The following is a 72089-nucleotide window of genomic DNA, read 5'->3' on the forward strand; positions in this document are numbered from 1 at the left end:
GTGGATTGAAATCCTAATTAAGAGTATAGATGGGTAAATGGATTTTGTAGAAATGTCATTGAATACTATCTGTTAGAGATTCACTTTGTATAGATAAGATCATAAATAGCTTGAAAGTAAAAGGATATAAAAAAGATAATCCCTGCAAATGTAGCCAGAAAAAGAGGTGGGTTAATTTTGGCTACAGTTTAGCCAAATACTAATACCATACAATTATCAGACAACACCGGACAAGATAATATTAATATCAGTACTAATATCAGACAAAGTAGAATTTAAGTCAAAAATGGAAAAACAATAACACTGTATACTAATTTAAGTGCAATAAACAAAAAAGATTTAACAATTACAAACTTATATGCACAGAACATCAGATTCCCCAAATAGAGGAAACAAACATTGCAAGAATGGATAGAAAAATAGTAGTTTTATAATAATAGTTGGAGATTTCAATATCCCTTTTTCAGTAATGGTTAGAACCACCAAGTATAATAGCAATAGGAAAATAATGAACTTGGAGAACCTGTAAACCAGTTGGACTTAACAGAAATATACTGAACACTCCATTAAAAAATATCTGAGTACACAACTGTCCCAATTTCATATGGTGCAGTCTTCAGGATAGAATACATGTTTGGTCACAAAGTATGGTGTAATAAACTTAAATGTTTAAATCAAAATCAAATGTTTATCTTTTCTGATAAAACCTGAATAAAGCTAGAGATCAATAGTAGAAGAAAAATTAGAAAATTCACAAATACATGGAAATGAAACACACACTCTTACAATCCAACAGATCTAAGAAATCACAAGGCAAATTAAGAAACCACCTAGAGACACAGAAAAACAACAACAGAAAGTCCAACATATAAAACTTACAGGATGTATATAAAGCAGTGCTAAGTGGAGAATTTTAAAAATATTTATATATAAGAAATATCTCAAATCAATGACCAAACTTTATGCATAAAGGGCATAGAAAAAGGCACAAAATAAACCTCAACCTAGCACAAAGAAGAAATATTTATAAGAGCTAATTTAAATAAAATATTACATCAAAAAAAAGAGCAGAAAAAAATCCCATGAACACGAAATATGGTTCTTTGAACATTAGCAAATCTTTAGCTAGGTTGACCAAGAAAAAAAGGGAAGCCTTAAAATATTAAAACCAGAAATGAATGTATGTAAATTATTATAAATTTTACAAAAATGAAAGCAATTATCAGATGGTAGTATAAATAATCATGTACTTAAATATTGGATAAACTCATTTAAGTGGATAAATTCCTAGAAATGAAAGCCATACCAAAAATGGCTCATGAAGAGACAGAAAATTTGAGTAGACTTATACCTAAATAAAAAGCAGAATAAGTAATTAAAACCTCTCAATTAAAGAATATCACTGCTAGATGAATTCATTGATTAATTTTGCCAAACATATAAAAAAGATTTAACAACAATCCTTCTCAAAGTTTCCAAAAAAAGGAGGATGGGCTTACTAACTCGTTCTATTAGACCAGCATTTCCCTAGAACCAAAGGCAGAAAGGGATACTGCAAGATAAGAAAAACATGCTGTAAGAAAATATATTCTGGATATGAGTCTTTATGCAACATCCTCATAACATACTAGCGAATAGAATTAATATCATATTAAAGGGATCATACACATGGCCTAATTACATTTATTTCTGGAATGTCAGAAATGTTCAACATGTGAAAACAAATGTATGTAATACACCACATTAACAGCATGAAGAGATCTTCATGAAATAAATTATTTAAAAGAAACAAAGTGGGAAGACTCACACTTCCTGATTTTAACCATTAACTATTAAGCTTTAATAAAGAAAACTGTGGTATTTACAAAAAGACAAAACAATTGAATAGAATAGAGAATCCAGAGGTAAACTCTCACATGGATGATGAAATGATTTTCAACAAGGGTTTCAAGGCCATTTAATGAAGAAAGAACAGTACTTTCAACAAATGCTATTGATGAAACTGAATATCCACATGTGGAAGAATAAAGTTGAACCATTATCCATATAATATACAAAAACTAACTCAAAATGAATCAAACACCTAAAAATAAGAGCTAAAACCATGAATTTTTTGAAAAAAACTTGGGGGAAAATTGTCATTACAGTGAGTGATCAGTGATTTTTTTTAGATAGGACACCAAAACTATAGGCTTCAAAAGAAAAAAATAGAAAAGGTAGACTTACTAAGTTTTTTGAAAATACAATTTTTTTCTGCATCTGTTGGTTAGAGGGATAACCAACTAGAGTGAAAAGACAACTAATGTAATTGGAGAAAATGTTTTGTATATAGGATATACACATTTATAACATAAATAACTCCAAAATTCAACAACAAAAAACAAACAACTAAATTAACATTGGTAAAGGATTCAAATACACATTCCTCCAAAGATAAACAAATGGCCAATGAGCACATGATATGATGGTCAACACCACTGGTCCTTAGGTCAATACAAATAAAAAACACAATGAGATAAACCTTCATACCTGTTAGGAAAGATATTAATGTAAGTAAAAGAAGGAAAAGAAAACGAAGAACAAATAAGGAAAAAGAAAAGAAACATTAAGTACTGTCAAGAATGTAGAGAAATTGGAGTCTTTATGCTTTCCTGCCAGGAAATAAAGGAAAAGACTATGGCAATTTCTCTAAAATTTTAACATAGAATTACCATTATCGTTCAGCAATTCCACATCTATGTATATAGAAAAAATTTTAAATCAAATATTAAACATACGTGGGCTCAAAGGCTTGCTTGTTCTCCTTAACAGTCAGTGATACGTGCCTTAGGAACATCGTATCTTGGCCAAGGCCAGTTTCTGCAACATAGTTATCTACCCTATTGTGTTGTGCTGGAGACCTTTGCGGAGGGACTTGTGCACTGAGATCACAACGAGCCAATGGTTGTGTGCATGAGATCACCAACTGTCCTTGGATGTACTTGTGTGACTAATAAATATGAGAGTTGCCCTCTCAGCACCATTCTTGAGCTGATATGCCTTGAGCACCCTGGCTGGCCTACTCAGGTCTTCCATATCTCATCAAGTCACCTCCTCTGTCTGCGGGTCAGAGACTGCGAGGAGGCCGACAAACATATCTGTACACCAATGTTTATAACAGCGTAATTCACAATAACCAAAAGCTTGAAACAACTCACATGCCCTAAAATGGATAAATAGATAAACAAAATGTGATGCACACATACAATGGAATATTATTTGGCCTTAATAATGAATGACATTTGGATGCATGCTACACCACGGGAAAACCTTGAGAACATTTTTCTAGTGAAATAAGCCTGACACAAAAGGACAAATATTGTATTATTCCATTCCTATGAGGTATTTGAGAAAGAGATAATTGTGCTTGGCAGGACTGAGGGGAGGGGAGAATAGGTGCATTATTGTTTATAGGGTTAGACTTTTGGTTTGGGATGATGAAAATATTCTGGAGATGGATGGTGATAATGGTTGCACAATAATGTGAATCTATATGGCCCAACATTTTTAAATGGTGAATTTTATTGTCCAAAAATGTTTTGGAAAAAAACTTTAAATGGGACTAGCAGTATACTATCCTAAGAAAAACATATTATTAATGCAAATACTAGAGGCCATAGGAAGTCTGAAAATTCAAAGCATTATCTTTAATAAAAAATGTGTTATTGAATATTATATAAGTAGTGTCACACCAAATAGAGCAATAGTATCAATATGTTACCTATTTTAAATTTTCCACATATTAGGACAATTTGAAAATAAATAACATAAAACAAGTTAAAAGTTACCCAAAAGTTGTAGGATACCTTAAGAATTTCTGCGATGTCATATTAAATTTTTGACATGTTTCAAAATATAAAAATTTCTAGCTATTATACTCACAACTGCCAAATTAATATGTAGACACATTATTTTGTGCACATACTGAATAAATATGTATAGAATATATAAATATTTAAAGACATAATAACATTGCAAGTGTCTGAATACATATATATATATTTTTCCCCAATGAATTTGACCCCAAGAACTCATCTGTGGAAACATTTAAAGAGATTAAAAGAACTCCTTGCCCAATCTTGGCCTAAAGCCATCCTGAGCCATTAGTGACTTGATCTACATTGTTCAAGTCTCAATGGACAAACCCAAGTGAACTCACACATACATAACAAGGGTTATATTTAATCTACAGGGAAAGATGCCCTGGAATTACAGTTGCTGAATCATGGTTGTCTTACTTATCCAAAATGTCATGTGCAAGGATAAGAGGTAAGTATGTACACTGGTTTGAAAACTTTTCAAAGAAGTCTATTCAGAAAAATGCCTGTTTGTATATGATGACTATAGAAGGGTCTCCACTGGGTCTCTATCAGGTCTCCAACCCAGTGATTTTGCAAAAGTGGGGAGGTTATAAAAGGGACATGTCTTAATTATATTTGTGTTTTTATTTATCACATAAGAGTTGAGTTGTTAGCAGATGCTGAAGAGAATTTTGATTAGAATTAAGAATGGCTGTTTATTACAATAAGCAATTACTACATTCAGGCATATCATTAACCAGGAAACTCCAAACAGAAAAACAATATTTGGCTGAACTGGGTAAAATATTATATACATATACATATGCTTACATATATGTTTACAAATGATTTCTTAAACACTTGTAAACATTTTTTGAGATATGAAGTTCTCTTTGAATTCAAAACAGAAATTACTATTATTATACAATTCTGGAAACAGTGTTATATTTAAAAAGCAAGAATGAAATGGTAGTAAAATAGTAAGATAGGAGATACAATCAATACCTAATATTATCTATGAATATATATGTTCTTTTCTTGAGTTATGGTGCATAAGACTAAGACACTAAATGATAGCATATTTAAGAAAATATTGTCACTAAAAAAATGATACTGTGTGACAAAATATCTACTAACTGTGTATATTATGGAAATGAATTTCAAATATGCAGATAATTTATTTGTCCATAACAGAGCCAAGACTCATCTTAAAAAAACAATTGAATTGAAAAAAATTTTTTTAAGCAACAGAAAGATAATAGTATTTACTGAGGAAGGCAAGATGCACTGTGTCCAGGGTCTGTGATGAATCCTCTGGAGTCGGAGAAGATTGTGTCTCAGTGGAGACACTTTACTACGCCACATGTAACAAAGTATATTCTCCAGGAGGAGACCTTTTTCCATGCAAGGCTGCAATGATGATCAGAGCTGTTGATCCTTTTAGGATTAGTGTCTGTGATCAGTTTAGTAAATGAGCACTGTCATCTAAGGAAGAGCTGGTCAAACCTAGAATTAGGGGATTTTAAGTAGAGCCTGAGATTTTACAACATAAAGTGGTTTGGGAGCTAATTCATAAATGTGCTCTCTGGAAGGGAAGGAAAATAAGAGCTAACGCAGAGTTAAATTGGGGTAGGCTTTAGATGGGCTTACATAGTGTTCAGTGAGTGATACTAACTCCTGTGTGTCCAAACACACAATAGCAATTGTAGACCATAGCATTTCCTACTTCTTTATATTTTTGTGGGATTTTATGCTGCCAGTCAGAAAAAACAGTTCAGTGATTCCCAGGGTAAACTTGTTACTAATACACTGTTTTAGTTTTATTAATCGGTTCTAGTAATTGATTTTTTGTGTACATTTTATTTAAAATATAAATGGTATAAAATATAAAGGGTAAATATTAATGGTAAGTTTATCTGCTTGTGGGAGCAATAATATACTTTCTAAATTTAAGGAAGTAATTCACACATTTGTAGGAATAAATCATGTGTTCTGGTTATCCACTGTTTTTTACCAAACACACACTTTGCCTGATTGCACTACTTTCCGTGTGTAATTTTTACAGTTTGTTTTTAATTTTCTATGCATTCACAAAACTTGCAGTGAAATAATATCTGTATTAGCAATATATAATGCTTTGTGAAAATTAAATACTGCATAGAAACAATTTGGGAACTGTATCACTTAGAAATCTAGGATGGTAAGTGTGTGGATGAAAATTACGTGATGATGACTAGTTGAGGTTGTTGGCGAAAGTGATGATTAAAATGGTGGATGTCAGCTATTTTTCCGAGATGGCCCTACAAGCTGCCTTGGAAGTATCTAGTATACATTATCTCATCCCAATCATGTATTGACTTATTTTTCCCACTTCATTAAAGTACAACTGACAAATAGGTATTGTGTGTCTTTCATGTGAATAATTTGGTATTTGATATATTTGGTCATTCAAATAATCGCCGAAATCACGCTAATTAACATACCCATAAACTCATAATTCTTTTTTTTATTTGCTATTGAAAACAGTACGAGCTGGTGAGGTCGCCACTCCTAGCAAATTTCAAGTATACAGTACAGTGTGTTAATTGTGTCCATATTGCTGCGCATTAGATCCTCAGAACTTACTCTTGCATAATGGCAATTGTAGCCTTTGTGCACATCTCCTTATTGTTCCTTTCCTTCAGCCACTATCAGCCACCATTCTGCTCCCTACATCTGTAATCTTGACTGTTGTAGGTTGTACACACAGTGTAATCAAGCAGCCTGTCTTCCTGTGTCTGACGTGATTTTTCACCAGGCACATTACCATACTGTCTCCAAGTTCATCCATGGGTTTTCATTACCACTGTTTTTCTCCAAACACAAATTTTCCTTGTTTTCTTTTGTGTAAATGACAGTATTTCCTTTTCTCAGGTTAATGATAGATAGATAGATAGATAGATAGATAGATAGATAGATAGATAGATAGATAGATAGGTAGATAGATAGATAGATGATGATAGATAGATAGGTAGATAGGTAGATAGATAGGTAGATAGATAGATAGATAGATAGATAGATAGATAGATAGATAGATAGATAGATAGATAGATAGATAGATAGATAGATAGATAGATGATAGAGATATACTACATATATAACAGGTATTTTTTCACTCATTTGCTCATGGACTATTAAGTTTATACCTGTATCTTAGATGTTATGAACAATGCTTCAATAATTGTGAGGGCAGATATCTCTTCAACATACTAACATCATTTTCTTTAGTTATATACCCAGGATTGGGATTGCTAGGATATATGGCATTTCTGTTTTTAAGTTTTTGAGGAATTTCTGTACAGCTTTCCATAATGGCTTTAACAACTTACATTGCCACCAATGGACACAAGGGCCCCTTTTTTTCCATATGCTCACCATATTTGTCATCTTTTGTATTTTTGATAATAGCAACTTTAACAGGCATGAGATCATATCTCATTGAGGTTTTCACTCAATCTATTTATTATATAGAGGCTCAGAGAGTTACATTCACTAATCCAAGTTTATATTTCTAAGAAGTGGCAGAGCCAGAATTAGATCTATCTTTGACTCCAAAACTCTGTGGTGTACTTGTAAAATAAAACACAATGACCCAATCTTCAATGTGAATTCAAACTCAAAGAAAATATTGATAAATCACTTTCTATTACCTCTCAAAATGTCTGTCTACCTATTCCCTTATGTTCTGCACAACCAATGCTGATTTACTTTTTGTAGAATTTCATGGAGATAGATTCAGAAACAAACAGATATAAACAGGTACAAATACTGTGTATTTTATATAAGTTTACACAATAAAATATGGTTCTTAATTTCTTTACCTTTCTAAGCAATTAAAAATATACATTGCTTATATAGTTGCTAAGATCATTAATTCATTAGTCAGTATTATAAATTCTCAACTCTTTGTCCCATTTTAGTAAAGTCCATTATGGAAACACTGGAAGGAATGAAGAATCTCATGCAGGACTCCATGCAAAGGTCCTGGGGAGAACTAAACTTGTCTAGAGTCCAGTGTACACTCTTCTGGGTCATTTTATTCAGAATCTATGAAATCTAGTTACAGTGCTATAAATTCCTAATAATTGATGAGAATGCAAAAATAATTATGGATATGTAGATACAAGTACAACAAACTATTTCAAGGAATTATGCTAAACTTTAAGGAGCCAACAGATTCAAAATTTTCCTGTGAAAGCAGACCTGATGATAGGTTGTTACAAGATTCCAGTCTTACAGGTGAATAAGTAAGTTTCTTTATGGTAAAGTTCAACTATTTAAGATATTTCAGGTCTTGAAAGGAGAGGAAGTGACCCAAATTATGTGAACTTTGGTGGGAAAATGTACATTTATATGCTTTTAAAAGTCTAGTCTCAGATTCCTTATAATATATTCAACTTTGGCAAATCCATACCCTTGCTGCACCTATGTTAATAAACAGGCTGAAATTAACGTGAACAGCCTGATTTAATGATCAGAAAAAATATATCTCTATGATTAGTTTTGGTCAAAAGGAAAGTGGCACAGGGAAAAAACTTCTCTGTTTGAGAAGACAACTGTACATTGTCTAGATTATAGGGCATATCCCATCAGATCTGTCCTAAATATTCACATCAAATCAATAAGAATCAGTTTCCCATCCTTATAAAATTTAAATGTCTGAAAAATCTATTTTTCTTCTGTAAATATGTGAATCATTATAATAAGGCTTTGTCAGTTTTTATTTTCAACTGGAAGCAAAAGGAAAAAAGATGTCTATGAAGGAAAATAATACATATTGAATTTATGTGAAGGTAATATGAATTCATTTTGAAACTTAGCAATGAGAGGATTTCCTCATTATGATGTAGGAATTTGTTTAATACTTCCTGAATATGTATATTTGCAACCTGATGTACAGAGAAGAGAATATGTGTTTCTTTGTAATAAAAATTGCCTAAGTAAGGACTTTTGGTAGGTTCTTTTAAAGGATTTGAGAATGATGAGTGCATTCTTTACACCATTTTTTTATCCTGACCACTAGATCTTGTGGTTGATTTAATGATCACCACATTGTTGCAGTTAGATTAGAGTTGGATCGTTGCAGGAAAAAAGTGAGAATATGGTTAAGAGAGGAAAAAGAGAAAATAGAAGATCTTGAAATGAGTTAAATTTAAACATAACCTTTCTTTTGAGCCTAAAGAAACTTACATTCTTAACACTCTTTCATCTATAATGAATATATATTTTAAAAGTTTTAATTTTTTCTGTTTTATTTTACTTTTGGTAGTCAAACATATCTATTTGATTTCAGAATTGTTACCTCAAATTTAAGAACAAAGGTGGGATATTTATGTAAAGAGAGTTTTAATGTGTAAATATCTATATACATCAATGTAGCATCTAAGTTACTAGCAGAGGGAGCAGGGAAAGTTGCTTAACTCTGCCAATTTTGGTTTATTATCTCGACAATGGTGATCATTAAATCAACCACAAGATCTAGTGGTCAGGATAAAAAAAAAAGTTAATCCTGGCACAAATTTTGACACACGTCAGGTTCCACACATGCATAGAGGTTCCAGTGCAGATAGTAAATAAAGGGTTATAGGCTTATTTTCTCTCCCATGAATGGACTTGTACAAGTTCAAGGTTTGTTTCTCCAACTCATTAAGTAATCATCTGATTTTCTCTCTTCTACTGCATATTTCATGTCCAAGACACAAAGTTTTAGTGTAATTAAGAAAAAATTAAGACAGGTGAAAACCTTTTGTAAATGATCTATAAATAGATTACCTATTGTTATTTCTTTGAGTAAAAACAAAATAAAAGGAAAATTATGTAATTTATTCTTACATAAAGAAAAAAATTTCTGTTTACTTTAAACCTTGAAATAGATATTCAATGGCTGAGGTTTCTTCCCTTTCACATGCAATACTTCTTTAACTGATATCACATAACAAGTTGTTAGTACATAAGAACAAAGGAACAGAGCTTATCAAAATGATGCTGTATTGGCAGTCATGCGATATGTCATTAAAAGACAGATCTTACTTGCAATTCTTTATTTCTGCTTTGTGTTGTCTTTTCTTCATAGGTAATATTCTATGAAGATATTCATAGAAAGATATTCTATGAATATCTTTACTTCAAGGTAGTATTAGCTAACTCACGGAACCTTTGTCATAGGCAACCCTATATAAAATGAGTACTGGGATAATGTGCAATGTTATTGGCACTGGTAATTACAAATATTACATTTTCAATCTACTTAACAATTGAGACTGATAAGATAAATCCTACAATATCTAGCTAACATGTATTGCTTATATTGAATCCAAATGTCATGTTATGAAAAAAATGAACAGTTCTCTGCAACTTATCAGAAGCCACAAAATTATTGAAAATCAATTGTTCCAGATCGCCCAGGCAACTCCTTAAGTTTCCTGGAATTTATTTGGAGAGTTACATACAAAAAAACTTGAAAATTATTTACTGTGAAATAATTCTATGTCACTTTAATATTAAAATCGTGCATAGGGATGGCTTTAACCATACACAGTGTAAAAATATGTTCCATTGAGTTAAACTCATTCCTGAGAGCCCCAAGACAAATCCCCCGAATTTTTTACAATTTTCTCAAATATTTTAAACTTATCTTCTAACGCTTCATTCCTAAATCACAAGTACCCTGCAATTATTTGTGATGCAGGCCACTGTAGATGGTGAGTGTACATAACACCATGACACTTTCCCTCCTGCCATCCTCTCAAAAAAAGTACAGCCCACTTTATATCTGGGGCCATGGGTTGATGGTATTGTTCCATTTTTTAGAATTTATTGGTTGCATGGAGAAAGTATATCATCATGGCATATATTTCTTACAATTATATTACTATAATTTCTCTGAAGATATTTTTAGGATATTTTCTTTTTAGGTTATATGGAAAATTACCAATAAATTATTTGAAGACAATATTTAGATTCTGCAAGAAATTATCATTTCAGAAATTATTTCTCATTTATTTTTTGGTGATTTTTGACTCATATTTGAATCATGTGGCTCATGTATAAGTTGTCTGAGACAATGTTTTGTTTGGTAAGATTCACTCCACGAATACAATGACATATGCTTTTTCAGGAATATGCTCATAAGTTGGTGTTGGGCCATCTTATGTGAATTCTCTAATTCTTTTTTCTAAATATCAAACTTTTACTTCTCGTTGCTATCATTTCTTTTTGGTAAATTTTCTCTGACACATCTTTCAGAACTTTCATTTAATTCGATATATTATTATCTTCTTCATTTTTTAGTAGTTATTTATTGTTATAGGACACTTCATTTCATATAAAACATATTTGTCCTGTGGGTTTAGCAATTCATATTTCTCTGAAGATTCAAAGTTTTCTTATAAATATGTATTCATTTGTGTGTCTGTGTCATTGTCTTTCATGTAGACATGCTCAAAAGTCTGATGGCCTTTGGTCCTAGGAAATAATTAAAAACTGATATCTTATGATGACATCATCTTACTCACTGATGGCACTCCCTCTAGAGGAGAATCTACATGCTCATTGCCTCTTAGAAGACTCTCAGGATGACATTTCCCCATTTTTCCACTTAAGTTACAGCCTAATTCATTTTTCAAAAGACTCAGACCCTTTTAAAAAATGCTCAGAACTTTTTTAACCTTGATGGATTCCCACCTCCGCCCTATTCCCACTCTATTTTTTAATGAACTACAGTTGATATCCACTCATATATTGGTTTCATGCACACAACACAGTGATTCAACAGTTACATATATTATTACATTTTCACACCCAACTAATGCAGTTACTATCTGTCAACATTAAAAGATGTTACTGAAATATTAACTATATTCTCAATGCTTCACTTCCATCCCTGTGACCAACATATATTATGATTGAAATTTTGTGCTTCTTTATCCCCTTCATCAACACCATCTACTCACCCCAACTACCCACCCCCCATTGTAACCACCAGGCACTTCTCAGTGTCTACAAGTCTACTGCTATTTTGTTCATTATGTTTTGTCTTGTGTTTAGATTCCACAAATAAGTGAAATCACATGGTATTTATCTTTCCCTGCCTGGCTTATGATGCTTAACATAATACCTTTTAAATCCATCCATGTTGTCAAAATAGCAGGATTTCTTTGTTTTTATGTCTCAATAATATTCCATTGTGTATATGTACCACATATTCTTTAGCCAGTAATCTATTGATGGGCAGTTTGGTTGTTTCAATATCTTGACTATTGTAAACAATGAGTCAATAAACATAGGTGTGCATGCATCATTTCAAATCAGAGATTTTATTTTCTTTGGGTAATTTTGTAGGAGTAGAGTTACTGGATCATATAATATTTGTATCTTTAGTTTTCTGAGGATCCTCCATACTGCTTTCCATAGTGGCTGCACCAATTTACATACTCACTGACAGTGTAGGAAGGTGCCCTTTTCTCCACATATTTGCCAGCACTTATATTTCCTGTCTTTCGGATAGTGGCCAGTCTGACTGGTGTGAGGTGATATTACGGTTTTGATTTGCATTTCCTTCATGAGTAGCCATGTGGAGGAACTTAAAATGTGCCTGTTGACCATCTGTATTTCTTCTTTGGGAAAATATTTGTATAAGTCTTCTGTTCTTTGTTCAATAGGATTATTTGTTTCTTTTGTGCTTAGTCATATGAGTTATTTATATATTTTAGATATTAACCCCTCATCTCATAAATAATTTATGAATATATACTCCCAAACTATAAGTCGGCTTTTTGTTTTACTGTTGGTTTCCTTGGCTGTGCAGATTTTAGTTTGATGTGGACCATTTGCTCATTTTTATTTTGTTTCTTTACCTGGAGAAAAATTTGCCAATGTTTCCTTCTAAGAGTTTTATGGTTTCATGTCTTATATTCAGTCCATTTCAAGTTTACTCTTGTGTATGAGTTTAGAAAGTAACCCAGTTTCATTCTCTGAATGTAACTGTCCAGTTTTCCCAACACAATTTATTGAAGAGACTGTCATCTCCCCATTGTATATTCATGGCTCCTTCATCGTGTATTAATTGACCATATATGAGTGGGTTTATATCTGGGGTCTATTCTGTCCCATTGATCAATGGGTCTGTTCTTCTGCCAGTACCATCCTGTTTTGATTACTGTAGTTTTGTAGTGTAGCTTGAAGTCAGGGAGCATAACACCCCAAGCTTTATTCTTCTTTTTCAAGATAGCTTTGGCTATTTGGGCTCTTCTGTGGTTCCATATGAACTTCAGGATTATTTGTTCTTGCTCATTGTAAAATGCCACTGATATTTTCATAAGGATTGCACTGAATCTGTAAATTGCTTTGGGTAGGATGACCATTTTGACAATATTAATTCTTATCCATGAGCTGGGTTATATTTTAAGTTATTTTTATTTTCTTCAACTTTTTTTTTTTTTTATTGTCTTGCAGTTTTCAGAATACAGTTTCTACACCTCCTTGGTTAGGTTTATTCCTAGGTAACTTATTCTTGTTAATGCAATTGTTAATCTAATTATTTTCCTAATTTTTCTTTCCAACCATTGTGGTATGAAAAGATGTTTTATACAATTTCAATCTTTTTAATTGATTGAGTCTCTCTTTGTTTCCTAATATGTGACCTGTTCTGGAGAAAGTTCCATGTCCACTTGAGAAAAAAGTGTATCCTGCTGCTTCAGTGTGGAACATTCTGTATATTTGTTAAGTCCATCTTGTCTAATGTGTTGTTCAATGCCATTGTTTCCTTATTTATTTCTGTCTGGATGATCTATCAGTTGGTATCAGTGGGGTGTACTAGTCTCATAATATGACTGTGTTGCTGTCTAATTCAGGCTTTTGGTTTGTTAGTATTGATTCTATATATTTGGGTGCCCCTACATTGGGTGCATAGTTATTCACAAACCATTACATCCTCTTTTTGGGCTGACCCCTTTATTATTGTGTAATGTCCTTCTTTGTTTCTTGTTACTTTCTTTGTTTTGAAATCTATTTTGTCTGATATAAGTACTGTTTCTCCTTTCTTCTACTTTTTATTTACATGAAATATCATTTTCCATCCCTCATTTTCTTTCTACGCATGTCTCTAGGTCTGAAGTAAGTCTCTTGTAAGCAGCACATAGGTATTTCTTGTTTATGCATTCTACCACCCTACCCATCGTATGTCTTTTGAATGCTGCCTCCAGTCCATTTATATTCAAAGTAGTTATCGACATACATGTACTTTTGTCATTTTATTAATTTCTTTTTGTAGTTCCTTTCTGTTCCTTTCTTCTTCTCCTTTATTCATCACTTGTTTTTTCATGGTTTTATTTAGTGTTATGCTTTAGTGTTTTTTTAAATTTCTTATACATCTATTATAGGCTTTAGATTTGTGGTTACCAACATTTATTAATTCTCTAAATATATAACAGTGTATATTAAATTGATCATTGCTCAATTTTGAACATAAGCAAAAACTATTACTTTTTTATTCTTCTTCCTTCTACACAATTTATGTATAAGATATCCTAATCTACATCTTTTGGTAACCTTTCACTGATTTAGCATACAATTGATTTTACTACTTTTGTTTTCTTTTAACTCCATACTGGCTTACTAAATAATTGTCTACCACCTTTACTGTAGGTTTATTTTCATTGATTCAATATATTTAGGCTTAAGAACATTTTCAACTACAGAAGTACTTTGACCATTTCCTGTAAGACCAGCATAGTGATGGTGAATTTTTTTTAACCTTCATTTTAAGTGGCAATCAAGTACTCTCTCCTTCAATATTGAATGACACGCATGCATATAGAGGATTCTTTATTGTAGGTTCTTCCTTTTCAGTACACTAAATATCTCATGCTACTCCCTTCTGGGCTGTAAAGATTCTGAGGATTTAGCTGCTGATAGCCTCTTGAAGTTTCCCTTATGGGTAACTCTCTGCCTCTCACTTGCTGCTTTTAAGATTCTCTCCTTATCTTTAATCTTTGCCATTTTAATTACTATATGTCTTGGTGCTCTCTTCCTGGGGTTTATCATCTTAGGGACTCTGTGCTATTCTGGAATGTCTTTTCTCTTCCGCAAATTGTGGAAATTTTCAGCTACTATTTCTTCGAAGAGATTGTCAACTCCTTTGTCTGTCTCTTCTCCTTCTGAAATCCCTATTATGTGAATATTGTTTCACTTGGAGTTGTCACACAGCTCTTAGCATTTTCCATTTTTAGAAGTTCATTTTTCTTTCTGTTCCTCCATTTGGTTGTTTTCCTATTCTCTATTTTCCATCTCACTGATTCTTTACTTCCAGCAGTCAACTGTTCATTCTCTCCATTGTATTTTTCATTTCAGATCCTGTATTCTTCAGATCTGTCTTTTTCGCATGTTCTATCTCTTTGTTAAATTTCTCACTGAGATCATTAGTTCTTTACCTAGGGTCACTGAGCATCTTTCTAACTGTTACTTTGAAATCTTTATCAAGAAGATTGGTAATCTCTGTTCCATTTAGACCTCTTTCTGGTGTCTTAGCTTGTACTTTTGCTTGGAATATATTCCTCTGCCTCCTCATTTTGTCTAGGCTTCTTCCTTTGTGTTAGTAGATCAACTACATCTCATGGTCCTTCTCAGTGGGCTTCCTCATCAGGTGTAGAAGGTCTGTTCTGCAGCCTTCATCATTTTCCAGGTTAGTTGTAAATGTTGTAGTTGTTTCCTTGGTGTGTACTTGGGGTTTTGGTTCTGCCTTGTTTCTTACTCCACCATATTTTGCACAGCCCCACTTTTATTAAATTTATTACTTGTTATTTCTTTATTATCATGTTAGTTTAGTTTTATGGCAGAGATGTGATATATGTGTGCTGAAAGCTACATTTATCTAAAAGGGAAAATAGTTTTAAATAAAAGAAAATAAAAGGAAAAAGTTATGGGAGTGTAAGTGTGTCATAAGGCAGTGTACAGTGTTATATAATCACTGAGGAACAGATGTAAAACTATACATCTCCTTTCCCAAGGGCTTAAGCAGAGTCCTGAAAACTGTAATGAAACTGCATTGTACCTTGTCGCATACAGGGCATACTTAAGCAGTCGAATTCCGAAAATAAGTTATGAGGCAGAAGAGAAACACTTTGTGTAAATGGTATTGGCAATTAAGATTCATTGTAGATTTCTGGGGAAAAAGAAGCAAATAATAAGACAGCATCTGAGAAACATGATTTGGCATTATTGTGCAAGGAAAATTTAAAAAAAGAGTATAGATCTGCAACATCATCAGATAGTTACCAAAATATACTGAAATATGGGTCTAATTTTATGCTTTGTTATTGATTTTCTAAGCATATACTTCAAGTATAAGTTCTAACTTTGATATTATCTGAATTTATGTAGGGAAATAAAATTTGTATAATTTATCAAACTGCTTAGAGAAATATATAATTTTCTCAAATTCACAGTATTTCTATAAAATTTTTTGATCACTGGTGCTTGCTTCATGAAGATTTTATCAGACCAAAACTATATTTTTTTTTTCATATTAGGTAAGTTTGTTTTTCCTTTAAAAGCTGTAAAATGTCATGGACAAATCAAAATGAGTGTAAAACAATGTAGTAAAAATTGCTTAGTTTTCTATATTTACCTTATTGTGTATCTGTCTTTAGGAAAATCTAAGTGAATACCCCATGGAAAATTATAACCACACATCAACTGGTTTCATCTTATTGGGGTTGTTCCCACAGTCTCCAGCTGGCTTGTTCTTCTTCATTCTCATTGTTCTCATTTTCCTAACGGCTCTGTTGGGCAACCTGGCCATAGTCCTCCTGACCCTCCTGGACACCCATCTCCACACACCCATGTACTTCCTGCTTAGCCAACTCTCCTTCGTTGACCTGAGCTACATCTCCACCATTGTCCCCAAAATGGCTTCCAGTTATCTCTCTGGAAACAAGTCTATCTCCTCAATAGGGTGTGGGGTTCAGAGCTTCTTCTTTTTGACTTTAGTAGTTGCAGAAGCATTACTATTGACATCTATGGCCTATGATCGTTATGTAGCCATTTGCTTTCCTCTCCACTATGCAATTCGTATGAGCAAAAGAGTGTGTGTGCTGATGATAACAGGATCTTGGATAATGGGCTCCATCAATGCCTGTGTCCACACCATATATGTCCTCCATATCCCTTATTGTCAATCCACGGCCATCAACCATTTCTTCTGTGATATCCCAGCCATGCTGACTCTGGCCTGCATGGACACCTGGGTCTATGAGTACACAGTGTTTCTGAGCACCACTCTCTGGATTGTGTTCCCTTTCATTGGCATTGCATGCTCCTATGGCCGTGTTCTCCTGGCTGTCCACCACATGCACTCGTCTGAAGGGAGGAGGAAGGCCTATTCCACCTGCAGCACCCACCTCACTGTGGTGACTTTCTACTATGCACCCTTTGCTTACACTTATTTACGCCCAAGATCCCTCCGAACTCCAACAGAGGACAAGGTTCTGGCTGTGTTTTACACCATCCTGACCCCAACGCTCAACCCCATCATATACAGCCTGAGAAACAGGGAGGTGATGGGGGCCTGGAGGAGAGTGACTCAGAGATTCTGCTCTGTGAAAATTTAGACAGTGTTTTGATTAATCTTGCAGCATTAGAAGTAGATAATGTTCACGTTATGTAGCCATTAAGTATATTTTATTTCATGATTGAAGACAAGGATTAAAGTTAACCTAATAACTTTAATAGGATTAAAATTTGAGATTATACAAAATAATTATATGCTCCCTACAACTTTTATTTGTTTTCTTTGGTAATAAAAAAAAAAGAAACTTAATATGCATATAGTTTTCCCTTATTTGTGAGTAATTAGAGTTTACCAATATGTGGACATGAATATGGAAACTTCCCAACTTGATTTTATCATTCAGTATAACATTTCTGGTGTGCTGAATATACATTCAAAAATGAAAAAAAATTTTACAGTGAAACAGTAAATGGCATAACATCTCTGGGTTTAAAACAAAGCAAAAAAAGTACACTTATATTTTAACTGGTGCATATCTTCTTCTATTTTCCATTTTCTGGGGGAAGTGATCAATATAGAGATCATGCAGAGAGCTCTGCAGGGAATGTGTAAATCTTTCACCAATATATAGGAAATTCAACAAGTATATATCTTTCATTAGAAGGGTACTGGGATTATCACAGTGTATTCTAAGGAAGCAACTTATCACAGGACTTCCTCAGGATGAATAGCTATGATCAGAGAGACACAAAATGTACTATAGACAAATTAAATCCCCTTTATGGGAGTATTAATGTATTTATACACATTATTAGTCCAGTTTAATTAATCTGAGACATTCCGAAATTGGCCCTCAAACTGAACTCAAACTGTTCATTCCAAATGACCACTGTTACCCTTTTACAAGGTAATACTTCTTATGAACATGTTATTCTCCTTTTATAATTTTCATAATCCTACTGAACCCTCTTTGGGAGTTGGTTTAGGATCAACCTCTCTGTGCCAATATTGTTAATAGACATGCCTGCTTAGTCACCAGCCTATTTAGTTCCCAGCATTACTTTCGGTTGTGCTGTACACTAAGGATGAATGGCCTTCACAGTCCAGGAAATAATTCTTATATAATCTTTACTGTCTGAGTACAAGTAAGAAGGAAGAAGCTAAAATGGGCAGGTAAGAAGTCCTGGAATATCCAAGTCATGACAGTGATTGATGACTTATGTATAGAACTGGAAATAATTTTTAAAGTACAAGATCAACATTTCATGAGCAATCATATGAATGAGCAATCATAGCTATCTTTGTACTAAAACCATTTCATGAGCAATCATAGCCATCTTTGTACTAAAACCAAGTGAATATTTAGTGATTTCTTGAGTATTAACTCATTAAAAGCTTGATTTTGAAAGGATAATTGTGATTTTCTTATCTCTTAATATAGGTTATTTTCCTGTCACTAAGAAATGCATTACAATAGCAATATTTAAAAAAATTAATAGTTTGCTAGCTCTCAGAAGATTTACCTGATATCACATAACTTTTCTCAAATTTGTAGAAAAAAATTTTACTGTTTAATATCAATGACCAAATACTGACTAAGCAGTTACTCTTTTCCAGCAAGAATTTTCCAATTGAATTAAGATGTGATTTGAAAAATAATTGTCTGAAGTTCTCAAGTGAAGTAAATTTGTGTCCTAAAAGAAATAAAAGCAGTCCATTACAATCAGAAAGTATTGTATTTTTTAAAAAGTGAGAAGCTTACATAATCTCCAGAAATGCAGGCTGATTAAGTCTGGAGACTCCACAACCACAAGTAATTTTCAATATGTGCCAGAGAATGATTATTGTGAAGACACCCACGTCGGCCTTCCTGGGCATCATTAGCAATCCCAGGCCCATCTGATAGGCAACTCTTGGAACTTGGTGAGTTTATTCCTGTTAGATTACATTCGAATTTATTGCTTTTGCAATAAAACCTGGTTTATTATACTTATGTTGTTTCCTTAGTAGTTGTGCACATGCCCTGATTCCTTGAATCACTCATCCCCCAAAAAATTGGATCAACTAATCTAATGCAAAATATGCATACATATCCTGACTGTACCTAAGAGTCAGGCAAGACATGACTATTTACGTCAACATACAGGTATCAGAATTGTTGTTTTCAAAGACATGTCAAGACAAAAGCCAGGTACAAAAGAATGCTCAAGGTTCTCTAAACATTCTGCAGAAAAAGGGATCTTGTGAATCCTTGGTTATCTTTCTACATGGCCCATTATGTGTGAGGACTATGTGAGGAGTACCATTTTCAAAATAAGCAAATATCATTATTCATTTAAGGAACTTGTATAATGAAAACAATAAGTTTGCTAAACATAGAAGTTTATAAAAATGTGCATTAACAGCCTACTGTTATGTAGATTCCTTACAGTTCACTCTTCTTTTAGGATACACCAAATGCCATGGCCCTGTGCCATACTCACTGTTTTCATGTCCCAGAGAATTATCAAATTCATACGGTTTTCCACAGTATCCTCAGGAAATCCAGCACAGCTTTAAGATACCTATTATCTGTGTTTGCTGGAATGACTGTGACCTGAAATCCAGACAGCATGATCCTTAGTATCACATACCCAAGTTCCCCTGAGCTTCTAACCTATATCCTCATAACTATATATATGACTCCAGTGGGTACTTTTCAGATATGAACTAACATATTTTTATTTCTTGTACATATTCTCTCTAATACAACACTGACCCCACAATGAAAGACAAAAAACACCTCCTCTTTCAATGCACATGTGTATTGGGCCACAAGATTAAGTTAAGCCAGTGGACTGAATACACTAAGCATGGCTCTGATACTATGTTCACAGGAAATGCTTTAAAATACATCTTGGCAAGGAAACCCCTTTACATTTTCAAAGACTGGGTTATTGAGAAATCATTGCACATCAACTTCGGGTTTTTGTCTCTTTGTGAAAACAACAAATATTCAGATTTCTGATTTCTGGTTCCTCATACAAAGAAATGTGAAATCACCCTTTATCCTAACAAATAAAAATATGAGTAGACTGAAATATCAACAACTTGGACTCATAAAAGAAAGGACATAAGTCAGACCAGGGATCATGATATTAGAGATGCAGAAAGAGAGTGTCTAGAGCAGAAACTACAGTGGGATCTGTTGCTAGTGTACGAAAACCTGGTCTATAATTGGGTAATTGCTAGAATCTTAGTGTGGGTATCTGAAAGTTAAAAACTCCAGAAAAGTCCTGAAATAGGGGAGACCATAATTAATAATGTTTGCTCCCAGGATTTCAACCAGTGTCTCACAGTAAATACCTGAGAATAATCCTCTCATGCTTCTAGGAGGAAAAAGAAAAGGAACAATTGTAAAAATACTCCTGAGCACTCTGTTTTTAACAAAGCCTGCTCTCAGCAGAATGTAGTTGACTAGAGCCTAATAGGTTGGGTTATTAGTAGAGCCTTCATGACTTAGGGAAAAAGAAACACCCAATTCCAGTTAGCTCCAGCCTTCTACATGGGAGAAAGGACATGCCAACTACTGGCCACCTCAGAAATATTTTCACACATAATGGGGAGGGAAAATTTGAGAAATATTTGAACAGTCCATAAGCATAGGCTCATTAAAATATGGGAACCATATGGTAGGACTATGGAATGCTTCCCCTCCCCATGGTCCTTACGGGCCCATTGCCAAAGGCCCACCTACTGTAGTTCCTTTTATATGGCTATCAAAAAAAAAAAGTTACAGGGAACATTGAAAGGCAAATAAACACAATTTGAAAAGACAGAGTAAGCATCCGAACCATATGAGACATGGATGTTGAAATTACCAGCCTGGAATTTGGACAACTATAATACCATATGCCAAGGTCTCCTTTGGATAAAGTGGATACATGGAAGAACAGAGGGGCCCTCAAATGGAGAGATGGAAATGCTAAGAAAGAAATGAAAAGAAATTCCAAGAAAACACACACACACACACACACACACACACACACACACACTATAATAGATGTGACGAATGCCTGAGAAGAGCGTACACAAGTATTACATTTTAGAGGAAATAAATCAAGCAGCAAAAGGATTTATCAATACATGCCTCAAAAACTAAAAGAAAAAGAAGACAACAACAAAAAGAGAATATCCAAAGATTGTAGGACACTCCAACAGATGTAACACTAAAGCAATGTGAACACCATAAAGAAAAAGGAAAAGGGAACAGAAGAGATCTCTGAGATGAAATCACAGATCGAGGTGGCTCACCAAGCAGTTTGAATGCCAGAAAACAAACAAAATCCAAACATTGGCATACCATTTTCAAATCATAGAACATCAAAAGTGAGGGGGAAAGTGCTAAAGACCCTGGAGGAAAATAAATACTTTACTTAGAGTGGATCAAGACTAAAAGTTGTATGTTTAATTTTGCATTGTTGTTTCTATTTTCATTATTCTCCAAGTAATTTTTTATTTACTTTTAAATTTCTTCATTGACCCATTGGTTCTTTAGGACCATGCATTTGTGTTTTATCCAGTTTTTTTCTTGTATTTATTTGATTTCTCATTTCCTACTAATGTGGTAAAAATACACAATTTGTATGATTTCAATCCTCTTAAATTTATTGACTTTTTTTGTCACCTAACACGTGATCACTCCTTAAGAATGTTAAATGAGCAGTTGTAAAGAGTGAGTATTCTGATGTTTTTAGATATAACGTTCTGTATATATTTATTAGGTCCATTTGGTCCAACGTGTCAATCAAAGCCACTGTTCCTTATTGATTTCTGCCTGATCTATCCATTAATATAAGTTGGGTGTTAAAGTCTCCTACGAGTGTGGTAGGAGACAAGGGGGCCCATGTAGGTTGTATCATTGTGTGTGTGTGTTGTGCATGCTATTAATTTGGTCATTACCATCAGAAGATGGTTTCAAGGACAGTTCACATTCATGAGGAAAAAACATTTTATATTTACAACTTTATCTAATATTATGCTACTCATCCTGCCCTTTGCCATAATACACTGGAAAGAAGTGCAAGCTGTCTTAACGTCTCACTCAAAATAATTTGACCCACCAAGCTGATTACAAAATGCTTGCTGGAAAAATGAGCAATATATGGTTATTATATTGGAGACCTTGCAGGACACATGTGCTCAAAAGTGTGGGAGATCAACTCTATCAAGATTCAGAGTACTGTCACAAGAATAGTCTGCAGGAAGGTGTACACCAGCCAAGGGAGATGGGTATCCGAAGTGAAGGAAAAATCACCACATCTTCTCTCTCAGCACAAAGAAGCGAGCACATCACTCTACTCTTCCCGGGTTTTGTAACTCAGCTCCACCCTCGGCCCCACCGCCTCGTCCTCCCCCGACGGCTCCTCTACCATCTCCAGGGCTGAAGGCATCGCTCCTCCCTCCCACCCTCTCCCGGCCGCCTGGAGCACAGAGACCCCTGCCACCTCCTCCCTGGCCTGCTAGTGCGTCTTTCAGCATCATGACCTCTGTTCTCAAAAGCTGTCTCCCTTTCTTAAGGGCATCCCATAGCTCATCGCTCAGCTTCTCCAAGAATTGCTGAAGTGTGTCTCCTCAGTAACCTTTCCAATATCTCGAGAAACAAAAATCCCACAATCCCTGCCACCACACACCCCTCAAGGCCTCTAAGCAGTCTTCTATCTCACGGAGGGGTGGTGTCTCCACACTTCCCCATTCTGAGGAAGGCCCCACCCCTCTAGGAGGCACTTCCCCTTAGACCAATTCCCCACTAGGGGCTCCCCGAGTGGAAGCTCCACAGATGGGGGTTGCTGGGTGGAGACGCATCATCCACAGGGGGACCCCAACTTCCACAAGAGGGTTTCCAGGTATCTCCCCTCCATCTCTAGGTGCAGCCTGCCCAAACATTGCACACATGAAGACAGATTTTGGGTTCAGAGCTGCTACCGACTATTGTCAGATACAGCTGTGGGGGGAAAGCGCATTCCCAGCCCAGGGCAAAATAAACCTGCAAAGCCAAAATCAGTCAAAGGGAAAAAATAAAGTGGGAGAAACCCATTTTCTGGTTACCAGAAGCCTGGCTGCTGCTCTCACTTGCCCATTTTTTTCCCATTTCCACTGGGGAGGCCCCAAAACCTCTCCTGTCCCATTGTGCTCTCACCTCTCCATCCCTCTTACATATAGTCACCTATTGATATGGAGATGCACTAAAGCCAGGTGAGAGATTCTGGAAATACTGCAATTTCACCCACAGTTCTGGAAGCAGCATACGCCACCTCTGGACGATTGTTTTGACCTAAATGTTGGGTTGCACAAAAGGATACCAGGGTCTTTAGAGGGCCAATAACAGAAAAGGGATCTATGACATTCCAGGGTGCAGTGCAAAGCCACTTGGCGACTTGAAACACACAACTGCTTGTACCTAGGATATTGGAGATATTATTGTTGAGAAGTGGTGTCATGTGACATTAACTGCAGGCTCTAATAGGATAATTATGAATGAAATCACTAAAATTCAAGAGTGAAAGCATGACATCCACAGTGGAAAATTACATGGCATTTTAAAAGCAGCTCTTGCCATGCTGCTGGGTCTCGGCAGACACAGAGCACCCGCGGGCACCACTGATCACAGAGTGACATCCACTTACAATGAAACTTTTTTTTGTTTAATTACAGTTGATATAAGTATTATGTTGTTTCCAAGTGCACAACACAGTGATTCAGCAGTTACACACCTTATTCAATCCTTGCCACAACTACTGTAATTACTATCTGTCAACATAGGAAGATGTTACAGATCCACTGACTACATTCTCTACACTGTACTTTCATCCCCATGTTATGATTAAGATTTTGTGCCTATTTCCCTTTTCAACTATTTCACCCACTCACTCCAACCCCTCTGCCATGGTAACTGCTAATTACTTCTCAGTGTCTATGAGTCTACTGATGTTCTGTTCATTTTATTTTGTTTAATTTTTAGATTCCATATAAAAGTGAAATCATATTATATTTTTATTTCTCCACCTGGCTTATTTCACTCACATAATACCCTCTACATCCATCCATATTTTCACAAATGGCCAAATTTCTTCCTTTCTTAAGGCTGAATGATATTGCATTGTGTATATGTACCCCTGTTCTTTATCCATTCATCTATTGACGGACACTTAGATTGCACCCATGCCTTGGCTATGGTAAATGATATGGCAAGAAACAAAGGGGTGCATATATCCTTTTGAATAAGACATATTTTTCCCTTTGGACAAATTCCTACAATTAAAATAACTGGGTCTTATGGTATTTCTATTTTCAGTTTTTGAAAAACCTCAATTCTGTTTTCCATGGTGGCTGCACCAATTTACATTTCCACCAAAGGTGCAGGAGGATCTTATTTTCTCCACATCCTTGCCAACATTTTTTCCCATGCTGACTGGTGTGGGGTGATATCTCATGGTGATTTTGATTTGCATTTCTCTGATGATTAGCAATGTGGAGCGTCTTTTCATGTGCCTGTTCGCCATCTGTATATCTTCATTCGGAAAATGTCTATTTAGATTCTCTGCCCATTTTTAATTCAGCTTATTGGTCTTTTGGTGTTCAGACATATGAATTCTTTATATATTTTGGATGTGTGGGAATTCATATATAAAGTACAAAAATCTAAAGTATAAAAATCATATGTATAATCACATTTGCCTTGATTGTTTATAGTTCATGATTCGTAGCCGAGACAGAAACAGTTTCTGTGATACGAGTGCTCTTGTATTGTTCACCATGAGGACTTGTTCGTTATGTTTCAGAAGGTTGGAAACTGTTGAGAGTTGGACTTGATTAATTATTGTGCATGGAGACCCCTATGCAGAATCTTACTGTTGTTAACAACCATTTAATCAATAAATACGAGAGATGCCTTTTCGGCACCACTCTTGCACTGTCACACCTTGAGTCCCCTGGCTGGTCCTTAGGTCTTCGATGACCAATAGTGTCTCTTCTCTCATTTGTGGGTCAGAGACAGGGAAGGGACCCGACAGGATGTTAACCCCTTGCCGGATATGTTATTTACCAATATATTCTCCCATTCAGTAGATTGCCTTTCATTTTGTTCATGGTGTCCTTTGCTGTAGAGTTTTTAGTTTGTTGTAGTCCTACTGGTTTATTTTTGCTTTTATTTACCTTATCCAGGGAGTTGTGTCCAGAAAAATTTACTCATGCTTATGTTCATGAGATTTTTGCCTGTTTCCTCCTAAGAGTTAATGATTTCATATCCTATATTTAGGTCTTTAATTCATTATGAGTTTATTTTTGGTATGGTGTTAGTATATTTGTTTCTTTCCCCAATGAATTGAAACTCCTCATCTGGGAAATACCTAAAAAATTATCAGAACTCCTTCCCCAACTTTGGCCTAAGGCCACCCTGCCCTGTTAGTCACTTAACCTCCATGATTCAGCTCTCAAAGTACATTCCCAAGTGGACACACACATACACAACAGTTGTTATACTTAATCTCCCAGCAAAGATGTCCTTGAATTATGGTTGCTGCCGAGTGTTCATGGCATTATCTAAAACGTCATGTGCAGAGTTAAGAGATGAATATGTACAGTGGTTTGAAAACTATTCAAATATTTCTACTCAGAAAAATGACTTTTTTCAGGTGATGAATGTAAAATCACTGTCAGCTAGCCAATCTGGTGAGTGTAAAAGTGTGGGGGCAATAAAAGGCATATATTCTAATTGTATTTTGACTGTTGTTAATCACGTAAAAGTTGGGATGGTTCAACAAATGCTTAAGAGAATTTTGGTTATAGTTAATTAAGAATTGTTTATAAACTATTAGAACAAGAAATTGATACATTTAGGCATATCATTAAACAGGGAACCTCAAAAATGAAATTTTATTTGAGCTGGGAAATGCAATCTACCAAATTAGAATACTTTTCATAAAAGATGTGAAGCAATTGCATAGCTGTTGACCTTTTGGCAATGTGGTTATTGTATGGGTTGAAATAATTCCAGAATTAAGATTATCATTTTAGGAAAGGTTTATATGAACCTATATTTAAGTACTAGCATTACCAAAGTTTATAGATTCATTTTCATTGAAATATGTTTCCTAAATATAACTAAGGAAGCATCTTAATTGTATAAGTCTTTGAAAACAGTTCTATGATCTGTTAAACTCATGTAACAATCAAACTCATGTTCACTGTGTTTTAACATTAGTTTTGATCTCAAGAATGCCCAAGACTTCAGGGCTTCCCCCGTCTTTAGGAACTAAACTGTTTTTTAGTTCGCCACTCAAGTCTCAGCAATTCTTTGTTGATTGTACAACAACACATGGAAAAATATATATATTTTAAGTCTAAGTTTGAGTAAGCTGCTTAAAGACTTGTGTACTTTTTGAAGACATGAACAATGAACCTAAAATGTAAATCATTATACAGTTCTGGAAAGAATTGGTGATACACCTACTAATCTGTTGTGAAGTGCTAGTGAAACAGTGAAATTGAAAACAAAATCAATACTGATCTTTATACTACTAAAAATTTCTTACCTATACTTATCGTAGATAAGACTAAGGTCTACACTAAATCATACTGTATTCATGAAAATATGGTCACTAAAAAAAATACTGTATGACAAAATACATACTAAATGTTTAAATGGGTACAAAGGGGACTTCAAAAATGAAGAAAATTTATTTATACGTAATTCAGCCAAAACTTTTCTTAGAAAAGCAAGTGAATGCATTATGCTCCGGGTCTGTGATGAATCCTCTGGAGTTGGGGAAGATTGTATCTTGGTGGAGAGGCTTTGCAGTGTGTATGTAAGAGAAACTGTATTCTCCACCAGTAGGGCTGTTTTCACGACAGACTGGGATGTGCTTGCCTAACTGTTGATACTTTCTGCAGTGTGGATTGTTGTCTGGGTTGAAATCATACCAGATTTAAGGAGATCAGTTTAGGAGACGACTGTCATGATCTATGTGAGAGTTAGTCAAGCCCAGAATTATATTTTAAGTGCAGATAGGGAGTGAATGGCTGCAATTTTTATAAAATAAAATGATTTGGGAACTAGTTCATAAGCATGCTCCTTTAAAGAAGGGAAGATCAATGATGGTCTTTGTAAAAGACAGTGCTGAGTCACATTGGTGTAGGCTCCAGATGGGCTCCCGTGAAATTTAATTAATAAAATAACACATTTATGTCCAAATCCTCAATATCAATTGCATAGAATAGCATTTCTTTCTTGGCTGTTTGTGGGATTTCTTTTTTCTTTTTCTCTTTTTCCCAATCAGTGCACAGCGGTTAAAAGTTTCCTAGGGTAACTTATGCTTAAACACTCTTTTATCTTATATGAAAGAGTTCTTCCTAATTTATTTCTTGTCTAGATTAACTCAAAGTATAAAATGGATAAAAACATAGAAGCTAAATAGTAATGGACAAGATTAACTGCCTTGGGAGCAATAATCTATTTTCTAAATTTAAAAGACACCTTCAGGAAATAATCCATGCCTTCACAGGTATAGTGGCAGTATCATGGTTAACAAGAATTTTTTCCAAATTTCCCTGATTGTATTCATCTCTGTGTTTAATTTTTTACACTTGATTTTTAATATTTTAGGCATGTCATGGAGCTTCCAAGGAAATAATATCTTTATTAACAACCTAGGATGTGTTGTGAAAATAAAATAGTACATAGAAACAATCTGGGACTTTATCACTTAGAAATCCAGGGAGTAGATGGTAACTATGGTGGTAACTACATTGCGGGCAGAGCTGCTGATGAAGATGTTAAATGTCACAGCTACTGTTAAATGATGACTTCTGTATGTCACATTGGAAGTATCCTGGCTTTGTTATTTCAACCAATCATGAAGTGATTGTTTTTTACTAGTTTATTGATATATAATGGACAAATAAAAATTGTATGTATTTGAAGTTCACAGTTAATGTTTCCATATATATACACATTTAAACTGTCACCCAAATGAAGCTAATTAACATAACCATCAACCTCACATAATTCTATTTTTTTCTTTTGTCTGCTGAGAACACCACCAGCTGGTGACATTCCTTCCAGCAAATTTCAAGTTTACAAAACCATATGTAACTACAGGCACATCGCTGTGCATTTGATCTTCAGAGCTTACTCATTTTAATAATAGTAATGCAATATTTTACTCACATCTCCCGATTTCTCCCTCCCTTCAACCACTGACAAACACCATTCTACCCTCTACCTCTATGATTCTGATATTTTTGATGCCACATTAGTGTCATCAAACTGTTTTCTCTTCCTGAGCCTGGATTATTTCACTCAGCTAATGCCCTCCAGGTATATCCAATGTTGTTGCAAATGGCAGTACTTCCTTTTTGAAGGCTGTAATATACGTATATATATATATATATATTCATTCATCAGTGGATATTTGCATTATTCCCCTATCTTAGCTATTGTGAATAATGCTGCAATAATCATAGGAGTTTGGATAATGATTTGATTTCCTCTGGATATATACCAAGTGGGATTGCTGGCATATGGTACTTCTATTTTTAAATTTTTGAGGAACATCTGTATAGTATTCCACTCATTGTAACAATTTCAATTCATCACCATGATGTACAAATGAACTGAATATATCCTGAATATGTAGATATACAACTTGATTTACACAGGAGATAATTTTTGCATGTATTTCAAATCAGGATCATTTTGGCAGGAACATTTTTGTATTGTAAATAAGACGTGAATTAGAGTTCATTTAGAAGCTCTGAGGACAAGGTGTGCATTCTCTACATCTTTCATTAAGTTTGGATTGTTGCAGGAAACAAGTCAGGTTATGGGTAAGATAGCAAGAAAGAGAAAACAGAAAATATAAAAATAAGAATTACACATACACAAAAAAACAATTTACTTGATCATAAGGGAAATCATATATATTCTTTACCTTTTCATCTGTAGTGAATATATATTTTAATAGATTTCATGTGACTTTTAGTTTGATTTTTAGTAGACATGATAAATTTATTTCAGAGTTGACCTCAAATATTTTAAGGGCTAGTGAAGGATATTTATTCGGACAAAATTAATATGTAAATATCTGTATCTATTACTCTAGTATCTAAATTACTAGCAGAGCAACCAGAGAATGTCTCTTAAATCTCTGAATCTTCTCTTATCTGAAAATTGCCAGATTATATCAGCCTCAAGAGCTAGTGGTCAAGTTAATCTTGACACAAATTTTGACACACATCAGACTGCCCCTAGTGTAGAAGGTCAATAAAAATTTACAGCTTCAACTTCTTTTCCATGTAAGGACCTCATCTTGCTTCAGGGCTTGTTTCTCTGAATCACTGAGAAACCAGGTGTTTTTACTTTTCTCCTGTGTGTATTTTCAGTAAGGCTGATATCCAAATCACAAATTAAGTGGAATTTAAAAAATGAAGTCAGGTGAAAATCTAATTTAAATGGTCTGTAAAAGATTCCTTATTATTATTTCTTAGAAAAAAGTAAAATAAAAGGGAAATATTTACAGGAGAACAAAAGCAATCTGTATTCCTTAGACCTTGAAACATATTCAATGGCTGAGGTTTCTTCCCTTTCAGATGCATCACCTCTTTAAGTGATTAAATGCAAGCTTAATACTAAAGGACAGAGGGACACAGCCAATCAAGTGATGTACAAATGAACTGAATATGTAGATATATACAACTTGATTTACACAGGAGATAATTTTTGCATGTATTCATCTAACTTGCCTTTCATTATTTCTGTTCTGTGTGGCTTTTTCCTCATGATTAAACTGAGGTGATATTAACTACCTCAGGGGGCCTTTGCCACAGTCAGCCCTGTATAAAATGGAAATGATCGGAATACATACAATCTTTATTTAATCGGTAATAACAAATATTACATTTTCAATCTTGTCAGTGTTTGTACTAATAAGATCAGATCCCACAATATCAGTCAATAGAAAGTTTTCATGTTGAATCCAAATGCCTTGTTATAAAAAAAATGCATTCTCCCAGTTTTTCTCTGCAGCTTGTTGGCAGCAATTGAAAATCAATTTTTTCACATTTGCCCAAGATTGTGCTGTAGGTTTCCTATAATTTATTTGGCAGGTCATATATAAAATAAGTTGAGAACATGCAAATTAAATAAAATAATTCCATCACTTTAATATTTTACTCAAATAATGCATGGGTAGGGCATCCAAAATTTACAGGGTAAAACAATGGTCCTCTTGTTTGAGTTAAATCCATCCCTGTGAACTCCAAGGCAAATGTTTCAAACTATTTAATAATTTTCCCCAGTATGTTGCCAATGTTTTAAAAAATATTCATATGTTCTAACGTCTGATTCCTAAACCCCAAATGCCAAACAATTATTTGGGACCTGGGCCACTGCAGACGGGGAGCTGACCCCACCCTCCACCATCCCTTCACCATATTCCCGTCTTGCATGCACTCAACGTAGGTACAGCCCACTTTACGTCTTGGGGAAATAGGATATTCCCCCATTATTCCATATTCTATAACTTATTGACTGCTTATAAAAATATGACCTTTGCAAAACCTGATGCTATCTTATTGGCCATTAATGCATATATTTCTTGTCATCAAATTACTATACTTTCTCTGAAGACATTTTCAGATTTAACTTTATAGCTGATGTTGATAATTGTCAAGAATTTATTTTTAAGAAAATATTTAGACTTGAATAATGTTCTGTAATAAATTATTTCTCCTTTATTTTTCTGCTTTTTACATTCTAGTTCAATATTGTGGCTCATATTTAACTGTTCTGAGAAACTGTTTGATAATATTCATTCCATAATTTCTATGTCATATGCATTTTTATGAATGTTCATAAGTATATATTGGGCCATCTTATCTTAATTCTTTAATTCTCTTATCTTTTCAACATGTCAAACTTTTATTTCTCATTGCTGTTTTGCTTTCTCCATCTTATCTTTTAAAACTTTCATTGAATCCATTATACTATTATCTTTTTGATTTCCAGAAGTCCTTTATTATTACCCTTTTGTAGCACATGTTATTAGTACTGTGGAATTAACAACTTCTTATATTTCTCTGAAGATATGTAATTTTCTCATCAAGATAAATTGTATTTATGTAGTGTCTGTGTGACTTCTGTCCTACACTGAGAGACATCCTCAACAGTATGATGGTCTTTGGTCCTGGAAAGGAATTAGAGACTGACATATTGCAACACTTCTATGTTTACACATTGCTGCTATTCCTCTAGAGAATCCACATTTATTCCCACTTAGAAGACCCTAAGGATGCCATTTCTTCTTTTCTCTATTTAAGTGACAGTTTCTCAAAATTCCTCCTTCCAAAAGACTGCAGAACTCTTTTTATCCTTGGTTACACCCTGTCCTCCCTTCCCCACTTCTTTACATTTATAACATAGTTATTTCTTTATTATCATGTTAGTTTAGTTTTATGACAGAGATGTGATAAATATAAGTGCTAATCCCCACAATTATCTGGTAATGTAAAGAGTTTTAGATAAATGAAATTAAAAGGAAAATTGAGAGAGACTGAGAAATTGCCATAGACCAATGTGTAATGTTATACACATACTGGGAAGCAAACAGACAGAACACATCCTCTTCGAGAGAGCTCGAGCAGAGCTGTGGAAGCCGCAGTGAGACTGTGGTGCAGACTCTCACACACAGGGCACTCTGAGGCCAGAGGCTCCAGAAGTTAGTTCAGGGGCCAAAAGAGAGTGCCTCTGCATAAATGATATTGGCAATAAGGACTCACTGTAGATTTCTAAAAAGAAAAGCAGCAGTTAATAGTACATATCTTTTAAGAAACTTGATTTGGCACTATTTTGCAAGGAAAATTCAGAAAGGGTTATTGATTTGCAACATCAGAAGGTAGGCTACTCTGTTTTCAGAGTTATTAGAGCTTAAGTATGTTTTAAAAATCATCCTCTAAGGGACATAAAAGATGTACTCAAATATCAGTCTATATTTATGCTAGTACACTGATTTTTATGCAAACATCTGAAGTTTATGGTCTGAACTTAATGATAACTGAATTTATATAAGGTAATAAAATATCTATATCTTATTCAAGACAGTATAGGTATATATTACTCTTAAAGTTTTTTAATTCCTATAAAATATTTTTGCTACACATGTTTGCTTCATGAAGATTTTATCTCACGGGAAAAACTTGGGGCTTTTTATTCTAAATAGTTAAATTTCTTCTTCCTTATAGAGCTGTAATTTTCGTGAATAAACCACAGTAAGATGAAAGTAATGAAGTAAATATAGTTTATCTGCACATCTGTGATGATTAGTGTCCCTGAGTTCTATTCATGTGTCCATTGCCCATCTGTCTTATTTGGAAAAATGTTTATTCAAGCCACCCATCCATTTTTTAATTGGGTTATTTGTCTTTCTGGTGATGATTGTATGATTTATTTATATATTTTTGATATTAGCCCTAAATTGGATATATCATGTGTAAATATAGTCTCCATACAGTAAGTTGTCATTTTGTGTTGTTGACAGTTTCATCAATAGGTGAACTGATAAAGAATATGTGGTCATATATAAAACAGAATATGGCGCAGCCAAAAAAACGAAATACATCTTGCCATTTGCAACAACACTGATGGGCCTAGGGTATTATGCCAAGTGAAATAATCCAGTCAGAAAAAGAAAACTGGCATATGATTTTACTTATATGTGGAATCTAAAAACCGACCACAACCAAAGGAACTAAACAGAAATAGCCTCATAGACACTTGGCAGTGGCTGGTGGTCACCATGGTGGAGGGGTGGGGTGGTGGGTGAGTTACGGGAAGGAGATAAAGAGGCACAAAGTCTCAATCATAACATAAATTAGTCATGGGGATGAAAGTACAGCACAGTGAATATAGTCACTAGTTCTGTAACATATTTCCATGTGGATGGATAGTAACTATACTGGTTGGGGTAAGAATTTAATATTGTATATAACTGTGGAAAACATGGTGTGGTATGCTTGAAGCCGGTATAATATTGTATATGAACTATAGCTCAATAAAAAAGCTTATTACACTGTATTTACCTTAATGTACACTTGTTTTAGGAACAGTTAAAGGAGTGAAATATGGAGAATCACAACCACACATCAACTGATTTCATCTTATTGGGGTTGTTCCCACAGTCTCCAGCTGGCTTGTTCTTCTTCATTCTCGTTGTTCTCATTTTCCTAACGGCTCTGTTGGGCAACCTTTCCATGATCCTTCTGATCCTCCTGGACACCCATCTCCACACACCCATGTACTTCCTGCTTAGCCAGCTCTCCCTGATGGACCTGAGCTACATCTCCACCATTGTCCCCAAAATGGCTTCCAGTTATCTCTCTGGAAACAAGTCTATCTCCTCAATAGCGTGTGGGGTTCAGAGCTTCTTGTTCTTGACTTTAGCAGCTGCAGAAGGATTACTACTGGCATCTATGGCCTACGATCGTTATGTGGCTATTTGCTTTCCTCTCCACTATCCTGTCCTTATGAGCAAAAGAGTGTGTGTGCTGATGATAACAGGATCTTGGATAATTGGCTCCATCAATTCCTGTGTCCACACCATACATGCCTTTCATATCCCTTATTGCCAATCCAGGGCCATCAACCATTTCTTCTGTGATGTCCCAGCCATGCTGACTCTGGCCTGCATGGACACCTGGGTCTACGAGTACACAGTGTTTCTGAGTACCACGCTTTTTCTTGTGTTCCCTTTCATTGGCATTGCATGTTCCTATGGCCGTGTTCTCCTGGCTGTCCACCGCATGCACTCATCTGAAGGGAGGAGGAAGGCCTATTCCACCTGCAGCACCCACCTCACTGTGGTGACCTCCTACTATGTGCCCTTTGCTTACACTTACCTGTGCCCAAGACCCCTCAGAACTCCAACAGAGGATAAAATACTGGCTGTGATCTACACTCTCCTGACCCCAATGCTCAACCCCATCATATACAGCCTGAGAAACAGGGAGGTGATGGGGGCCTGGAGGAGAGTGACTCAGAGCTTCTGCTCTGTGAAAAATTAGACAACAGTCTCTTTAGGACTGCAGCCGTAGAAGCAGATAAATTTAAAAATTAAGGACAATATCACCCCAAGACTAAGACATGAATTTAAGTTAATCTAGAGATTAAATATTTGAGATTTGACCAAACAATTGTACATTTCTGACTTCTTAACTTCCATTGTGGTAATTTTTAATAAAGTACATATAGTTCTCACTACCATTTGGGCAATAAATATTTTTAATATGTAGAAATAAAGTAAAAACTGCCAAACTTAATGTTATCATTCAGTATAATAGATCATCTATACATAATGTATATCCCAAAATGTCTAAATTATTGCAAAGGAACAATAAGTATTATAACATTGTTTGATCTAATTGAAACAAGACAAATATTTCAATTATAATTTACTCTTGACTCATATATATTGGTTCTCCTATTCCCAGTTTTCAAAGGAATGCCTGTTATAGAGATTAGGTGGAGAACCCTAAAGGGAATTAAGAGTGCTTGGACCACTGTACAGTATGGACATACAGGAAATACAGTAAGTTTATATCATATATGGGAGGGGCCATGAAAATGTCTAGATGTACCTCAAGGAAGTGATTTATTCACAGGTCTATCTCAGGTTTAAAAGTTATGTTTGTGGAGATGCAAAATGACGTATACAGGAATGAGAGCCACTTTTTAAAAGATTAATGTAAGTTATATATTATTAGTGCAGATTAATCAATCTGAGAACACCTCTAGCATCCTTCAAAATGCACTCAATTGTATTTCTCAAGTAGCCACTTGTTAACCTTTTATACAAAAATTTATGTTATGGGCATTTAATTTTCCACATCCTATTCTCAAAATTCTGCTTATACCATTAGGGGGTTGATTTGGGGTCATCCTCTCTGGATGAAAATTTTTAATAGATATTCCTGCCCATTCACTAGCCTATATAGTTCCCACCATCACTCCCAGCTGAGCTGTACATTATGGATGAAGCATCATCAGGGTTCAGGAGGGAATTCTGTTTACTCTTCATTCGGGGAGGACAGGTAGGAAGTAAAATGCTAGAATGGGCAGAAAAGAATCTCTGAATTATCCAAATCATGAACATTGATGAATCTCTGATTATTATAAATGGAAATAATTTTCCCCACATCATCATTTTACTGATTCAAAGCTTGATTTTTGGATTGGCAAGTTAGTATGACTTTCTCACCTCCCACTATTTTATTGGAAATGTTCTTATCATAATGTACTGCATGATAATATAATTATATTCCATATTGAAGTAATTGCTTGCATGTTGTTGAACATTTACCTCATTTCATCAATTAATTCACAAATAGGCATGAAAAAGAAGATATTTACTGCTTAATATCAATGACCAAGTAATTTTTAAGCATTTACTCTTTCTAACAAGGTATTCAAACTGAATTAAATGTGATTTGGAAAATAATTAGCTAATGATCTAAACTATAATAAATTTATTTTTAACATAAATAAAACCAGTCCAGCTTAATCAAAAAATGTTACATTATAAGAGATTCAGAAGTTTGCATAATCCCCAGAAATTCTAAACAATCAGGTTTGTAGACTCCACAACCTCAATAAATTTTCAACCTATGCCTGAGAATGATCCAAGCAAAGAGAGCACTATTGCCTCCCCACCCCTGGTCCTCACAGCTCCAGGACCATCTGATAGGCTACCCTGGGAACGTAGTTCATGTATTGTCATTGTCTTACATTCTAATTTATTGTTGTTGAGATGTTCTCTGGTTTATTGTTCTAATGCTGCTTCGTTAGTGGATGTGCACATTCCTCTCTAATATTAAAGTTTGGGTGAAATAATCTAATGTAGAGTATAGATACAATCTCTGATCATACCTGAGAATCAGGTAAGCATAGGTCATAGCACAGATATCAGAAGTGTTGCTCCTAAAGATATGTTAAAGAGGTCAGATGAAACCCAATGTTAGTAGAAGGAGGGACATAATGAAGATCACAGCATAAATGAATTAAATGAAACCAAGAGCTGTTTTTTCAAGAAGATAAATAAAATAAGCAAACTCTGAGCCAGATTTATCAAGAAAAATAAAGAGGACACAAATAAACAAAATCAGAATTGAAAAAGGAATAGTTACAACTGACACCACAGAAATACAAAGAATTATCAGATAATTCTATGAAACATTATATGCCAATAAATTGGACAACTCAAACAAAATAAACCCTAGAAATGTACAAACTTTCAAGACTGAAACAGGAAGAAACAGAAAATCTGAATAGACCAATTACCGACAATGAAATTGAATTGGTAATCAAACACCTCCCAAGAAACAAATGTCCTGTCCCAGAGGGTTTTGCAGCTGAATTCTACCAAACATTTAAGGAAGAACTAATACCCATCCTTCTTAAAGTATTCCAAAAAATGGAGGAGGAGGAAATACTTCCAAACTCATTCTATGAGGCCAGATCACTCTAATACCAAAACAGAAAAAAAACACAATAAAAGAAAATAATAGAAAAATATCATTGATGAACATAGATGCAAAAATCCTAAACAAAACATATGCAGACCCAATTCAAATAGACATAAAAAAGATCATCCATCATGATCAAGTGGGATTAATTCAGGATTCAAGGATGGTACAATATGAATAAATCACTGTGATACACCACATTAACAAAAGGCAGGATAAAAACCAAATGATCATCTCAACAGATGGTAAAAAGCACTCAACAAAACTCAAAATCAATTCATGATACACTCAACAAAATGGGTATGTAAGAAACACATCTCAGCATAATAAATACTACATATGACAAGGCTACAACTAAATTGTATTAGATGTCTAAGGCTGTGCTGTCCCACACAGTAGCCACTGGACTCATGTGGCTATTGGGCAGTTGAGATGTATTTAGTCAAAATTGCAAGCATAAAGTACATGAAAGACTATGAAGAATTAGATTGAAAAGTAAAATATCACAATAATTTTATATTAACTACTTATAGTAATAATGTCAGCACAAGTATGAATACTATATTAATAAAAACATGTACAATCATGTCATAAATACATTGCATATAAAATATAATTATATATCATTAATATCAATATTTATTATAATGGTGTTTTTGATTAAATAAGTATATTATTACATCAATTTCACTTTCAAAATTGGCTACTAGAAAATGTTAAATGCACATGGCTCACATGATATTTCCATCAGACAGTTGTTCCAGGATGTTGTAGCCAACATGGAAAGGGGAGATAAAGGTGATTGAGGGCATCCATGATTATTCTTTCATGGCAAAAAATATCCTGAACACTCTTTTCATGGCCCCCAGGACCTCCTTATTCCTCAGGCTGTAGATGATGGGATTGAACATGGGAGTGAGGATGGTGTAGAAAACAGCCAAGACCTTATCTTCTGTTGGTGAGCGGAGGTTCCTGGGCCGAAGATAGGTGTAGACAAAAGGTGCATAGTAAAAGGTCACTACAGTTAAATGTGTGGAACATGTAGTAAAGGCCTTTTTCTGTCCCTCTTTTGAGCGCATATGGTAGACAGCAAAAAGTATCCGGCCATAGGAAGCAGTGATGCCAAGGAATGGAAGAAGCAGAAAAAGACTTGTGCTCACAAAAACCATGTACTCATAGACCCAGGTGTCCATGCAGGCCAGAGGCAACATGGCTGGGACATCGCAGAAGAAGTGATCAATGGCCCTAGACTGGCAGTAAGGAATATGGAGGGCATAGACAGTGTGTGCCAAGGAGTTGATAGACCCCAAGACCCAAGATCCTATGATCATCTTCACACACATCCTTTTACTCATGCGGATGGGATAGTGAAGGGGGTGGCAGATGGCCAGGTAACGGTCGTAGGCCATGGAGGCCAGGAGTAAGCCTTCTGAACACGCCATGGTCAGGAAGAAGAAACTCTGCACCCCACATCCCATGAAGGAGATGCCCTTCTGGCCTGAGAGGAAGTTGAACATCATCTTAGGGATGGTGGTGGAGATGTACATGAGGTCCATGAGGGAGAGCTGACTGAGGAGGAAGTACATGGGGGTGTGGAGCCTGGAATCCATACGTATGAGGTGAATCATTGCCGAGTTGCCCACAGAGGCGAGAAAGAATACAAGAATGATAAGGAACAAGAGAAGTAGGCCCGTTGGATGTGGGGGAAGTAACCCCAACAAAATGAAATCATCTGAAGTTTGATTCCAACTCTCCATGAAATATTGCTGCTTTAAATTCTGTGGAAGAATGATATCTTATTCTATAGTTTAGTTTCTGGGCAGTAGATCGAAACAGAATTAAACAATCAAAAAGCTCCTCACTAGAGAAGTAGGGATGTCCAAGAAGATGCTCCTGAGTCACAGCTAACATGTTTGTACTTACCCTCTTCAAATTTAAGTGTTTAAGTAGAGCATCAAAATTAGTATTATATATTAGTGATTAAGAATACAAATCAAGAAGAGGTTAAAATGAATAAATTTTCCTTTCTGGAATATTTTCCTAGCTTCTTATGTCCATACCTTTCCTTGGAAATTTTTATAATTCAACTTTTTATAGCTTATCTTTTCTCTTTATGTCACCTCAATTCTCATAATTTGTTCTTTCCTTCACTCAGCCTCTGAAACACATATAAATTTTCATTGTGGTACTTTTTATATGTGGTATGTTTTATTTCTTCCTTTACTCAGATTCAGAGTGTGATGGGACTTCCATTTTCTGTGTACTTTTCTGTCTGAGGGAGACTCTATGTCAATATTTGGATAATTTCCTTATTGGATATTGGACTTAATTTAATGCACTGGATTACATGAAGAACATTTGATTATATTATAACTTGGAGAATATCGTTCTGGTGGCTACAAGTTGGGTCTACAACAAATGCCATATTTAATAATCTTGGGAAACATATTACAGATATTTATGAGTTTTTTTTTTTTAAACCTCAACTTCAGAGAGTATTAAAGATGGTGGTGTTAGAGGTGAGACAGAGGCTTCCTCCTAAAACCGCATATAATACAAATACGACTAATGCTAAAAGAGCAACAGGAAAGAGGACTGCACCAGACTGCATTCACCTGGAGAAAAGAGCAGACGTCACGGAACAGGGTAACATACCAAAGCCATGGACCAGTGGGATGCAAGCCCTTCCCTCACCCCAGCTCAACGGCGGGAGGAAGGAAAACAGGGCTGGGAGGGAGTGGAGGCCTAGGACTGCTGAATACCTAACTCTGGAGATATGCTCTGGGAGCACAAACCTACATTTCATGGTGATTGCATGGTACTCCTGTGATTAGGGGTTTGAAAAACTGAGACAGGCAGAATTCCTGGAGAGACTGAGATTCCAGCCACTTGTGGAAAGCAAGGATCCATATCCAGCTGCTTGGGGACAAAAGAAAGGTGGGCAGTCTGAGAGACTTCCTAACAGCAAGATGGCTGCTAAAGGGGCAAGAGTCGCACAGAGTTTACTGCTCAGGAGAAAGGACAGGTAGACAAAATTGTCTGGGTGCACTCTGCCCAGCAGGTTGGGCGCTTTCATGATCTTCAGGCACTCCAGCTCCCTGGCTGGCTACAAACCTCCAAGGACGCCCTACCTGATACACAGCCTACTGCGTCTTCCTCCCAGCCAGCCCCACCTGGCTCACAAACCGGCAAACCCTACCCTGTATTAGGCCAGCCAGAGGGAAGACCTGTCTACAGCAACTACAAATGCAAAGCATAGAGGCTTATACCTGTGTGCTCAGCCCACTGTTTCAGGCAGTGGAAACAGGCATAGCGGCTGGGAAGCAGGAAACAGCTCTTTCCTCCCCTCAGGCACCAATACCACTCCCCTGAAACCCCTGACAGTGCTTCAGGGGCTGAGCATCTCCAGAGAGTAGAGCTTCTGGGCACTCAAGGGTGCCATATACAAATATGAAATTCTAAAGGAACCTGGTTCAAAGTAAAATTATTAATACAACTCCTGAGAAAGATTTAAATGACATCAACCTCATGAATCTTCCTGAAAGGGAGTTCAAAATAAAAATCATTAACATGTCATGGAGGTACATAAAAATATTCATGACCTCAGGAATGAATTCCGGTCAGAGATCCAATCTTTCAAGAGAACAATGGAGGGTATTAAAAGCAGATTAGATACAGTGGAGAAGACGAACAATGAAATAGAAACTAGAGAAGAGGAATACAGAGAAGCAAGGCATAGAGAGAAAAAAGGATCTCTAAGAATGAAAGAATATTGAGAGAAATGTGTGACCAATCCAAATGGAACAATATTTGCATTATAGGAGTACCAGAAGAAGAAGAGACAGAAAAAGGGATAGAGTGTCTTTGAGGAGGTAATTGCTGAAAACTTCCCCAATCTGGGGAAGGAGATAATCTCTCAGGCCATAGAGATCCACAGATCTCCCAACACAAGGGACCCAAAGAAGACAACACCAAGACATATAGTAATTAAAATGGCAAAGATCAAGGATAAGGACAGACTATTAAAAGCAGCCAGAGAGAGAAAAAAGATCACATACAAAGGAAAGTCCATCAGGATGTCATCAAACTTCTCAGCAGGAATCTTACAGGCCAGAAGGGAGTGGCATGATGTATTTAATGCAATGAAGCAGGAGGGCCTCAAACCAAGATTACTTTATCTGGCAAGATTATCATTTAAATTTGAAAGAGGGATTAAACAATTTCCACATAAGCAAAAGCTGAGAGAATTTACCTCCCACAAACCATCTCTACAGTGTATTTTGGAGGGACTGCTATAGATGGAAGTGTTCCTAAGGTTGAATACCTGTCACTAGAGGTAATAAAACCACAGTAAAGAAAGTATAACAGCTAATTACTAAGCAAATGCAAAATTAAATTAACTATCCCCAAAGTCAATCAAGGGATAGATAAAGAGTACAGAATATGATACCTAATAATATAAAGGATGGAGGAGAAGAAAAAGGTGGAGAAAAGAAAAAGAAACTTTAAATAGTGTTTGTAACAGCATATTAAGTGAGCTAAGTTAGACTCTTAGATAGTAAGGAAGTTAACCTTGAACCTTTGGTAACCATGAATCTAAAGCCTGCAAGGGCAATAAGTACATACCTATCGATAATCACCCTAAATGTAAATGGTCTGAATGCACCAATCAAAAGACATAGAGTCACTGAATGGATTAAAAAACAAGACCCATCTACATGCTGCCTACAAGAGATTCACTTCAAACCCAAAGACGAACACAGACTAAAAGTGAAGGGATGGAAAAAGATATTTCATGCAACTAATAGGGAGAAAAAAGCAGGAGTTGCAGTACTTGTATCAGACAAAATAGACTTCAAAACAAAGAAAGTCACAAGAGACAAAGGAGGACATTACATAATGATAATAGCACCAATCCAACAAGAAGACATAACCATTATAAATATCTATGCACCCAATACAGGAGCACCTACATATGGGAAACAAATTCTAACAGAATTAAAAAGGAAAATAGAATGCAATCCATTCATTCTAGGAGACTTCAACACTCCACTTACTCTGAAGGATAGATCAACCAGACAGAAAATAAGTAAGGAGACAGAGGCACTGAACAACACATTGGAACAGATGGACCTAACAGACATCTACAGAACTCTACACCCGAAGCAGCAGAATACACATTCTTCTCAAGTGCACATGGAACATTTACAAGAATAGATCACATACTAGGCCACAAAAAGAGTTTCATTAAATTTAAAAAGATTGAAATTGTACCAACCAGTTTCTCAGAACACAAGGGTATGAAACTAGAAATAAATTATGCAAAGAAAATGAAAAATCCCACAAACACATGGAGGCTTCACAACATGCTCCTAAAAAAAACCAATGGATCAATGACCAAATAAAAACAGAGATCAAGCAATATATGGAGACAAATGACAATAATTCAACACCGTAAAATCTGTGGGATGCAGCCAAGGCCATGCTAAGAGGAAAGTATACTGCAATACAGGCCTACCTCAGGAAAGAACAACAATCCCATATGAGCAGTCCAAACTCACAATTAATGAAACTAGAAAAAGAAGAAAAAATGAGGCCCAAAGTCAGTAGAAGGAGGGCCATAATAAAGATGAGAGCATAAATAAATAAAATTGAGAAGAATAAAACAATAGAAAGAATCAATGAACGCAAGAGCTGGTTCTGCAAGAAAATAAACAAATAGATAAACCCCTAGCCAGACTTATCAAGAAAAAAAGAGAGTCTACACACATAAACAGAATCAGAAATGAGAAAGGAAAAATAACTGAGGACACCACAGAAATACAAAGAATTATTAGAGAATACTATGAAAAATTATATGGTAACAAACTGGATAACCTAGAAGAAATGGACAACTTTCTAGAAAAATACAACCTTCCAAAGCTGACCCAGAAAGAAACAGAAAATCTGAACAGACAAATTACCAGCAACAAAATTGAAGTGGTAATCAAAAAACCACCTAAGAACAAAATGCCTGGACCAGATGACTTCACCACTAAATTTTATCAAATATTTAGTGAAGACCTAATACTCATCCTCCTTAAAGTTTTCCAAAGAGTAGAAGAAGAGGGAATACTTCCAAACTCATTCTATGAGGCTCTTTAATACCCAAACCAGGCAAAAGACCCCACAAAAAAAGAAAATTACAGACCAATATCCCCAATGAATGTAAATGCAAAAATACTCAGCAAAATATGAGCAAACTGAATTCAAAAATACATTAAAAAGTTCATCTATCATGATCAAGTAGGATTTATTCCAGGGACACAAGGATGGTACACCATTCAAAAATCCATCAACATCATCCACCACATGAAGAAAAAGAAGGATCAAAACCACATGATCATCTCCACAGATGCTGAAAAAGCATTTAACAAAATTCAACATCCATTCATGATAAAAACTCTCAACAAAATGGGTATAGAGGGCAAGTGCCTCAACATAATAAAGGCCATATATGACAAACCACAGCCTACATTATACTTCACAGCGGGAAGCTGAAAGCTTTTCCTTTAAGATCAGGAACAAAAGAAGGATACCCACTCTCCCCACTTTTATTCAACATAGTACTGGAGGTCCTAGTCATGGCAATCAGGCAACACAAAGAAATAAAAGGCATCCAGACTGGCAAGAAAGAAGTTAAACTGTCACAGTTTGCAGATAATATGATATTGTAGATAAAAAATATCTACCCTAAAGAAACCACTCCAAAACTACTAGATCTAATATCTAAATTCAGCAAAGTTGCAGGATACAAAATCAATATGCATAAATCTGTGGCATTCCTATACACTAACAATGAACTAGCAGAAAGGGAAATCTGGCAAACAATTCCATTCACAATTGCATCAAAAAGAATAAAATACCTAGGAAAAAACCTAACCAAGGAAGTGAAAGACCTATACTCTGAAGACTACAAGACACTCATGAGAGAAATTAAAGAAGATACCAATAAATCGAACACATCCTGTGCTCATGGATAGGAAGAATTAATATTGTCAAAATGGCCATCCTGCCTAAAGTAATCTACAGATTCAATGCAATCCCTATCAAAATACCAACAGCATTCTTCAATGAACTAGAGAAAATCATTCTAAAATTCATATGGAACCACAAAAAATCCTGATACCCAAAGCAATCCTGAGAAGGAAGAATAAAGCAGAAGGGATTATGCTCTCCAACTTCAAGCTCTACTATAAAGCCACAGTAATCAAGACAATTTGGTACTGGCACAAGAACAGACCCATAGATCAATAGACCAGACTAGAGAGCCCTGATATAAACCCAACCATATATGGTCAATTAATATATAATAAAGGAGTTATAGACATACAATGGGGAAATGACAGCCTCTTCAACAGCTGGTGCTGGCAAAACTGGACAGCTACATGTGAAAGAATGAGACTGGATTATTGTTTAACGCCATACACAAAAGTAAACTTAAAATGGATCAATGACCTGAATGTAAGTCATGAAACCATAAAACTCTTAGAAGACAACATAGGCAAATATCTCCTGAATATAAGCATGGGCAACATCTTCCTGAATGCATCTCCTTGAGCAAGGGAAACAAAAACAAAAATGAACACATGGGACTACATCAAACTAAAATTTGTGTACAGAAAAGGACACCATCAACAGAATAAAAAGGCATCTTACAGTATGGGAGAATATATTTGTAAGTGACATATCCAACAAGGAATTAACATACAAAATATATAAAGAACTTACATGCCTGAACACCCAAAAAGCAAATAACCCAATTAAAAAATGGGCAGAGGATATAAAGAGACAGTTCTCCAAAGAAGAAATTCAGATGGCCAACAGGCACATGAAAAGATGCTCCACATCACTAATTTTCAGAGAAATGCAAATTAAAACAACAGTGAGATATCACCTCACACCAGTAAGGATGGCCAGCATCGAAAAGACTAAGAACAACAAATGCTGGTGAGGATGTGAAAAAAGGGGAACCCTCCTACACTGCTAGTGGGAATGTAAGCTAGTTCAACCATTGTGTAAAGCAATATGGAGGTTCCTCAAAAAACTAGAAATAGAAATACCATTTGACCCGGGAATCCCACTCCTTGGAATATACCCAAATACTATAACTTCTCAGATTCAAAAAGACATATGCACCCCTATGTTTATTGCAGCACTTTTTACAAAGCCAAGATATGGAAGAAACCTAAGTATCCATCAGTAGATGAATGGATAAAGAAGAGATGGTACATATACACAATGGAATACTATTCAGCCATAAGAAAGAAACAAACCCTACCATTTGCAATAACATGGATGGAGCTGGAGGGTATTATGTTCAGTGAAATAAGTCAGGCAGAGAAAGACAAGTGCCAAATGATTTCCCTTATTTGTGGAGTATAACAATGAAGCAAAACGGAAGGAACAAAAAGCATCAGACTCAGAGGCTTCACGAAGGGACTAGTGGTTACCAAAGGGGAGGGGTGTGGGAGGGCAGGTGGGGAGGGAGGGAGATGGGGATTGAGGGGTATTATGTTTAGTACACATGGTGTGGGGGATCACAGGGAAAACAGTGTAGCACAGAGAAGGCAAATAGTGAATCTGTGGCATCTTGCTACACTGATGGACAGTGACTGCATTGGGGTATGGGTGGAGACTTGATAATATGGGTAAATGTAGTAACCACATTGTTTTTTCATGTGAAACCTTCATAAGAGTGTATATAAATAATACCTTAATAAAAAATTTTTTAAAAAGCTCAACTTACAGGATCTACTATGGAGAAATATGCCAATCTCAGGGTTCTAAATTTATTTTGCAAAAGTTACCGTTCAAACACACTTTAAAAAGTGTTATAGGCAACAGTCCAAGACCAATAAGCAAATTGTTTGAGCATCTGCTAACTTGATCTAGTAAAATTATAGGATGGCTGTAAAGATGGGATTAAATGAGCTCCATGAGCATTGAGTGGGTCCTCAGTAGATGCAAATGCCCTTTGTCCATTCTGTGACTTAACCATTGAGAGGTCTCAGATCTGGGAAAATTAAATGTCTGCATCAAGCACACATGCCATTCCAGGAACACACATATTACCTATATTTACATTTAAAGTTTACTTGGCTTCTCAAATGTGGTATGGAACAGCCTATACTCTGTACAGCAGAGAATATTCCCCCAAGATAGGAATACCACATCTCCAAAATATCTCCCTGGGTTGAAGCTAACATAACTCAACTCAATTCAATAACATTATGATGACTCACCTTCCAAAGTTCTTGAGATTGTGTTTTGGGAGACAAAGTAGCTTTATAATGAATGACACCACTGCTTGCTAACAGTCCACTGAATTATTGAAAATGTTTAAGCAGCAGACGTTGCTGAAACTGTCTCTCAGGCTATGTCACAGTGCATGTCACTGATCAAGAGTCTTTGCATCAAATTAAAAGTCTCTTTTGGACATGAGAACCTCTTCATCTGCTAAAATTTAGAATAAAGACGTTTCCAAAGACACTTTGTCTCAGTCACCCTACTGTTCCTGTAGCCCATCAACTTCTTTAACATAAAACCTGTGGCCACATTTAGGGCTCTGCTGTCCAGGCCTTGCTGGAAGCCGAAAACAGTTAAACTAACCGTTATGAAATATTTCTCCATTCATATGTATTGACTGGTTAAAACATCTTCCTTTCCTATTATCTTGTTACATTGAAAGCACACTAAGACGTTTTACACATACTCCCCTCAGGTTCTCCTGCTGGAAAACAGAAGCATGAGTTGTTATATTTTATATGCAGACCCCTACATCATCAAGCCTTAGATATTCCTCTTTCCCTGTAATTGATCCCTAATGTACAAGTCCACAGGGGCCAAAATCCTGGGCAGTTCACTTGACATTGCTTATTTGGAGATCCACTAACTTCCACACTTAGAATAAAGCAATTAATCCATTCTGCTGATGCCCAGAATCAGATCAAGAGGGATACTCTTGATGGTTTGAGACCATGGTTTGAGAACTATCAGATGATACTTCTTGAAATGTCATAGTAAGAGATCTAATGATTAGAGAGGCTCAGGAAGTGCTTACGAGTGCTCAGCACAACTGATATCAGGGACAGTTTACTGTCCTCTGTCTTGTGAGTTTGCAGAAAGGAATTACTGGTAACTAAATTGAATTTTGCTATGTCAAAATACTTCCTTCTGTTTGTAGAGGAGTTAGGCAATGGATTCATGAAAATACTAAAACAGTCAACTGTTATATTGAGGTTGGCAAGTTGACTCTTAGAAACAGTGCAATAAAATGATGATTTTGACTCAGAGAAGTTTCTAGCCTTCTGGGTGCACCACTGATTAGGAAGCTGACTGAGAAAAATTACTTATGATTTCAGCTTGTTGCCAAGGCTTTAACATTGTCCGAAAGGATATTCTAAGAATTAAATGGGATGCTATATGCCAAATGCTTACCTAGTACCCACTGCCGAGGAAGGACACAAATGATTTTTAGGATCTCTAATTATTCCAACAATCCACATGTTTGTATCCCAGAGAACTGTACATTTAAAGTAATTTGGACTCTTAATTATGTTTTAAATGGGATTACTTATCATAGTAAATGATGAAAAAATAGTATTTAACATGATTTTACTTAATAAATGTCAGTATCTACTATATATATATATGTTGCAGATATGATGAAATAAAAAATTGGACACAATAGTTTTACTTCTTTACATTTGAGGAGGGGAAACATTATAAACATATACAAATATTTCTACTGTTATTGTTTTTACTGTTATACATACAAATGTTTTATTAGTCTTCTATTGATTATATCTGTCTCTCCCTCCTTCAGTGTGGTGCCCTTTGTATGTACCTGATGCAATTTTAAACCCAGTTAAACTTCAGGCTCAACCTGTTATCAAGCCCATGAGATCCAGTCAAAACCATGAAATAACCAGTTTTAAGGGACAAGCAGGTTTTGAGTTACCTGGGGTAAGGAAGCTCTTTGAAGATGACTTTGTGAGTACAGGAAACCTTGGTGAAGACAGACACTAGCTAAGGGAATATACTGAATGGTTGAGGTAATGTGAAAGGGCAGGGAGAAGAGACTAAATGAGACCAGGTTATTAAGTAGTATGAGATCATTACTGTGGATCATGGCTAGATCACTAATTAGGGATATGAGAAATGCAATACTAAAATGGTGACTTTTGGGGAGATGCAGAGATTGTGAATACATGCATGTGCTCTATGTGCTTACCTCAGGATAAAATCTTCATCCAAGTCTCCAATGTGTTGGGAGCATTTGCTCTTCCTAGGATATGCCAGTCTCTTTTTCCAGATAACTCAGTGCTGAATTCATGGGCCCCTTTACATGGTAACTATAAGAGCTTGTCTGGAGTCAATGCATGAGCTCAGGAACATGAATTTGGCCTCACCAAGGATGACTGTGTTAATAACCACCTTCCCAGAATAAGCCAAAGGTAAGCCACGGTGTCTTGCCAATGGGTTTCAGCCCTGGCCAAGTTCACTATGGATTCAGTGAGACCAAGAAAATGACAGTGGAATGTTCTGGTGGTGAAAGGGTTTACACCCAACTTTATTCCCACAGTGGCAGGTCAATCCCGTCCACTCAAAGTGAGTGGACGTCCACTCAGAGCAAGTCGGCCTGTAGCAAGCCGGCCTCCGCCTCTGGGCCTCTCTGCTCCTGTAGCCATCTCAGTCTCTGTCCTTGGGGCTGCCACCACTCCAGCCTCTGCTCTCCAAAGCCATACATCCCAGAGCACTGGGCAGAGCTCTTCATATAGAGTCAATAACAATGTATGGCCCACATGTGTGCAGTGAGCTAGCTGACCAGGGCCAGAGGAGAATCCTGGCCATAGGAATTTCCATTTTCTCTACACGTTTGATACTGGAACATTAACTCGGAGAATTAGACAGCTTCTTGGGGGCTAGCTGCTTATATTGCTGTGGATGAAGCGAAGGTTTCATAGTACTTGGGCTGGAGTGAACACAAACTCTGCTTTAAAGATATGCTTTTCCCCCATTTGAAGTCGTGATGATTATAATAAAGTAGATACTATTCCAGGTAGTTTGCTACTATTTCATTTAATCTTTCTAGCTGTGTTATAAATAAGTAATGTTACTACATTTATTTTATAGAAGAAGGAACACAAATCTTATTTATAATGGTGCTGTTACTGGGTGAGATGCTATTTTTCCCAGGATCATGTCTTGGAGGTGAAGAAGAATGAAGCCAACAGACAAGAGCATGGAGCAACCAGCATAGTTTTTAATGAATGAAAAGAAAAGAGCAAAAGACCTCCTGTAAATGGGAGGGGCTCCAAGAGTGGAGGCTGTTAGAGCCACAGTGTCTAGAGTTTATAAGCCAAAAAGAAGGAAGTTCCAGGATTGGAAGGGGCTTGTAGCTAGGAAGACCCCTCAGGCTGAATCCCCCAGCTATTCAGTATGTAGCCCCTTGTTTCTCATGCTGAATTATCTAGATGCCCAATATGTGGCTACTTGTTTGCTGTGAAGCCTTGACCATAGTCCCTTTCTGCCTTCCCCTTGCTGGAGCCATGAATTCTAAGGCTCCCTCTGTCCCACTAATTCCTGTCTCACTAACCCAAGATCATGAAGTGGGCAAGGAGTAGACACACAAAAAAAGTACATACAAATTAAAACAACACACACACAAAAAAGGTGATCAAGGCTTTGATGGCTTAGGATAGTCAAAATTCATCCTTAGACAGTTTACATAAGGAAGTGTTTCTCAAAATGTAAATAACAAGCCATTTGGGTGATTTGGATCTTCCATAAAGCTTGAGAACCACAAATCTAAAGTAATTTAAACATAAATTCTTCCACTCAGCAACCTCAGGATAGTTAAATAAAAGTGTGCTACTTAAAAATATCAGCATTATTTGCATTCCTGTAGAATGCAGAACTTCATAGATCAATGGGCTCTTCTGAAGATTAAATGAAATGCCTGTGCCTATAACATGCTGAGCATAATTGCTAGCATGTAGATACACTTAAACAAATTTATTATTACTATCATCACACAGTTAAGAAAAATGAACACAGTGTGTTTTAGGCGATTAAGTCATATTTGTTCAGCTCAAGAAGTAGAATACCAGAGTGGGTAAAATGGAAATATTTCCAGTATCTCTCACCTGGCCTTAGTGCATCTCCTTATCAATAGGTGTTTCCAAGGGATGGAGAGAAGCAGTCCATCTACATATCAACAGGTGATTACAAGGGGTAATGAGGGCATATCTGAACCATAAAGATTGGGTGGGGTCCCTTTTTGAAGCCAGGTCATGAGAGATACACAGATGAGCAGAAGTGGATGAATGCTTGGAAGCAATAAATGAGTTTCTTTTACTTTATTTCTCCTTTTGACTAATTTTGGTTTCAAAGTTAATTTGACCAAGACTGGGAGGCAGATTTTCCCCTGAGTTATACCTCACAGAGTTAGCAGGACCTCTGAACCTGAAATCTGTCTTCATAGGTGTGATGCTTGGGCAATATGCCCCTGTGGATGGTGGGAGGGCCCCAGTGGCAGCTACAGTGAGGAATGAGGACTCACCCTTCTCTCCGGCATTGGTGAAGGGTGCAGTTTCACCCAGGAGACACCTATCTGTATCTGTGGGACTTCCTCTTGGGGAGCCCCTAATGGGAAATTGATCTAGGGTAAAGCTCCTCCTAGAAGGGTGGGGCTGTTCCCCAGAATTGGAGAAGGGTGCAGATACTGGAATCTGTGTAATTAGTCTTCCATGAGATAGAAGACTGCTTAGAGGCCCTGAGTGGCCATATAACAACCAGGATTGTGGGATGTTTGTTTCTTAAGATAGTGGAAAGGGTTATCCAGGAGAGAGACATACTTCTGTGTCACTTAGAGGAGCTGGACAATGACAGATGGTATGACCTTAAGGAAGAGGAACAGTCATTGAGAAGACAGGTCATGCTCCTGGAAGATTTCTGAGCAGCAGAAAGTGGGGAGGCAGCCAGAGAATCTGCATTGCAGGAGGCTGTTGGGGAGGGGGAGGAAAGAGCAGTGCCTTCAGCCCCAGAGATGGTAAAGAACACGTCAGTGCAGGATGAGGGGTGGGACAAGGTCCAAACCGTTGCTGACACCACCACCTGAGGTGCCAGCTTCTCTTGTATTAAAAGCCCTCCTGGTTGTAATTAAGAAAATAAAAAAACAACAAACCCAGGCACCTCAGGGGGAAGAGCCACCCCCTCCCCAACCTGTGGAGTACTCCATGCTCTATCTCTATACCCAGTATGAGGTAGTGGACATGAGTGTCTGCTTTCAGCAGAAGCCCTCAGAACCTCTGCCTACACTGGACAAATGAGGAACGTACTTTCAGCATCATAGTGCCTTGTCTAACAGCCCCTTAAGTGGAAAACTCCAATGCTTATTGGGGCCAGGAATGTATACCAGTGGAAAGCAGGAAGAACTTGCTTCTGAGCCATTGGTAGCCAAGTGTCCTTATCAGGAGGGAAAAGCCCCTATGCAAATGGCTTTAATCATGGGCAGCCCCCAAAGTGGAGGGCTGTGGCTTTTCATCCTAAGACTGAGACAATAAGGATGGAGGACAGAGAGGGAAGAGCTGTCAATGGGCTGAGTTGAAGGCAGTATGGCTTGTGATCACCCAGGAGCCCTCCCCTATAGTTGTCTACACTGACAGCTGGGCTGTCTATCAGGGCAGGACCCTGTGGCTACCAACATGGTACCATGTCAACTGGATGATTGGTCACTGGCCCCTTTGGGGGTAAGAGTTCTGACAAGACCTGTGGGCCTCAGGTCAGACTAAAACTGTAACTGTATATGTGACTGACCATTTGCCTTTGGCATCCCCAGGGAATGATGAAGCAGACACATTGGCCCAGGTGTGTTGGCTAGAAGGAAAGCCTGCCTCTGTTGGAGCCCAATGCTTACATCAGTGTTTGTTGCATACAGGGCAAAAGACAATGAGGGCTGTAGCCTGCCAGTGGGGCTTGCTGTTGACCTTTGAAAAAGTTATTAGAGCCAGGAAGGAGTGCCTTGTGTGCTCTAAGAGGGACTTACACCAAGTCTCACAGCAACATGGGAAATAGTAAAGGGGATAATACCCCTTGTCAGGTGGCAGATAGACTATATTGGGCCTCTGCCCATATCAGAAGGATATTGGTATGCCATGACCTATGTAGAAACAGCTATAGAAGCCTGATGGTTTCTTTTCCTGCATGTCATGCAGATCAGCAAACTACCAATAGGGGCCTAGAGCATCTCTTTGCAGCCTATGGCCAGCCACAGGTGACTGAGAGCAATCAAGGCACCCACTTTACTGGGCATGCATTATAAGAATGGGTGCATAAATTAGGAATAAAGTGGAAGTTTCATGTACCATATAACACTACCAGGGCAGGCATGATAGACAGGTACAATGGTTTGTTGAAATCTGGCCTGAAGTCAGACACAAATAGTCTATAGGGCTGGACAGGTCACTGATGGACAGTGCTAAGGCATTTGAATGAGAACCCCAAAAAGGAGTCCTGAGCCCTGTGGACATGCTAACACACAGTGATTCCTCTCCTACACATGTATGTGCAAACCAAAGAGGAGTTATTGAAGCCAGGTTATGACCAGCAGAGCAACATCCTGCTGCCAGCCCCAACTGCATTAAACCCTTGAGACTCTGTTAAGTGAACTTTGCCCTGGACATTTCAACACATGGAAGAGTGATGGCTGGCACTTCTTGAACCTTGGGGAAAAGGCTTAGAAGCTGGCCTCCTTTGTGTTCCTAGAGTTACAGTAAAGTGGTCCACAAAGATCATGGATTTATACCCAAATATCTGGGAGGTAAGAGCATCTTACAGGGAAGTTTTGTTTTATCTTTATGGCCGGTGCATGTGCCTCCCATGGCCCTATATGTTGACCCATGTGTAACTCCCAGAGGGAGGGGGGTGAAAGTCTGGTATATTAATCCAGGATGAGATCCCATTCCTGCCACTGTCCTATCACAAATCCACTCTCTTGCATGCACCATACTTGATGGACAAGATGTTGGCGTCATTAAAACATGTATCTCATTGCCCTTAAGATTATTTTCTTCTACAGTCCCTGTGTCTTAGACCTACCTTCTGGCTGCAGCTGCTGCTTGCTGAGTGTGCATGGTGCTCCCTACCAGTTCAGCTACTGGCTACCTGTTGAATGGGCAAGCTATAGACTTAATCTGCATAGGACTTTGAACCTAGCTGGATCCTCCAGCTTGAGGATTATCATGATTTTATTGCTGTTGTTATTGTATGTTATTAGTCTGGTTACAGTGCTCCAGTATTCTCACACAGGGGACATCACAGAAGATGGGGAGTTAGTAGATTGTGAGGTGAGATTTCTGGAGGGACGGGCTGTGGGTAAAATTGCAATATATCTGGAATCTCTTGCCTCTTCTTATGGCATCTCCATATCAATAGGTGTATATAAGAGGTGGAGAGAAGTAGTCCATCTCCATATCAATAGGTGATTACAAGAAGGGGAGAGAGGACATATCTGGACTAGAGAGGTTGTGTGGCTTCCTTTTTGCTGCCATTTCTTGAGAGACATGGGTAAGCAGAAGTGAACAACTGCTTGTAAGCAAAAATTGAGTTTCCCCCACTTTATTTCTTCCTTTCACTGATTTCGATTTCAATGGTAACTTGCTGTGGGCCGGGAGACACATTCGGCCCCACGATTACCAGTTTTTGCCTCTGGAAATTTCTTGAACTTGCTATTGTCCTTAATAGAGCCACTTCTCTTCACCCTCCCATTCAGGGTTCTGCTGCTTTCAGCAAAACCTGGGAAATAAGTTAGTTCATTGCATTATTTATTCTTCAGAAACTCTTAAATCTGACTTCCCCTGCCAAAGCTGATTTGAGTTTGAAAATGTCATTGCTCCAGGGAAGGTATTTTGTAACTGTGGGAAAATTTAAATGGTCACATGAGACTTCCTAAGAAATATGACATGAGGCCAGGAGTAGATAACAATATCCTCAACACTGATGTTAGCAAACTTTGTGGTTAATCCATCAGAAAAATCCAGCTCTCTCTCTTTCTCTCTCTCTTTCTATACACACACACACACACACACACACACACACACACATACATATGTCATAGATTATGACTCTCTACTACAGAGGTAAGTCTGGTTTGAAAATTATTCTTCTATTATGTTAGAAGTTTCAGATAATCCATCTTTATTATGTGTTTGGTATTTTACCTGTGAATTTTGAGCTGCAGAGTTACCTTTGGAAAATTTTATTCCCAAATGATACAAAATAAAATTTTCCCATTGTCTGCGTGTATTCTAAAGATGTAAGATGCTGGCTGTGTAGGCCCAGTGGGATAAAAAATATTGAATAAGCAGTCAGTCCAGTAAATAATAATTGATTTCATATTAGTGAATTTTTTAATTGAATATTGTGGCTCGTTCAAGGACTTAACCATTTTACATCAATATCTTGTGGGCATAGAGGCACTTATCTCTGCACAGAATGCCTGAAAGAAGGGAAAATGAGACTGGAAGGAAACTCCCACAGTTCATAACAAAGTTCTCAACTTGTGCTTACAAATATGAATATAGATTAGGGATCAGTTTCTCTAACTGCATCATAAAGGGCATGATTTTGAGATTAACAGATAGCGAATTCTTCACATATTTTCCAAACAAGAAACTATTAGGGGCAAGATATAATGTTTAAAAAATAATTAAGAAAAGTCTCCTTTTCTTTCTCTAAAGGATATATGCCTGTATACGTAGAAGACAAAGACCTGTTCCTTCAGGGTAAATATTTCCCTGACTTCTGGATAAAGACTCAATACTTTTAAAAAATGTTTCATTCTATTTCAGTTACCCTAGTCAATAACTTAGAATTAATTTTTCTCACAATTGACCTAAAATAGAAATACTTGTAAGTGTCTGTCCATATTCTTATAATTTGCTGAGATGATACAGCTTTTAATTAAGGGCCAAATGTTTCACTTAGCAAGTAAATACATTTATATATATCAGTAATGTGGAACAAACTATTAAAAATGCTTTGCATATTTAGTGCAAAAGATCAAGCTGCTTTAGCTCTGTATATGTGAAAGAAGAATTGAGTAATATATTTAATGACCTTCCTATTAATATTATCTGTTATAGATTCTTGAGAAGCCTAATTTATAAAAATATACATCACAATTTTTCAAAGCACGGGGATATTACAGATATGTAACATATTTATTTACTGCATTTTCTCTCTGAAGCAGCATTGTTCCAAATTACATTGTTGTTTTATGTAGAAACGTGTGTGTGTGTGTGTCCTCACCTCTTTATCTTAGAATTTCATCTTCATAGTGCTTTGACATTCAGGCAAATGATCAAATTGACACCTTGTGCTATGACTTCCTGTCTACTGTTCATGTGAAAAAAGAATGGCAACAAATGATCTTGACTGACAGATCAAATTAAAATTAAAGATATTGTGCAAAATGACTTCGGAAATCATTTCAAAACACATGCACCAAACATTATAACTGAATAATCTGTTTAAAAGGTTTAAAATTTAAAACACATAAGTAAACAAATAAAACAAAACATACACAGAAAATGGTGGAAATTATTGTGAAACCCAGTCTTCTCTATACCAAGTCCAGTGTTTTTTATCCACACATTGCTGAATCAGTCAGTTGAGTCAGAGGGTGGTTTAAAGTTGTCATGGAGGTAGAGGGAGCCTGTAGTCAAGGAATCAGGGGTCCATGGCAATGATAGGAGAAAGATTAAATATTAAATAAAGCAAGGGACTTTGTGTACTCTATAGAAGGCAATGAAAACACACGAGGCTTAGTAATGCCTTGGTTAGGTAAAAAAGACTGCTCATTTGTTTGGTATCCAATACTTAAACTGTCTCAAAGATGTTAGTGTTACTAAATGAGGATGTGTCAGTTCAAATGTGAATAACAGGATGAAGGTAGCAATTTAATGGCCATTGACACTGTTTTTTTTAAAGTCCCTGAAGAGAATGCCTGCATATAAGATGGATCAACGAAGGTAGCTATCTGCCACCTAAATTTTATAGCATTAGGGCATTCACAAAATCAAACACTTTAGATTAAAAATCATCACTGTCTCTGACCCTGCAGTAGTTGATGACAAATCTAGACAACCGGCACGGAGATACTGATATCTCTAACGCTTTTGATGAAATCTTTCTGGACAGTCCATCTCAGAAATAGAGATCTGCAAACCTGTACGTGTATAAAAGTTGTTCAAAGGTGCATTTTTCTGCTAGTTATGTGCTAGCATAACTAATTGGCTTCTTGCAGTTATGTGCTATCTTGCTCTTTAAGAGTTTACAAGTTTTGTTCTTATTATGAGTTTAGCAAATGGTAGCAGTGAAAAATCTTCATTACATTCAGGGTATAACAGCTCTCAACTTGCAAACCCTTCCTAGTGTAGCTGTGCTCATTTCTATGGGCTCAGCCATTTCTACTGTGTCTCCTAAGAAAATATATCTGTTTTGTTGACTTTTAAAAGCTGTCTTCGAAAGACAGGCCAAATATCTAAGTTAGATGTTTTTAAATAAAATTCATTTTTTCTTTCCAAATATATTTATACTTTATCTGTGACTAATCATTATGCTCCATTATAAATGAATGCTTTATAATAGAATTGTGTTAAAACTGCTTCTGTGTCTTTTTTTCACCTTAGTCCTTATTAGAGTTATTGTTATTCTCTCCAAATATTTATGGACATCAAGATCCTCTCATGCATCCTTTTTATATTTTCCTAGTCATTCTAAGTCTCCATGGCCGTGAAGTATGAGGACAGTGGAATGAGGCAACGTCTCCAAGTCCTAGAAGCTCAGGAAATAATTTTCCTTTCATTTCAAGTGTGATGGGAAGACACTGAAGGTTTCAGAGGAGGGGCTAGTGAACTAGGATGTCTGCATTTTAAAAATCAGGGAAATAAAAATTTTTTAATGAGTGGAAGAAAGAATGTTTTTTCATCAATTATTGGGAATATACTCTTCCTTCACTAGAGAAATCTTGTTTTACTTATATTCATCTGTTGCATTCTGCGGTCCTTAAAATCCACAATAAAACAATTATAATCTATTTTATATTAAAAATATAATTTGAATATGTTAAGATTTCCAAAATTTGGAAAAGTAAACTGCAACTCAAATATAAATGAGCAAACTTTTAAATGTTCATTTTCTCAACTGGTGAATTTGATTTCAGTATACATAGTGAAAGAATATTAATACAACAAATAGTATAAAAATAAACAAATCAAGTATAATTACATAGTCCTCAATAGTTTTTTCTACTTTTGATCTACTTTGATGTATCATCTCAATCAATCAATATATTTTTGTGTTAAGTATATAGTATGTCCTCATATAAAGAATGAAAATGAGCCATAGAGAAGTAGAACAATATTAAGAAAAAAATATTTTTTTCACTTTTTTGAGATATAGTTAATCTACAATATATTGGTTTCATACATACAACATTAATAAACATATGCATTACCAAATGCTCACCATGGTAAGTATAGTTATTATATATCAACATACAAAGAAATTATAATAGTATTGACTATAATCCCTATGCTGTTATTCCAACCCATCTTAAGTGGAAGGTAGGGTTTGAATCTGGACCGTGAATTTTATATACAGTATTGCCCAGAGGTCATGATGTCAAACCAAGGTTTTTAGATGATGAAAAACCCTTCTTTCTCTAATTATCCATTTTGCAAGGTTACACAAGCAGAAATCATGAAGACAAACACCACATCAGATTTCATTCTTCTAGGACTCTTCATTCTTCTAGTACACAAGACCCCACCTTTTCCTCTTCACGGTGGTGCTGAAAATAGCCATTGCTTCTTTCACAGGCAACGCTTATTGTATTATGCCAACTTATACTATGATTGAGATTTTTTGTTTCTTTCCCACCCCCATAAACTCCAGCCACCCACCCCAAATCCTCCCCTATGGTAACCACCAGTCACTTATCAATGTCTATGACTCTAGTGCAGTTTTGTTCATTTTGCTTGGTTTTGTTTTTAGATTCCAAATATAAGTGAAATCATGATATTTGTCTTTCTCTGTCTGCCTTTTTTCATATAGCATAATACCCACTAAGTCCATCAATGTTGTTACAAAAGGCAGGATTGATTTCTTTCTTTTTTGTGGCTGAATAATATTCTATTGTGTATATGTGCCATTTCTTCTTTACCAGTTCATCTATTGATGGACACTTTGGTTGCTTGCATATCTTGGCTATTGTAAATAATGTGGCAGTAAACATAAGGGTGTACATTATCATTTTAAATATATTTTATTTTATTTCAGAAAATTCCTAGAAGTCAGGTTGCATGGTGTTTCAATTTTTCATTTCTGAGGAACCTCCACACTGCTTTCCATAGTGGCTGCACCAATTTACATTCCCACCAACAGTGTAGGAAGGTTCCCTTTTCTGCATATTCTCACCAACACTTGTTATTTCTTGTCTTTTGGGTATTAGCCATTCTAAACTGCTGTGAGGTGGTAACTCATTGTGGTTTTTATTTGTATTTAACTTATGATTAGTAGTTTGAAGTATCTTTTCATGTGCCCATTGGGCACCTATATTTATTCCTTGGAAAAATGTCTGTTCATGTCCTCTACCCATTTTTATTTGTGTTATTTGTTTTCTTTTGGTGTTGAGTTTAGAAAAATTTTCCAAAGTTACTGCTGATATGTTTTTCATAGATGTTTAGAAAATTTAGAGGCAGTATATCAGAGAGCATGAAAAGTAAGGATACATGATGTGAGGAGTTATTTTGCATATAACTTTTTCAAGGTAATTTACTTACACTTGGTAGTTTTTAGTTATTACAGTAAATACAAATCTCAAGTGTACAGCTTGGTGAATTTTACATATATAATGCTTAGGTTACTACAGTGAAGATCAAGATTTAGAATATTCTAGTACCCTGGAGTCTCCCTTTTTCTTCCTTCCAATCAATACCTCCAAAAAGATAATCACTACTTTAATATATCCTTGTTAATTATATCATACTTCTTTTGCTCAATAGTGTTTTGGATACTCATCCATATTGTTCTGTTTATCCCTTATACATTCCCGTTTGATATTATATTGTATGTCATGCTATTAATATACTACACTTATTCATTAATTCTGCTCTTGATAGGCATTTGGTTTGTTTCTGGTTAGGGGCTACTATGAATTAAACTCTTGTCAACATTTATATATTTGTCATTTAATGGACTCAACCTTCATTTATGTTTGGAAAAGACCATAGTGGTGTTATTGGATGATGTTACAAAATGTTGAGCTGTACCACATAATGCCAAACATTTTTCCCAAAGTTTTTATGCCAACTTTCATGCAAGTGGTTGCACATCCTTGCCAGCCTTGGTATTGTCAGTCCTTTTTTAATTTTAGCCATTACAATGAGTAGTTCTCCATTGTAGTTTTCATTTCTATTTCTCTGAGTTTTCTGTATCACATTTTGTATGCTTATTAGATATTGGATATCATGTATAACCATTTGCCATTATTTTTAGGGTGGGGAGGAAGAGCTACCCTTGTATTAATTGATTCATTAGAATCCTTTATATGTTTCAGATATCTATTATTTAGCCAGTATATGTAAAGCAAATATCTTCCCCCATACTTATATTTTAGTTTATACTTTTTCTTCCAATGGTGAGCAGAAAATCTAAACTTCTAGGAAGATGAATTTATAAAATTTCATAGTTTCACTTTGAACTTAATAAATATTTATGCCTATAAAAATTCATGAAGATATTCTGTCATGTTAGTTTGAAATTAATTTTTACATGTGTTTTATAAAATCACTCCAAATTGACCCAGAATTACAGAAAAAACTTTCAGTGTCAGCTTTGTTATAATGAGGTATTTGTATGGAGCAATTAGGAATTTTTCCCTTTTTCAACTTTTCTATTCTTAAACAGTACATTGTGTTTATTTGTTACCTCATTACAAGTTTGGACATTAAGCTCTGCAAATATCTGGTATTTTTTTCATTTTATCTTCATGTTTTCCTATCTTTTTGGCATTTTGTATTTCTGTAGAAATTTTATCTATAATTTTTCCCAGATTTATTAAAATGTATTGGACACATAACATTGTATAAGTTTGAGATATATAACAATTATTTGATATGCTTGTGTATTATGAATTGCTCACCATTAAAGTGAGTTGAAACATACTTCCCCTCCCGTAGTTACCTTGTTTGTGTGTGTGTGTGGTTGTGTGTATAGTGAGAGCATTTAAGATATAACCTCAATAACTATCAAGTATACACTAATGTATTAAAAGCAATGATCATATTGTGCATTCAATACCCAAATTCATTGATCTTATAATTGAAATTTGGTACCCTTTGAACAATATCCCCCAATTTCCCCAACCCTTAGCCCCTGGTGAACCTATCTCTGTTTTGAGTTTGCCTTTTTGAGGTTCCACATATAAATGACATCGTAGTATTTTTCTTGCACTGACTTTCCTTTAACATAATGCCCACAAAGTCAATAAATATGACCAAAGGCAGGGTTTCCTTTTTCATTATGACTTATTAAACTATATATATATATATATATATATATATACACACACATATTTATTATATATGTGTGTGTGTGTGTATATATATATATATATATATATATATCCCAAAATTTTTTATCCATTAACCATGGACAGAAACTAAGGTTATTTCCAGATGTTTGCTATAGTGAATAATACTGCAATAAACATGTGTGCAGATATCTCTTTGAAGTCCTGATTTAAATTTCCTTTGGATATATACCCATAAGTTATATTACTGGATCCTGTGGCAATTCTATTTTTAAATATTTGAGGAAATTCCATAGTTTGCCGTACTGTATCAATTTATGTTACCAACAGTGTACAAGTTTTATACACCCTCTTTTTCTCCACACCCTCACCAACACTTGCTATCTTTTTCCTTTTTGATGATAGCCATTCTAACAAATGTGAGATGATGTCCCATTGCGGTTTTGATTTTCATGTCTCTGATGATTTACTTTTGGCCTATGGGAAAAATGTCTATTCAGGTCCTTTGCTATTTTTTTAATTGGGTTTGTATTTTTGCTATTGAATTATTAGAGTTCCAGAAGGGAGATGTGCAGGCCCTCCGCCTCCTCCATTTCATCCGTGCCCCCAAAGGCTCAGGAGAGCTCACCGGTACATGTAATGGGCCATCTGATGGCGTGAAGCAATGCTCAAGTGGCTGGTAATGTGGGGGTGAGAGGCCAGGGTTGTCAATGGCCCAGCAACCCAGGGCTGCCCCCATCCTGGGAGTCTCCTGACCCCTGCCTCACTCAAGTCCTGCTGGAGCCCCCAGGGTCCTGCTGTGCTGGCCTAGCCTTGGGATGTGCACCTGAGCCGCCCTCTCCTCTTCCCTCCCCAGGGACCACGGCTGCCTTGCTTTTAGACAACAACAATTTCCGAGTCATCCCCTGGGTTCCGGTTGCAGGGCCCACACCAGTACTAGACAGACCCAGCCAGCCACCTGGGCTCGCTCTTAGGGATGGAGCCGGGCCACAGTTCTCCTGGAATGGGCAATACCCAGCAACATTGGTTACGTGTGTATTACATGTCAGGCGCTGGGGCAGGTGTGTGACCATGAGACACCATCAGAATGCGTGTCCCCCGTTGCCAACCATGAGCCAGGCCCGTGCTGAGTTCTTGTAGGATCCTCCGGTGGCCCGTGTGACTGACAGAGGAGGACACCCCGATATACACTGATAAATCCTCACCCCAACTACTGTACTCTCTGTCAATATCAAAAGATGTTGCAGAATTATTTATATTCTCTATGCTGTGTACTCACCGCCATGACTAATTTCAATTATAATTGAGATTTTGTCTTTTTATCCTCTTTACCAACCCCACCCACTGACCCCAACCCCTCACACATGTAAACCAACAGGCACTTCTCAGTGTCTATGAGTCTACTGCTGTTTTGTTCATTTTGTCTTCTTTTCTTTTTAGAATTCACTTATAAATGAATATTCACTTTCTCCACCTGGCTTATTTCACTTAGCATCATACCCTCTGGGCCCATCCATGTTGTCACAAATGGCATAATTTCTTTTTAATGGGGGAATAATATTCCCTTGTGTATACACACCACATCTTCTTTTTCTATTCATCTATTGGAAGACACTTTGGTTGCTTCCATATCTTGGTTATTGTAAAATAATGTGGCAATAAACATAGGGTGCATATATCTTTTTGAATTAGAGATTTTGTTTTCTTTGTGTAAATTTTTAGAAGTGGAGTTAATAAGTTGTATGGTACTTTTATTGTTTTCTAATATTTTGGGGACTGGGAAGAGGGAGGTGGGAGCCAGTGAGAGCATAAGAGGAGAAAAAATTTTACAAGAATTTCTATGTTTAATCTTCATTTGAAACTACCAAGTCCTAGAGAATGGACAAAATGAGAACAATTGAGATAATTCCAGGGAAATTTATGTGTTCAATAGCTGTATTAAATGACCATACTTGTACTACATAGACTTGGGAAGGAAACAATTCCCAAAGAAGGGACAGAGTGTTCTAAGATGAGATGATCTGAGAGAGCATAAAAGGGCAAAAAAACAATGCTACTGTGCAGACATGAAGGAAGAGTAAAACAATTACTCATAACACAGAATTTCTGTACACAAATTGGTCATTCAGTTTATTGAAATTATTGTTCTAAGTAACATATTTCCATTAACATAATATATAAACATTGGTTTCTCTGCTTAAATAATTTGTATTGTAAAATATATCTTCTATTTAACAATTAAGTGCTCTTAATTATTTTTTAACTTGATCATGATATACAGTTAAAATTATTTTAAAGTAGTCTATTTAACATGTTTTCAAAGCAAAAAATGATGAATAATATCAACTGACATGACATATATTTGTGATTTAACTCACAAGCCAGGATATTTTACTACTCTTTTGAGAAAAAACTATTATATCATCATCATTATTTATTTATTTATTTATATTTTAATTGAAGTATAGTTGATATACAATATTATATACATTTCAAGTATAAAAGACAGTAATTAAAAATTTACTCATATTAATAAATCCTCACCCCACTTAGTGCAGTTACTAGATGTGAACATAAAAATGTTACAGAACCATCGACTATATTCTTCATTTTGCCCTTTATCTCCATTTATATTAATGCACATTTCTAATGTGAATGCCAGGGAAGATACAAATGATATAGAAGACATTACATCTGCACCCAAGGCATTTTCAATTCATAATTCAAATATTAAAACAAGGGAAAGAGAAACAATGCAACAGGAATTTATAACAAATTTTCTGACTGAATTCTATGAATGCTAATATCACATAGTAAAACTTATGTGACACTTCAGTCACTTAGAATTCCCAGAAGTCAAAGTGGATTATAAATGTTAGGAAGCAGATAACTTAAAGACTGTGGACAGCTATTGATTTGTCAAATATTACATACTATTCCTTAGATTTTTAATTAAAATATTGGGGTTTTACTATGTGACGAAAAGCTTTTCCAATACCTTTCTCAATGCCCTTAAACATACTTGTCTCTTGAGCTATAAATAAATGGGTTTTACACAGGAACAATGTTTAAAAAAAAAAAAAACACTGGCACAATCTGGTTCTGATAAGGCCTATGTGAAAAACAAGAATCATGTAGGTGAGATGACAGGCCATGAACCAGGCTTACTACTATCAGGCGGTAGGAGCATGTGCCCAGGCTTTGTTCCTCCCCTTGGGGGAATTCATGTCGGTAAGACAATGGGTAGGAGGTAAAGATGATTCCAAAAGGAATAAAGAGCAGCACAAAGCCTACACAAGTACTACAAACCTATAGGAAGAGGTATCCTCACAGGAAAACTTCAGAATGGCTATAACTTCACAGAAATAATGTTCTATCTCCTTGTAACCACATGTAGATAATTGCATAGTATATTCAGTCTGTTCTAGAGAATTTAGAACACCCCATCATTTGGCAGACCCTCTTGTTCATGATGACTGGATACCTCAGTGGGTCACAGATGGCCGCATAGTAATCACAGGCCATGAGAGTCCATGAGAGTCAGGAGAATGCACTCTGTTCCTCCTAGCATAAGGAAGAAAAATATCCAGGTACCATAGGCTATATTTGTGATATTTTTATTCCCTAAGTAAAAGTCAATGGCCATCTTGGGATCAGAGTTGGAGATGAGCAGCAAGTCAATGAGGGACAGCTGGCTGTCCCAGATGTCACAGAAGAATAAAATCCATCCCTGACGTCTCATTCCTTCTCTTCATGAATTAAAATAAACTGTTTGACCTGAAGCCAAAAAAGTTAGAAAAGCAATAAAGAATAATAATACCATGTATTAAAATATTTTTATAAAAGCTTCAAAATTGTTGTATTAAACCATCATTCCAGTGAACATTAAAGTGTTCTCCAAGCTAATGATGCAAACTATACTGCATCTTTTGCATTCACATCTTTACAACAGGATAGAATCTATAAAGAACATAATAAAGAATAGTTTATAGTCACCACTATGTATTTTGAAACAGATGGAGTTTACTTTTTAATAATTTACTTCTTTTGTCTCTTTGACACAAAGATACAATGCATTCTTCAGTCTCCTTTGAAGTTAGTTGTGGTCATTTATGTAATACTGCAGAAAGCAATGTAAGGGGATGTTTTTCTTTCTTGAGACAGGCTACTTGGAAAATGTATGTAGAAACCTATCACCACATGAAGAAATCAGATCACTGGCAAGGCAAGAAAAGGCCATAAATGAGATAATTTCTTCATTAATATTAGTAAAATATTCTTAACAGAGATTAAATAACTAAGTGTATTTTTTTAACAGCAGATAGGAAGAGTATACTCATATTATATATAGAAAAACATGTTACCCTGAAAATGTGTATGTGTGTGCATGTATGCTTAAGTTGAAACTAAAAAAGTTAGTTCCTTCTTCAGTTGTTTCAATGATACCTTCTCTTATCTCAAATTTATAATGATTGAAGCTTACTTTATTTTGTCTCCACTATTAATCATGAATTTGCCTTCCACATTCTGGATTTTGCTTGCATGCTCAGATATGAAATACCTAGCAGCTCTTCTTTAACATATTGACTGGCCTAAAATATTTACCCAGGCTTGACAATGCCTTTCATCTCTTCCTGAGCTGTGTGTGCTTCTCAAAACCACATGAGTTAATTTGCATTTCCTGTGATTAGCAATGTGAAGCATTTTTTCATTTGCCTGCTGACCATCTGTATGTCTATACTTTTAAAAATGCTTATTCAATTTAGGAGGGGGCGGAAGATGGCGGCCTGAGTAGAGCAGCGGAAATCTCCTCCCAAAACCACATATATCTATGAAAATATAACAAAGACAACCCTTCCTAGACTAAAGACCAGAGGACACAGCACAATATCCAGACCACATCTGCACCTGAGAGAACCCAGCGAATCGTGAAGGGGGTAAGATACAAGCCCCGGCCCCGCGGGAGCCGAGCGCCCCTCCCCCCAGCTCCCGGCGGGAGAACAATAGGCAGAGCGGGAGGGAGACGGAGCCCAGGACTGCCAAACACCCAGCCCCAGCCAACCGGGCCAGAGCGCAGACACAGTATGTGCGCAGGGGGCCCTGGATGCTAGGGAAACAGGGCAGCAAGAACAGTGAGCGGGCACCGGAGGCCGGGTGCCGAAGGACATAAGAAAAGCGAGCGACCAATTTTTTTTTTTTGATGTTTTGTTTTGACGAGCGCTTTTTGGAAACCTTAAAGGGAGAGGGACCCCAATACTAGGGAAATAGCGCAGCAAGAACAGTGAGCGGGCATGGGTTGCCTGGCGCTGGAGGACACCAGAAAAGCGAGTGAACATTTTCTTTTTTTTTTTTTTTGCTGTTTTGTTTTGGCGAGCGCTATTTGGAAGTCTTAAAGGGATAGGGCCCCCAATACTAGGGAAACAGGGCAGCAAGACCGGTGAGCAGATGCCTGAGGCTGGCGACAGAGAATAAAGAAAAACGAGCGGCCACCTTTTTTTTTAATTAAAAAAATTTTTTTTTTTTTTTGGTGGTCGTTGTTTTGTTTCGGTGGGTACTTTTTGGAAGTCTTAAAAGGGCAGGGTGGGACACTTAATCCAGAGGTAGGGAATCTGGGGATCTCTGGGCACCCTAACCACTGGGCTGCAGGGAGCTCGGAGGCCCCTTACGGAGATAAATAGCCTCACAGCCATTCCCCCTCCAACGCGACTCCACCACTTTGGAGCAGCTGCCCGAGCCAGGCCACGCCCACAGCAACAGCGGAGATAAACTCCATAGCAACCGGGCAGGAAGCAGAAACCCTGTCTGCACGCAGCTGCCCAGCACAAGCCACAAGAGGTCGCTGTTCTCCCAGGAGAGGAGGGCCACAAACCACCAAGAAGGGAAGTTCTTCCAGCCATCACTCGTGCCAGTTCTGCAAACTATTCCTATCACCATGAAAAGGCAAAGCTACAGGCAAACAAAGATCACAGAGACAACACCAGAGAAGGAGACAGACCTAACCAGTCTTCCTGAAAAAGAATTCAAAATAAGAATCATAAACATGCTGACAGAGATGCAGAGAAATATGCAAGAGAAATGGGATGAAGTCCGGAGGGAGATCACAGATGCCAGAAAGGAGATCACAGAAATGAAACAAACTCTGGAAGGGTTTATACGCAGAATGGATAGGATGCAAGAGGCCATTGATGGAATTGAAACCAGAGAACAGGAACGCATAGAAGCTGACATAGAGAGAGAAAAAAGGATCTCCAGGAATGAAACAATATTTAGAGAACTGTGTGACCAATCCAAAAGGAACAATATCCATATTATAGGGGTTCAAGAAGAAGAAGAGAGAGGAAAAGAGGTGGAAAGTATCTTAGAAGAAGTAATTGCTGAAAACTTCCCCACACTGGGGGAGGAAGTAATCGAACAGACCACGGAAATACACAGAACCCCAACAGAAAGGATCCAAGGAGGGCAACACCAAGACACATAATAATTAAAATGGCAAAGATGAAGGACAAGGAAAGAGTTTTAAAGGCAGCTAGAGAGAAAAAGGTCACCTATAAAGGAAAACCCAGCAGGCTAACATCAGACTTCTCGACAGAAACCCTGCAGGCCAGAAGAGAATGGCATGATATATTTAATACAATGAAACAGAAGGGCCTTGAATCAAGGATACTGTATCCAGCACGACTATCATTCAAATATGACGGTGGGATTAAACAATTCCCAGACAAACAAAAGCTGAGGGAATTTGCTTCCCACAAACCACCTCTACAGAACATCTTACAGGGACTGCTCTAAATGGGAGCACTCCTAGAAAGAGCACAGCACAAAACACCCAACATATGAAGAATCGAGGAGGAGGAACAAGAAGGGAGAGAAGAAAAGAATCTCCAGACAGTGTATATAACAGCTCAATAAGCGAGCTAAGTTAGGCAGTAAAATACTAAAGAGGCTAACCTTGAACCTTTGGTAACCAAGAATTTAAAGCCTGCAATGGCGATAAGTACATATCTTTCAATAGTCATGCTAAATGTAAATGGACTGAATGCACCAATCAAAAGACAGAGAGTAATAGAATGGATAAAAAAGCAAGACCTATCTATACACTGCTTACAAGAAACTCACCTCAAACCCAAAGACATGTACAGACTAAAAGTCAAGGGATGGAAAAACATATTTCAAGCAAACAACAGCGAGAAGAAAGCAGGGGTTGCAGTACTAATATCAGACAAAATAGACTTCAAAACAAAGAAAGTAACAAGAGATAAAGAAGGACACTACATAATGATGAAGGGCTCAGTCCAACAAGAGGATATAACCATTCTAAATATATAAGCACCCAACACAGGAGCCCCAGCATATGTGAAACAAATACTAACAGAACTAAGGGGGGAAATAAACTGCAATGCATTCATTCTAGGAGACTTCAACACACCACTCACCCCAAAGGATAGATCCACCAGGCAGAAAATAAGTAAGAACACGGAAGCACTGAACAACACAGTAGAGCAGAAGGACCTAATAGACATCTACAGAACTCTACATCCAAAAGCAACAGGCTATACATTCTTCTCAAGTGCACATGGAACATTCTCCAGAATAGACCACATACTAGGACACAAAAAGAGCCTCAGAAAATTCCAAAAGATTGAAATTCTACCAACCAACTTTTCAGACCACAAAGGCATAAAACTAGATATAAACTGTACAAAGAAAGCAAAGAGGCTGAAAACACATGGAGGCTAAACAACACGCTCCTAAATAATCAATGGATCAATGACCAAATCAAAATGGAGATCCAGCAATATATGGAAACAAATGACAACAACAACACTAAGCCCCAACTTCTGTGGGACGCAGCAAAAGCAGTCTTAAGAGGAAAGTATATAGCAATCCAAGCATATTTAAAAAAGGAAGAGCAATCCCAAATGAATGATCTAATGTCACAATTATCGAAACTGGAAAAAAAAGAACAGATGAGGCCCAAGGTCAGCAGAAGGAGGGACATAATAAAGATCAGAGAAGAAATAAATAAAATTGAGAAGAATAAAACAATAGCAAATATCAATGAAACGAAGAGCTGGTTCTTCGAGAAAATAAACAAAATAGGTAAGCCTCTAGCCAGACTTATTAAGAAGAAAAGCGAGTCAACACAAATCAACAGTATCAGAAACGATAAAAGAAAAATCACGACGGACCCCATGGAAATACAAAGAATTATTAGAGAATACTATGAAAACCTATATGCTAACAAGCTGGGAAACCTAGGGGAAATGGACAACTTCCTAGAAAAATATAACCTTCCAAGATTGACCCAGAAAGAAACAGAAAATCTAAACAGACCAATTACCAGCAAAGAAATTGAAGTGGTAATCAAAAAACTACCAAAGAACAAAACCCCCAGGCCAATGGATTTACCTTGTAATTTTATCAGACATATAGGAAAGACATAATACCCATTCTCCTTAAAGTTTTCCAAAAAATAGAAGAGGAGGGGATACTCCCAAACTCATTCTATGAAGCTAACATCACCCTAATACCAAAACCAGGCAAAGACCCCACCGAAAAAGAAAACTACAGTCCAATATCCCTGATGAACGTAGATGCAAAAATACTCAACAAAATATTAGCAAACCGAATTCAAAAATACATCAAAAGGATAGTACACAATGACCAAGTGGGATTCATCTCAGGGATGCAAGGATGGCACAACAGTCGAAAGTCCATCAACATCATCCACCACATCAACAAAAAGAAAGACAAAAACCACATGATCATCTCCATAGATGCTGAAAAAGCATTTGACAAATTTCAACATCCATTCATGATAAAAACTCTCAGCAAAATGGGAATAGAGGGCAAGTACCGCAACATAATAAAGGCCATCTATGATAAACCCACAGCCAACATTATATTGAACAGCTAGAAGCTGAAAGCTTTTCCTCTGAGATTGGGAAATAGACAGGGATGCCCACTCTCCCCACTGTTATTTAACATAGTACTGGAGGTCCTCGCCATGGCAATCAGAGAGAACAAAGAAATACAAGGAATCCAAATTGGTAAAGAAGAAGTTAAACTGTCACTATTTGCAGATGACATGAAACTGTACATAAAAAACCCTAAAGACTCCACCCCAAAACTACTAGAACTGACATCGGAATACAGCAAAGTTGCAGCATACAAAATCAATACACAGAAATCTGTGGCTTTCCTATACACTAACAATGAACCAACAGAAAGAGAAATCAGGAAAACAACTCCATTCACAACTGCATCAAAAAAAATAAAATACCTAGGAATAAACCTAACCAAAGAAGTGAAAGACTTATACTCTGAAAACTACAAGTCACTCTTAAGAGAAATTAAAGGGGACACTAACAGATGGAAACTCATCCCATGCTCGTGGCTAGGAAATATTAATATCGTCAAAATGGCCATCCTGCCCAAAGCAATATACAGATTTGATGCAATCCCTATGAAACTACCAGCAACATTCTTCAATGAGCTGGAACAAATAATTCAAAAATTCATATGGAAACACCAAAGACCCTGAATAGCCACAGCAATCCTGAGAAAGAAGAATAAGGTGGGGGGGATCTCACTCCCCAACTTCAAGCTCTACTATAAAGCGACAGTAATCAAGACAATTTGGTACTGGCACAAAAGCAGAGCCACAGACCAATGGAACAGACTAGAGAATCCAGACATTAACCCAGACATATATGGTCAATTAATATTTGATAAAGGAGCCATGGACATACAATGGTGAAATTACAGTCTCTTCAACAGATGGTGCTGGCAAAACTGGACAGCTACATGTAGGAGAATGAAACTGGACCATTGTCTAACCCCATATACAAAAGTAAACTCAAAATGAATCAAAGACCTGAATGTAAGTCATGAAACCATTAAACTCTTGGAAGAAAACATAGGCAAAAACCTCTTAGACATAAACATGAGTGACCTCGTCTTGAACATATCTCCCCGGGCAAGGAAAACAACAGCAAAAATGAGTAAGTGGGACTATATTAAGCTGAAAAGCTTCTGTACAGCAAAAGACACCATCAATAGAACAAAAAGGAACCCTAGAGTATGGGAGAATATATTTGAAAATGACACATCCGATAAAGGCTTGACGTCCAGAATATATAAAGAGCTCACATGCCTCAACAAACAAAAAACAAATAACCCAATTAAAAAATGGGCAGAGGAACTGAAGAGACAGCTCCCCAAAAAAGAAATACAGATGGCCAACAGACACATGAAAAGATGCTCCACATCGCTAATTATCAGAAAAATGCAAATTAGAACTACAATGAGGTATCACCTAACACCAGTAAGGATAGCTGCCATCCAAAAGACAAACAACAACAAATGTTGGTGAGGCTGTGGAGAAAGGGAAATCCTCCCACACTGCTTGTGGGAATGTAAGTTAGTTCAACCATTGTGGAAAGCAGTATGGAGGTACATCAAAATGCTCAAAACAGACTTACCATTTGACCCAGGAATTGCACTCCTAGGAATTTACCCTAAGAATGCAGCAATCAAGTATGAGAAAGATCAGTGCACCCCTATGTTTATCGCAGCACTATTTACAATAGCCAAGAATTGGAAGCAACCTAAATGTCCATCGATAGATGAATGGATAAAGAAGATGTGGTACATATACACAATGGAATACTACTCAGCCATAAGAAAAGGGCCAATCCAACCATTTGCAGCAACATGGATGGAGCTGGAGGGTATTATGCTCAGTGAAACAAGCCAAGCGGAGAAAGAGAAATACCAAATGATTTCACTTATCTGTGGAATATAAGAACAAAGGAAAAACTGAAGGAACAAAACAGCAGCAGAATCACAGAACTCAAGAATGGACTAACAGGTACCAAAGGGAAAGGGACTGGGGAGGATGGGTGGGTGGGAGGGATAAGGGGGGGAGAAGTAGGGGGGTATTAAGATTAGCATGCATGGAGGGGTGGGAGAAAGGGGAGGGCTGTACAACACAGAGAAGGCAAGTAGTGATTCTACAACATTTTGCTATGCTGATGGACAGTGACTGTAAAGGGGATTATAGGGAGGACCTGGTATAGGGGAGAGCCTAGTAAACATACTATTCGTCATGTATGTGTAGATTAGTGATACCAAAAAAAAAAAAAAAAAAGGGCAGTTCCTGTGTGGTAACCTCCAATGAGTTCTACACAAGGGTATAAAGGGCATATAAAAGTGTAGGCAAAGCATCTGTTTGTGTTTATACAGAGGATCAAAGCCTAATTGGGCCACCCCGAAAATGAACTAAGATATGATATGAAAAAGAACTTCCAACATCAGCACTCTCTGGAAGACTCATGCCAGAAGATAATCATCAAAAAACCCCAACAAAGATCCATGCACTGCTCCAGCTGTAGATGCACTCATCCCACCAGTTCCTGGACTTGCCATGGGAATGAAGGAGATATCTAAGCTGGCCTGTGCATACAGTAAAACAACAAATTTGACTGGATCTATACTGTTGGAACTCAAC

The 72089-nt window shown here is 36.6% G+C and overlaps 3 protein-coding genes across 4 annotated transcripts; 2 read left to right on the top strand and 1 right to left on the bottom strand.

Annotated features, from left to right (window-relative positions):
* The first annotated feature begins 16546 nt into the window (after positions 1 to 16546).
* LOC118921382 (olfactory receptor 2L8-like) lies at positions 16547 to 17485 on the top strand. Its single transcript, XM_036903119.2, has one exon. The coding sequence runs from the start codon at positions 16547 to 16549 to the stop codon at positions 17483 to 17485; it is 939 nt and encodes a 312-aa protein (XP_036759014.2).
* A 13548-nt stretch (positions 17486 to 31033) lies between these two features.
* On the bottom strand, positions 31034 to 38693 carry LOC118921381 (olfactory receptor 2L13). 2 transcript variants are annotated; one of them, XM_057490701.1, is made up of 2 exons: positions 37788 to 38693; positions 31034 to 31066 (listed from the first exon to the last, which is right to left on the bottom strand). In XM_057490701.1, exons 1-2 carry the CDS (start codon positions 38691 to 38693, stop codon positions 31034 to 31036), a joined length of 939 nt encoding a protein of 312 aa, XP_057346684.1. The 2 variants fall into 2 exon arrangements, with proteins under 2 accessions (XP_057346684.1, XP_036759013.2); XM_036903118.2 differs by lacking the exon at positions 31034 to 31066 and having other exon boundaries at positions 37755 to 38693.
* LOC118921394 (olfactory receptor 2L5-like) lies at positions 33541 to 34479 on the top strand. The gene has a single exon (XM_036903128.2). The coding sequence runs from the start codon at positions 33541 to 33543 to the stop codon at positions 34477 to 34479; it is 939 nt and encodes a 312-aa protein (XP_036759023.2).
* Positions 38694 to 72089: the final 33396 nt, after the last annotated feature.

The sequence above is a fragment of the Manis pentadactyla genome, chromosome 13 (genome assembly GCF_030020395.1).
Source record: "Manis pentadactyla isolate mManPen7 chromosome 13, mManPen7.hap1, whole genome shotgun sequence".
In the NCBI taxonomy this organism is placed as follows: domain Eukaryota; kingdom Metazoa; phylum Chordata; class Mammalia; order Pholidota; family Manidae; genus Manis; species Manis pentadactyla.

What these genes read in the sequence shown, in the direction of transcription:
- LOC118921382 (XM_036903119.2), top strand. Translation starts at nt 16,547, where the DNA reads ATGGAAAATTATAACCACACATCAACTGGTTTCATCTTATTGGGGTTG.
- LOC118921394 (XM_036903128.2), top strand. Translation starts at nt 33,541, where the DNA reads ATGGAGAATCACAACCACACATCAACTGATTTCATCTTATTGGGGTTG.
- LOC118921381 (XM_057490701.1), bottom strand. Translation starts at nt 38,693, where the DNA reads ATGGAGAGTTGGAATCAAACTTCAGATGATTTCATTTTGTTGGGGTTA. An exon ending in TCCTGGGGGCCATGAAAAGA is followed by an intron (nt 31,067 to 37,787) that starts GTGTTCAGGATA and finishes TCAGCTATAAAG; the next exon opens with TTAAATCTGAAAATGTCTTC.